A 72089-nucleotide genomic window follows, 5' to 3' on the forward strand; every position below is an offset into this window, starting at 1 on the left:
ACTAGGTCCGCAAGCAGCCTCATTCCGGGATTGGCAGTGGCTAATGCGTCATCCGTCAAACCACGTGATCACGCTCCTTCCGTTACATGCGCACAGAGAGCGGAGTGAAGCGATAAAAAGTCTACGGTTGATTGGTCCGCCGAGTCCGCACCTTCTACAATGCTTTTAGCTTAGGGAAAAAGAGAAAACAGAAAAATTGAAAAGCGGGGCTTCTTCAAGGCCAAAACGGGGGTGCGATCACAAAGACTAATCTTCAGGGGCATACCAACAATGAACACAGCGAGAGAATGTGTCACTTATATCCTGTTGACAGTTCGAGCCAAGGTTGATAGTGCAGTGGATGCTATGTGTGGCCTTGGGCTTAAGGCAGGTGCCGTGTCCAGCGTTATCACCAGCTTCGAGACAGTTGTCACGGGACCCTAACCCGAGACGTGATTGGCCTCAAACACGCATAGCGCCTACTCTGCTGTCACTACCGAGTGAACAGGACAGCTCCATGAAGGCCCCCCAGCTTTTGGACTTTTTTCTAAAGCTGCACTTCCCAGAAGTGACCCAAAACGAGGGAGGTTTGAAGTAATCATATTTTACGCCTTGTAGCCCACATTATAATTTAAAATGAATAATTAATGGCGAATACTTTTCTTTTGCGCAGGATGTCCAAAAGCAAACAAATAAATAAATAAATAAATAAATATATATATATATATATGTGTCTTTTTTTTTACCAAGCACTTTTGAATTATGTGTACACTGTTAGGTTCGCATTTTTAAACTTAAATTTTGGGAATCTTTGCATCGTTGTGGCATCTATGATTGCGTGGTTTAAGAAATTTGTGTAATACGTTTTTTATCCGTGAGTTCAGTCTATATCACTGCCATCAATTACAATCTCTGAGCACCATGATGACACGTGGTGGGGATGTGTGCTCCAAGAAGCTCTAACGACTTTAATGTCTCATAATTTAAAGAAAAAGAAGAGAAATTAGCCACAGCGCTTGCTGATTTGTTGAATTCGCAGAACAGAGAGATAATAGGACGCACCTAGGGTAGCGCGTGCCTAATGATATTAATTTTTTTTCGGCTGTTATTTGTGTATATTTCGCCGTTCTCGACATGGGCGTTGACGGAGATTGCACCGCTGCTCACGCCCCTGCCGGGGTAAGCTTTTTTGTTGTCACGACACTCTATCCCGCTATAGACGCGTCGATTTAACGCTCATGAAGTCTCGAGAGAACTGTCAATTGTTTAGTCAGAGCAACGACGCAGCAATCGCGAAGTGAGAGACGACTGCGCCTCACTCTGATAAAATGTGAGCGTGGGACTCTCGAGCAGCGTTAACTTGCTGATGATGCAGGGCGCTGCTTTGTCGTTGAGAATCTTTGTCCTGCGAACGCCGGCGAAAACGTTCCAGTGCTCGGCGTACCCTAGGCAGCAGCGCCTGTCAGCGACCGCCCGGAGCCTACTGGCAGTCTGCGAGCGCCGACGATTTATCGTCGAGACTTCAATGGGAGCATTTTATGAACTCCTGCGGCGAACATGAAACACCGCGAACATGAACTTCCGCGAACATAACCCCCGCGACGGCGAACCGCCGGGGCTCGCAGACGGAGGGTTCCGATGCTGTGCGAACGGTTGTTGGAGGACACTGCGTAGGGTATACGCCGGGCGCTGGAACGGCTTCGAAGCCATTCGATGGGCAAAGGATTCGCGACGACCAAGTAGTGTCTTGCATCTTCAGTAAGCTAACAGGGCTCGAGAGTCCCAAGCTTACATTTCCACAGAGCGAGCGCGGCCGGCCAGATCGAGGCGCAGTCAGCACTCGCGTCGCGATTGCTACGTCGTTGCTCTACCTACACCGATGACATGTGCACCGGCATTCGAAACCGCCCTCTCGAGACTTTATACGAGTCCAATGGACGGCTTTATAGCGCGATAAACCGTCGTGGCAAGAGTAAAGCTCACCTCTGTAGTGGCGTAAGCAGCGTTCTTGACGCCGCGTCAAGAACGACGAAATATACACAAAAAACATTAAATATATTTAACACAGCAGGCAGAAAGAAATAAAAACATGGCAGGGATATGGACAAAGTAGAAGGCGCGCTATGAAATACATATACTTACAAAATACACTGGAAACGACAGATAATTAGAGCTAAAAAACGGAAGATTGAGATGACGTCAACGCCGAAATAAGGCAATGTGCAGGGAAAGCAGCCGGCAAAACTGCAATAGTCCTATAGGCAGCTAAGGAAGCTTTTCTGATCGCGGGCGTATAGCCGCGGCGACGTACGCCCCGTTAATTTGGCTGAAAAAAATTCTCGCCCCGATCGAGCGCATGAATGACTCTCTTCCACTTTCGTACATCTGCAGTAAAAATAAAAAAAAAAAGGGTCGCGGACCTATAGTTTAAGCAAACCATTGAGCCGACTAAAAAAATTGGATGGTCGCGAGTCTATAGCTCGGGAAACATACATCCCTCTATAGCCGGCTAAAGCACATTGTAAGGTCGGAGGCTATAGCTTTGGTGACATAGAACACTATTGAGACGGCTAAAGAAAATTCAATGGTCGCGATTCTATAGATTTAGGGACATACACCACTCTATAGTCGGCTAAAGCACGTTGAATGGTCGGAGGCCTATAGCTTAGGTGACATAAAACACTATAGAGACGGCTAAAGAAAGTTCGATGGTCGCGAGTCTATAGGTTTAGGGACATACACCACTCTATAGCCGGCTAAAGAACATTGAAAGGTCAGACGCCTATAGCTTCGGTGACATAAAATGCTATAGAGTCGGCTAAAGAAAATTCAATGGTTGCGATTCTATAGATTTAGGGACATACACCACTCTATAGCCGGGTAAAGCATATTCAATAGTCGCGAATCTATAGCATCAAGGACATACATATGTCTATAGCTTGCTAAAGAATATTGAATAGTCGCGAATCTATAGCTGCGTAGTCATAAATTATTCTATAGCCAGGTATAGAAATCGGAATGGTCGAGATTCTAAAGCTTTGAAGACATACATTTTTCTATAGGTGGCTATAGCGTGTTTTATGGTTTCTTATGGTTGACCATAGAGGGCCATAGAAGGTGATAGCTCACCATAGGATTTTCCATAGACGTCCATAGACCATTTTTGTATGGGAGTGTCCCGCTCAGGCACGTAGCCAAAGGGGGGGGGGGGGGGGCATGGGGCCCGGGCCCCCCTTGAAATCTTTCATTTTGCTGGGGCCTCCTCTCCCCCCTCCCCCTCATACAGAATTTCGCCATAAGCGCCCCCCCCCCCCTCCCCCCGAAACAAAATCCTGGCTACGTGCCGTGTTCACGTGTAGCAAGCATCAAGTTGCTCGCGATCGTTGCCCACCTATGCCTTATTACCAGACATGCACACGTTACCCAAGAAAAGTAACTAAATACCGTTACTCGTTACTCGCTCAAAAAGTAACTAAATACGTTACTCGTTGCCGATTTTCAAAAAGAACGCGTGAGTTGCCTGAAAAGTAACGACTTACTTTTCACGTTACTTTGACGACCAAATACACAACTGACACAACCCGTAAAAAATTATTATTTTTTCTTCGCGTAAAATCATTAAGCATCTTCCGGGCTGTTTATAACCAGATTTACGTTGAAAAACCACCCGTAGCCCCATAGACCCGCGGCAAAAGTTTGCATTTTATTGGCACCAATATACACGTACCCCGGTCTAGCGGTTGAACACACTCTTACTTGAGGCTCTCTAAGCTAGACTAAACGTATTCAAATAGAATGTTGCAGTTCTTCCTCACTAACCCTCCCCCTGCCTTAGTGCCGTGTCACGTGCGTCCAGATCAGCGAAATTTCTTGCGCCGTGCCCTAACTCCCTTGCCACCGACACTCCCCCCGGGGACCCCTGGGGTCACAAGGGAAAGGGGGGGGGGGGGGGGGATAGGACGAACCTGTTGCCCCCCCTCCCCCAACCCCCCTTCTTCCCTGGGAAATTGAAAACTCCCCTCCTATGAATGAGCGCTACGGTGGTAACACGTACCTCGGCACCATCGGCATGAGAAATAATATTTCATTGCACTTTTAATCAGGCCCCGAACGGTGCGAGGAAGTTGTTTTGTTATCGTCACTTCGTTCAGTGAAATATTTAGACAAAACTTAACAAGCAGATTTTGGTAGAACATAGAAGTGTAACATTGCAAGACATACTACGACTTTCATGAGTTTAGACTTTACCAGACGTTTCTTCGCAGAATGTCGCCGAAGAAATGTTTTTCCTAGCTTTAACAGTAAGGAGGTTGGTCTGTTTCTGACAACTTCTTTTGAAAAAGAAATGGGGTGTGTGTGTGTTTATACAGCCTAGAAATTGGTCTGGCTCAACGGGCGACGAGTCTCCCAGCTGTAGATGAGCAATTTAGCCAGTGCAGTACAACCGCTAGCCTGAGGTCTTTAACGTGCACCACGCAGTAGTGATACACTACCGCACGCCGGTACAATGCTCATTTAGATCGGGGATTGACAAAACTTATTTTGAATTACAAAACACTCAGTGTTGTTTTACAATTTCGGTAATAAATAGATCTGCCTTTATGCGTTTAAAAGCAATCCTTTACCAGAAGATTGAACTCAACCGTCAGACTAGTTGTTCACAGATTAACGAAAACAAAATCACAGCACAAAACAGACGGGCTCGTGAAAGGAAAAGACAGGTGAATAAAAAACTGCTTTCTGGAATTAATAAAATGCATATAAAATTCGGCTACTAAATTCAAGCACACACAAAGATCTAACTGAATTCGCAGTTTCGTCAAACACAAGTATGTCTTCGGGTGCACCGATTGTATTGAAAGCCAGCCGTGACAGTGGGCAGACGAAACAGACCACATACACGGAGCAGACCCCACCGAGCCGACCGAGCGGCGAGCGCGGGAGATGAGAACAGCGTTGGTGCGCAAGTCTACTCGGGATTGAGTTCTTTTTTTGACGTCGCGGAGCACGAAGTCATGCCAGCGGGTAAGATATCTCAACATCCTTGCAAGCGGGTAATTTTTTGCCAGACAAGCAGAAGATGAAGACACGCCCACCTAATCCCAAATACGGTGGGAAAGCTAGAGTTTTGTAACAGCAAACAACTAAGTGCTGCTTTTCAGAGCAAAAAAAGAAACAAAAAGGAAGACGTTGGAGTGGTCTGAAGCTTTACGCAATCTATGAAACGATATAAAACGAACGAATCAGCCCCTATTGCAACTACGTTCGAAAGTTCCTGAACAATGCTGGCCCTGAAACATTTGGTGTTCTCTCTAAGCATTTCTGCGGCGTGCGCCGAGGTAGAGTTTCAAAGTTGGGACAGACCACCGGACAACAATCCTGACCTGAACAGGAAGGACCTTGGAGCGATGCAAGATGCGTGGAAGGTATGATACTTTTTTCACCGGAGATATAATTTTTGCAAAGATATCGGTCATCTGCCTTTTTAGTGAAGCAATGGCTTTTTCCTCGTGAGATCCAATTTCGTTCAGTGAAGAGATGGCAGCCAGCGGACCTCGATAGTACATTAACGCGAATAGTGCCTCCTGCTGAATTTAACTCTATTTTTAATTTAAAAATTGCTGATAATTGCCCTAACATTTTAAATAAAACAACTGTTATTTTTTAATTTTTGATTTTATGTGTTGCGATACATTCCGGCAAGGTTTGAGCCTTCGGGGAATACGTCAAACGTTTTTTACAGTGTGGAAACAAAATTTTGACAGCGGCTGGTATATTGATTGGCCAGCTTAGCACGAAAATGAATTAATTATACAATAAAATGTACTGTCTATAATTATAGATGAGACACAGTCTGTATAAAGAATACTAAATAAAGCTAACAAAATGCTGCCATAGCTCTTCAGACTTTTTTGTTTAATAGCGCCATTTTTAGAAGCACGCACTTCGCTCTTTAAAGCCTCTTTAGTATATTATTCAGCTCTTTTCACATAGACTACGTATTTCCCACTTTTATTCTTCTGGAAAATTCATGAGTCGTGCAGGATATGGACGTAAGTGTAATATGCATTTTGACGACGTTCACACTCTATTATGAACGCAAGACGATTTTGTTTTATAGTTTTACGTTTAGCTTAGTTTTGAGTAGAATTGTCTTCAAATTATGGCTTGACCAGTGCATACCTAGCTTTACCATGGAACAGCGTTTACTTTACGGGAAGTGAATTACAAGTAAAATTAATAATTTTTCAGACAATCAAGTTCACGGCGAACAAGAGCTATTATCTAATGTATAGTAGCGGGTGGGGGACCAAAGAACATTACGATGATGTGAGGTGCCTCCAAGTGCATTCAAGTGACTTCAATAACACATTAAAGAGTGCCAAATACACATCCAAATGGTACAACATAACGTCTAAACAAATGTAGGTATTTTCATTGCTTCATAATGTCCTCAACATAAACGTTCTATATTCAATATCCAACCATTTATACCAGCTATTTAGTGTCCGCTGATGAGGTGTGTTTCTTTTTGAGAAATCAACAAGTGTTCATTTATACGTTTTGCTGAAGTACGATCACGTTGTTCAATAAGTTTATTTTTCAGTCAATAATTTGTGTGTTTACTTTTTCGAACTACATACCAAGCCTTGAAAGTTGGATGACCAATTTTCAAAGGTTTCAAGGCTTGTATATATGGTGGGCAAAAAGCCTCCGATATTTAAGAGAGGACCAATATAATGTTAGAATGTTGACATCTTCCGAGTTCTGCTTATGCTGAGGTGCACGGCATAAATGGGTGTACCGTTGTAAATATACACGAAAAAATGCAGTTGGACAATGACGTAGAGGCTGGGAGTGCAAATACAACTTTATTTTACGGAAACAGATTGAAGAATCATGTAAAGGAATATTCACAAAAGAGAGAAATTCCTTCCTTTGTACCCCGGAATGCGCATCACGTGGTAAAAACGTCAAGCTTTTGCGCGGAGCCGCGCTGACGTAGACATACCCAACCAGGGCGATGAGGGAAATTTTGCTCGGGCTGCACAAACGCTCTCCACCTTGGCGTTGGATCTCTTTGCAATTGGCGGTATCTTGTTCGCGTGTCTAGAAAACTTTACAGATTTTGTTTTGGGAGATACCGGCTGTGGCACCGGGACCGCGTAACCTATTGTGGCTTTGGTTGTTGCACATGCCGTTGAGGCAAAATCGATATTCATTAATGCCTTCCTCAAGCCGCTCCTCAATCAACTGTTTTCTTTGATTCCACATTCTTTGTGTTGCATTTACCCACACAAGGAGCAACGTTTCAGGCGAAAGCCTTAGAGTGTTTCAATTACTTATCCATTTACTTGGTGTCGTCCTTGCGGTCGTCCTAGGAGTCGTCCTAGACCTCTAGGACGACATCACCTGTGATTTTTTCAGCAAAAAGCAGTTCGTCATCTTCTGCATCTAACAGCACTGCTGCCATAATCGGATATGACCGTTTCATGTAGGCATCCACTTTTTCACTTTCGTCAAGAAGCACCGAGCCCTGTTGTCGAGAGGGCGACCGCTAAATGCGCCTAATGACGCTGACATCCCCTCTGCCCCCCGCCGTCTGTGTGAATGCTGGGATCGGGGAGGGGGTCTCGCTGGGTCCACCGGTCTCTGACGTCACGCACTCCCTCCTTGAAAACATCCCCCGCGTAAACTTCACTTAAAAAACACCGCCTAAAAAAACAAAAACAACAAACGTGTGTTCTTGTAAGCCGAAGACAGTATGGCTGCTTCGCAAATTGTGCCGACTCTAGCTGAGAAGATATGTTCACATCAAAGCTATATCATATAAAATCTTCGGATGATTTTTTATAATCTGATGTGCTATTTAAAGATAAAATAATCGAAATACGCAGATAATGGCACGACATAAACCCTGGGACTGCGGGTAAATACAATATTTTAGCGTTTGTGTCGTTTTTACCTGCAGTCTCGGGGTTTATGTTATGTTTGATTTAAACCAACTCGTTTACATTCACTTCATTAATATGCCCAGCAATCACTCGTACAAAATAATTTACAAGTAAGGTTATTTCATCTGCATGCATTCGATAATTTACTACTTAGAGACCACGTAGGAAGATGAAGATGGCCGGGATATATTCAAACGTAGCTCTTGACGGCCGTAGATTATAATATCGTATTTTTAAAGCTTATGCAAAACAAGAAAAGGTGCATGTACACGTGGCAGGAGAAATGCTGTGAGAACCGCTCGAGCACGCCGAGCGCGTACCAGGTTCCAGTAATTTTCGTACCGCGTTCGCGCGGCGTTATATCCCTCCAGATGACCTTTAATTGGGTATACATCGCGTTCGGGGCATTCATTAAGGATCAAGTGCCCGTGTCTAGTTTATTTGAATGCTATTCTGTCTTTCAAATACAGCATGCCTTTTTTTATTGACGAAGAGCAATTCTATTGCAAGGTTTCACTTAATTGGCCTACATACTAGTAAAAATAATATCTTCAGAATTGTTTTTTTCCTGGCCGTAATTTAGCACACACAAGGAAGGAATAAAGTTATCGGCCTACTTATAGCTTCCTTTTACATAATTCTAAAATGCGCGAACTATTAAATAATTTTGTTTATTCCAGATACATGTTCGTACACACGCACAAAAAAGTAAAATCTTTCGTATATCGCCGAAATTATTTCAGCAATTCTGAGGGTATGCAAACTGCTAAATGATATCGTGACGTTTACTTTTAGATACCCTTAATATTTTTGAATTTTGAGTTTTAGATAGACTAAATACACAATGACAAAAGTTATGTCATTGTGTTTTCTTTAATGTGTCAAAGGTAATGTGTAAACAATACTTAATCCACCTTATTATTCTGCCTTAAATATATACCAAGCGTCTAATTGTAAACAAGATATTTACAAATATTTATTTTTCACATCTTGTGCGACAGGGAATCAAGTACGCAGTATGTTCAAGCTGTGCAACAAAAAGATTATAGTATTGAAAATATTATGCATCTTGGTACGTATGTTATAATTTTGTTTTATAGTAATGGCGCTGACATCGTCATCTCCCGACTACTGGCTAGCGTCGTGCGCGAATGAGTGGTTGACGGGGTGCGCACCATGAGCGCAGTAGCTGTTTCTAAATTTACTATTTACCGGTTTATTGCTATAGGTTGCCAACGAGCCCTCCGCCGACTAAGAATGCTGGTCTTGAATTTTCATGAGCTTGACATTGATTTAGTTCACCCCTCACATATGTTTGATGCTATAGTGTTATGTTTGTTTACGCCAGTGTTATGTTTTTTCCAATAACTCCTGTGGATGCAGACGGTTTAATATTAGTTTAGATAATCACCATTGAACTATATCATATCCAATGTGTAACTCTACAGATAAACCAGTACAAACTTACCAGGAATACGAGGTCGTTGATGGTATGCAAGTCCCTCACACCACAGACCACTAAAATTTCGCCATTCAAACTATCATTGTGGTTTGATGTGTAACCTTTTTTTTCCTCATGTGTACGAGTAAATAGACGTTTTTCACATGTACGTGGAGCCACTGAATGACCCCAAACTACCTAATCTTCCATGTTTTCTTTATACGGAATAACGTCGCAGTACCGCAGTCGAGGGCAATGCAATGGCCACCGTCTGCTCTCAAAATGACCCTTAATTTCTACTGTCTAGATTATTTTTTTCGCGCGCGCTTGATGTGCGCTCTGCGGCGCTGGTCTGTTTTAATTACAGTTCCTTTCAATCACTGCAAGCGATTGCTGGACTTAGGTTTCGTGCTCGGTCTCTCTCGCTCTCCTGCTTTAAGACTCCCCTAACTCAAAGCCAAAGCCTAGCGCATGAGGAGTAGCTTTTGACAAGCGCGGGCAAGTTGGTGCTCCTGCCTTTGGAACGTACCGTTCCTGAGGGAGCGCTCGTTCTGCGAGAGCATATGTTTTGAAAGCGCGATCTCGTGTTACCCTGTAAGTTTAATAGTAAGCGGATTATAGATTAGTGTTTACTTCTGCAAGATGTTTTTTTTTTTTAATTTAGTCCAATTTTTTATGTAGCTCGTGTATAGGGTATAGGGAACGAAATATATAAATTATAATAACTTGGAGTAAGCTGAGAAATTTGAAGGGAGTAGAAGAAAACTGGCCGCGACCTTTACTTTCAAACTCCTCTGTTGCACGAAATTATGTTTTTAGGAGCGGTTATTTCAATCGCTTGAAAGTCGTTAAACAGTCGCTACGATAACGAAGGACCTCCTTTTAATATTTTATCAATATATGTTACGTAACGTTAATTTTTGCTGCTAAATTTAGCGTGGAAACTTAATGGGTGTATAGCTTACGTGCCGTCAATTCCCTCAAGGTGTATAGGTCACGTGACGTGACGTCACGCTCGTTTCCCCACTAAATTTAGCGCAAAATGCACGGACGGACGGATGGACGGACGGATGGACGGACGGGCACAAATTTGGGATTGGGGGTAGCGTTAAAAAACGTTGCATGCTTTAAAGACGAGTGGTAGTAGCTTTGAACGGCCAACAACTTCCAGTGGCGGGGTGGGACCAGGATGCCCCTACAAGGAGCCACGCCATTCAACGCAGTGACAGGCTGACAGCTGTGTAAAAATGGTGTATAGAACAGCGTTTTTTTTTGTCGTCTTTATTCGGGTCGTGAACATGTACAATTTCTGCCACAAACGTCCACGTACCTGGAAGCTCAATGGCGCCTTCACGTCTGGTTAAGCGGTGCATTGAGAGGTCGTATTTTGTGGACATTAGGTGGCCTTAGCCTAAATGATGAGTGTAACAGAACCTTTTCAAAAGTTCATCGAGCAACATCGGCTCTCGCCTTTCTCAAAGGTCATCCTGGTGATATCCGATACCACCTGGTGATAGTTACGAAATTGCAGGGGGGTAAACAATGTGGCGAAGGAAAGAAATCATACTTTTTTTTAATTTCTAGGCTAGGTAGCGCAGACTACCGCCCGTTATAAAAAGGTACAGCCGTTCCACCCATCATTCATGGGGCACGAAACGTGGGATTGAATCCGTGCCCTCGCTGAACGCTAAAGCAGTAGTCGTGGCTAGTACACGGTCAGAGGACGTGCACAAACAGCGGCGTGCTCCGATCATTGAGCCTGCAGCTATTAGGTGTGCATACGTTTAAAAAAAGTTCTATTAGCGTTGGTACACACTTACTTTTTTTTTCTTTACTTGTTTTGTCTAGTTGCTGAAGCCGTTTATTGTTCACTTCAATTAGTGCTGCTTGTGACATTTTTGTTTATTTTTCCTTTGTGTTACTTCTGGCGTTGATGACGCACGCCTGGTCCCGCTTAAAACCCGACCCGTGCTTGTTGAGTCCAGTTCACAATATACCACTTGATTAAACGAGAAACTAACTTTTCTCCCATCCTTTCCTCCTAAGGTGAGCCTCAACGTAAAGCCACATCAACGAATGGTACCTGCTACAATCTCAATTTCAACTTCCTCTGTGAATCAGGCGGCTGCCGCATACCTCATCAGGAATGTTGGCGACCACGCTGGACTAAATATTCAGAAAAATACGTGTTATTCAGCACTCCCTTGTGCTACATAGTGAGATCCCTACAAGATGAGGAGGACTATGAATGTGGGTATAATGAAGTGATTTCACCAACTGCGGCAACTTCTAAAAACATTCTCCAGGCACAAAAAAGAAAGTGAATGAATTCAAAATTATGCAAGATGTTTAAAGTAGTTTCGCCCTTATTAGAAACGCCATTATTTTTTGAGTGACGTGATGTCAAGGAACCAACAACTACGCGTTCAATGAGTGCAGAACTGTTCCAAAAGTCGGGAGAAATCGTGGTTAGAACGTTTACTCCGACATCACTCAACATGTGATATTACGAAAATGTAGGTGTGACACCACCTATGCAGGACGCCGCATGTTGAGTAAAAACTGGCACGAATGAGGCGAGAGCCAGCCTTATTGAAACAAACTCTTCCATGCAAGCTAAAGGCTATAGACCTTTCCAGCGCTTATCATACAGACTAAAAATGCCGAGTCATTTGGATGTGGACGCATGCGCGCTGCCTGATATTCCACAGAAGAAAGCAACTTTGTATGCTCAGAAGGCGTTTCACAGCCCAGTAGACAACGAAGGACCCGCGCAGAAGGTGATCATTGGAAGGATCTTTGCGGAGAGCAAGTCTTAGTAAACAGGATAACCGGGCGAGTTGGTAGGGATTCATAATGAAACAGCGCGAATTTTCGCAAGGACAGAGGAAGGAACTGGACAGGACGAGCGCTGACTAACAACTGAAAGGTTTATTCTCAGGAAACCTCGAAGAAAATCATACGAAAACACAACTCTCTAATCACGATGGAAATGCGCATGCGCCTCACAAAATTGGGTGCTATCAGTTACACAATGTTATATGATTGGGGATGACGCATATAACATTGTGTAACTGATAGCACCCGATTTTGTGAGGCGCATGCGCATTTCCATCGTGATTAGAGAGTTGTGTTTTCGTATGATTTTCTTCGAGGTTTCCTGAGAATAAACCTTTCAGTTGTTAGTCAGCGCTCGTCCTGTCCAGTTCCTTCCTCTGTCCTTGCGAAAATTCGCGCTGTTCCACTATGAGAGCAAGTCGTCTACTTCTTGCGCGGGAGTTGCGGTGACGTCAGTACAACGCCGAGCTCTGATTGGCTCTGATTGAAAGAATAGTGGATGGACCTCACTCAATGCTAGATGCCTTAAGGTCTACCCACTATTTCTTTGAATCAGCCAATTAGGCCTCGGCCTTCGGACATAATCGCAAACCCTGTGCAAATACCAGACGAACTTGCAAGTTCGTCTGCTCTTTGCAGTCCTATGAGGAGCGCATACATGCACTCCTCGCACTCCTCATGGGACGGGTTGTTGTCGGGGTGGCAGGCAGGATTTCGCAGTACCGCGAGGTTGACGCGATGCGTAAACTGATAGGACTCCTTTTGTACTGTAACCAAAGTCTGGAGCGGTCCACGTGAGATCAACGGTTCGTGAATATACTCAAGCATTCCACCAGGTAAAGCAAACAGTAATAAAGTGGTGGGTGTTGAATTAAATTGCATAGGCTCAAAGACACTGCTAACTCAGCCAAAAGACTGGCGAAGAATTGCAGTCATAACGCTAGTGTGGCTACATTGTTCGTGCAATGCTAATATTAAAAACATTCTCAGTACTGTTCTTATTTTTTATACTATAACAGAACAAAAAAATAAATGAAGTACAAAGTCAAGGTAGCAATAGGCCGAAAAAAACAATAGTTTATGCAATTTGGAAATAAATATCCAGGTTGAAATTCTAACGGTCATGAGCTTTGAGAACTGAATTCGGTGCCACCCGGTTACAGAAAATATTCGAGGCTTCTGTTCGAAAACAGGATAAAAAAAATAAAGCATACGATTGAAATGATAGAATGCAACGTCCTTAATGCCAGGGTAAAACATTTGCACTGTAGGAGACCAGCGCTCCAGTCGAGTGTGCTAATGTGTATTCCGATTTTAGTATTTTATTTCTACCTAGGCAAAAGGCCACGGATGAAAAATTAGACTTTGGTTTTCCTTACATTATATCTAACTCATTATCTTCGCTCTGCTTGCAAAAAACCTATTCAAGTTGGAGAGTTAAACACCTTATTGAATGTTGATTGGGGGAACAACCGGGCCGACATCTCGCTCAATCTTTGTTTGGATTTAATTCGCTTGGATTATAAAAAAAAAAAAACAAGAACACTGGTGATATAGTGATGGTGATATAACACTGGTGATATATTGCAAAAACTCGCACCGAAATGAAACTCGCACTGATGAACAAAAAGGTTAAACTCAAAGAAAAATTAATAGAAGTGCTCAGTGCCATACTTTTGAAAGAATATTTAACTATTACACCGTGTTTTTTTTAAATTTGAATCCCATTTTAATTTTGTTCATGTGCAAACTTTAAAAGGAGTTCCTTCGTTCTTTATTTATTGAACATTTTCAGGTTAAGCAAACTTATAATTATATTTACTGCGCTCAAACATTTGTTTTAAATAGTTATACAGAGCGAACTGTAATTTACTAAAATGCCCGGCATGCCCTTTCTCACATGATATCGCTCTTTTTTTCAGCTTGTGAATTCTGGCTGAGTGAAGATTGGTTGAAGGAAAATCTGACGATTCCTCAAGTCGTTACAATCGTAAAAGAAGAAGAAAGCGAGGAAAACGAGGAAAGCGGGGAAAACGAGCAAAGAAAGGAAAGCGAGGAAAGAAAGGAAAGCGTACAATGCGAGGAGGAGCCTCGCAATGTGAATAAAACTACATACTTGTATGATTACTTATTTAAGGCACTTCCGTCCAGCTGTCGATACGCATTTCTCCTCAGCTGCGGATATCCGAAATACCGAATTTATGACAAGGAAGACTGCGACAAGATAAATGAAACAGAAAATGCTGCCTCACGCGGCACAAATGGAAGATATTAGCAGAATCAATTCTGCAAATACGCTTCCCGCCTTTGTATTGGACCCCGTACTCCAACCATCAACATCGTGTCTTTCGAGGTTGTTTTTGGTTTCTCCACGAATGTGAACCAGTACAGTATCTAAGACAGTCATTTAAACACTGCGGTTGATTTCGGAGAAGTGCAGAAAGCAGCAGGACTTCGTGCTGTGTGAAAGCTCGAGAAAAAATCTTGCACACTGTAGTGCGGGGAAAAAAAAGAAAAAAAAAAAGAAGACTAGTGATAAAAAAGCAAACTTTAGCGACGAGTACCAAAGATAAACTTGGTGTTGGTTTTATAGCAATAAAAGTGTATGAAAGCCTTGAAGCATATTGTTTTCATTTCCATTTGTTATTTAAAATCGTTGCTGTGAATAAAACACATGGCCTGAGATTCTGCAGTGCTTAGCGACCGATTACACTCTCAGAAAAAGAGGGTATAGTCTTACACCCCTTGTTCCGTATAATACACCCCAACAATTCAGTTCGACGTACAACTTTCACGAGCGGCTTGATGGGCGGGGGGTACAGCTTATTAACATAGCTAATGTACGTGTTACTTCCTGACCAAAAGAAAATTAATCGGGGTTCTTTTGGCCCTAATCCAAAGCCACAGTGTTTTTTTTCCTCTAGTCTTTGATGCGCGCTTTAGCTAATTAATAAGTTATAGCGCATCTTTATCAAGCCCCTCGTAAAAGTTGGGACCACCAGCTCGACGTCAGTGCGCTGTACGTCTAACTGAAATGTTGCCGCTGGTTAAACTGCGACGAAGCCTATAGAGGGTATCTGGGCGTCAAATGTTCGCACATTTTCATTCAATATAATGGTTATGCTGAGCACGTCGCCATTTCCGTTCAGCTGTAACCTCGTCAGACCACTTGTTTCTCTCGCGAGGCGTTGTAAAGGCTGCGGCCCATACAGCGAGCGCCTCGTCTCGCAACCTGTCTATGCAAGCGATATGGAGGTAAAAAGGGACACAAAAAATATCGCTTCCTAAGTTTACCTCTTGGCTCACGAAACATTTACAGGATCTCTTATGTTATCTCTAAGACGACCTGAAGGCGAAAGCCCAAGCGCCGATGTAAACGTGATAGCGAACCTTCGAAGACAGCGTGCACTCTGACGACGCAATTTTGGCGTCGTTTCATTGGCTCACTCGGATCGTGGTGTCGGCTGTGGTCCCGGTGATAGCAAACCTCCGAAGGCAACGCGCTCTCTGACGACCTACTTTTAGCGCCGTTTCATTGGCTCACTCGGATCGTGGCGACGGCTGTGTGACGCCACGATCCAAGTGTTTGGGCAGCCCATGTGAAACCCCCCGACTCGCGGGGGATTCACAGGCTGCCCAAATCGGGCAGCCTGTGTGGGCTGCCCAAATCGGGCATGCACACGCTTTGCCACGGTGCAGTCCACATCCTTGCTAACTTGGCCCACATAGAGCCCAGTAGGACCCACGGGGGTTTTAGACGGGCATCCCAAGTCGGGCACGCCCACGCTTTGCAACCGTGGAGCTCGCACAATTGCTACCATGGCCCACGCAAAGCCGAGGTGGGACCCACGGGGGTTTCACAAGGGCAGCCTAACTCGGACACGACCACGTTTAGCCGCCGTGCATCCCACATCATCGTATTTTTTCCTCGTAGAGCCGAGGTAGGTCCCACGGGGGTTCCACACGGGGAGCTCAAGTCGGGCATGCCCACGCTTTGCCCGTATCTTCGCTAACTCTGCCCCCGCATTGCAGAGGTGGGGCCGACGGAGGTATTGCAGGGGCAGCCCAAGTTGGGCATTCCCATACTTTGCTCCCCTGAAGCCCACATCTGCGCTAACTTTGCCCCCGCATAGCCGAAGTGGGATTCACTCCTGTATTGCATGGGCAGCCCATGTTGGGCATGCCCCCGCGGTGTTCTACTTTTCCCTCGCATATTCGAGGTGGGACTCACGGCGGAACTCCTTGTGCCGGCCATATTGGGCATGTCCACACTGCGCCCACGTGAGGCCAACGTGCGTTTCGTAGAGGCTGCCCGAGCCCCCATTGCTCACGTGGGCCCCAACATGAGCCCCACCCCTTTGGCTACCTATCAAAGAAAAGGCAGAGTTTTTTTGTATTTTTTTAATTTATTTACAATATTTATGGACTAATAAAATCATTCAATCGCATTCCAATGTCATTCGTAGTTCCTAGAAATGTAGCGTTCTTTCAATTGTTGATTTGGCAAAATTGAAGATAAAAACCGGTTTTTACTGGGAAGCCAAACCATGGCTGTGAGTCTGTGACCGTAAGTTTGGATGAAGAACATGCACCTCGACGAAACGTTTTTCGTTTGTTTCAAAGGAAAGTTAAAGTATATGTAGGACGCTCTGAATGTCGTTACCCTTCTTTATATGGACACAAACAGTCACCTAGAGCAATTCAAGTGCACGGGGCTCTTTGAATGTTACTTCTATTGTTTGAGAGCTCTCTCACTATAGAAAACATTCAAAGTGTCATGTGAAGCTCAAGGTTGTTTGTATTTACTTCATAACAGGTTGATACAACAAAGAAATGTACGGTCCTATAAAGAAGAAAGAAAACATTGTTTCATAGGCGTGGCGCGTCGGGCTTATGGACCACAAATGTTATAACAGCCATCCGTATTGTGCGTGCGATACCCCAAGTTAGCCATACAGGCCTCGGAGGTCTTCCCTTTGCCAATGCTGTATATAATACCCGTAGCCTGATTATCTGCTACGGCTCTATGAGCATGAAATTTCGAAATTTCGTGGTTGCACTTGAAGTAGTCATTTTCCTTATGTTGAAGAATTCCGGGGCAAGTGACGGGACCCAAACGTCAGAGGAGACGATGTTAGTCAACGAGACGAGCACCCGCTCGTTCTTTTATGAAGCCGTAAATATCTTTGCGCGTCAAATCTTAAACTTTGAAAAGGGCTTTGAAGGTTTATCTGAAATCACAGGAAACGCTTTTGCGTACTCCACAAATGTTTAAACAGTTCGCGGCAAAGCGAAGCAGTATTACATGAGCTTCCTAACGCCAAATCTAATGCTGAGGAAGTCGCACGTTTCAGTCATGACGATCGGCAGTTACGTCTGCTCTGCACAAGCACCAAAATGGCGGCTCCCACAACAATGTCGGGGAACAGAGTGCCGCTACTCTAAGCACAGCTCATTTAGTGGTTCTAGACGGCACCATGCGCCGGCGCTTGCGGTTGTTCGAAATACCGCCCAGGCCCAGCCAACAAGCGCGTGCATGGGAACGGCGGGCGTCACATCACAGCTAGTGCCGTTGCCCTTGCTTTCCGCAATGACGGAGTGTAACTGTACGCTGGGCATAGCTTCAAGTTTGTTCACCCGAGGGAGGGGTGCGGGTGCGCTTTGTTTTTTCAGTAATCTTCGAAGGTTGTTTTGTAATGGCAAAAACACCGATGGGGTTAAGACCTCAACAGTCAACTTACCGGTGAGAGTGAACGGCTGCTCGCCGCTGCAAGTAATAGGCTTCGAGAAGTTCATTCTGGCTGGAAGCGAAGCTCATGGACGTTGTTATGGGGCTGGAAGAAAAGGCCAAACCCCGAAAGTTCGGTTTTGCATCGTCAAACTTGGTGCGCCGGTAGTTCGAAGTTTTTGGCAAAAGTAAAAAGTAAAAATTGGACTGAGGCGAATACCTATTTAAAGAAATGATGATACCAACATTTCGAAGCTTTCTTGTCTTTTATATATATATATATATATATATATATATATATATATATATATATATATATATATATATATATATTTTTTTTTTTTACGAAACTATATTACCACAGTTATTCTGGGACTTACATTTTCACAGCAACTGGAAGTTTTAGTTTACTATGCTCTTTGACTCTAACGCTTGCGCGAACGTTTCCGCATCATAAACAATAGGAAGTGTATAAGCATAAAACGTATACCAGGGTGACCGTTGGGAAGATGTGCCTTGCTTACATAGAACGACTCATTCTAAACAGCACAATAAAGGCGAATTCACACCAGAGCTCAGCTGCGTTTTCTAAGCAGTTGCGAAACCAGTTCGCGAGCAAGCCCATTCAGACTTACCAAGACCCTGTTGTCGGTTTTTCGGCGATCATGCATTATTTGACTTCCGCTTGGCAACCTTGTTTTACAATTGGAAATCCAGTTTAGTTTACCATCCAAAGCCCAACTTTAGCTGTTTTGGTACAAAAGGTTTTTTCTTTGTACTGTTCGCACGCATCGCGAGTTCAGGCAGCAGGAGAAGAAACATGAACGCTCGAAAGCACGCCGGCGATTCCCTGACGCTTAGTACGAGCTACCCGAGCTCGCCCACAAACAAAGCCCAGCTGGGCGGGCCCTGCTGAATCATGCATCCTCCTGGTTGAAAGAGGGGTTTCCAGGGCCTTTTTTTTATTTTTAAATTCCAAGCGGATACTGCCAGTATGAATAGCTGACATCGTTTTCGAGACAACAGGGCCAGTTTTTACCCCTTTCCGTTCACTTTTCCATTCTAAAAATAGTGAGCGGCATTTGGGTTGCCCTGAATGTGTACGGCGCTAGCCGGTCGTGGTTCGGTTGGTGGTGGACTCGCCTTTCGTCACACCTCGGTTGGGTCTGCGGATTGTTTGAGTATTAGGCGCGAATAAATTCCGGATGGATTACCTTTGCATCCTCTAGTACGTAAGCTTCATTTCATGAGTAGATGCCCTTTATTCCATTTGGTGGTAGAAATGTCAAAGGTCGAACTAGTCCAGATATATCTTGGGTGCGACGCCGGGTCCGCGGTAGTGATGGCTACGCAATTACGCTCACAACGCCTATATCGGTTTATTGGTCGTCATGTACGGTATTGATAGCTTTCAGAAGTTTACGTAACTGCCGAATTGGGTACAAACCCTGCGACTTCGGGCAATCGGAGGCGGGTTCTGATGCTCTAGGGCGAAGACGAGCGAGGCAGCGCAGAAACAGACTTAGGTACCTCGAAAAACAAACAAAGTAGCCTGCCAGAACCAAACCACCACAGCAAAGCAGGTTAAAATTACGAGTCTATTATTTCTGCAACGGATTCAAGTGACGGATTTGAACGTATCTGCTTAATTTCTGATTCGTTTGCGGCAACGCTAGAACTAGAGCGCATAACATGCCTCACAAGCGACGGTTGCTTGCCATTTTCCTTACAAAGTCCCCGACGTCACGTCAGCGTCGCGTTGCGATTGCTCAACGCTTCGTGGTTCATGAAAGCGGTTGGGGAAAATCGGTCCCGAAGTGGCTAGCAAAAACGCGCCCTGCCTGCTCAGTCGTTTTGCGGTCGAAAACGCGTGGATCCGCTTCGTCCCTTAGAAAAATTTTTAATGAATTTCATTTGACAGTTTATGGAGTCTACTCATTACATCTTTTCGAGTCTCAATAGAAATGCAAACGAGTTTTGTAACGAGTCCGTAAGGAGTTTACGAAAACTATTGGCCACCGCGTTCCAATTGATGTTTTGACAAAGCTACCGCATAAAGTTTCCAATGTATTTCATATGAATATAATTTGAAAGTCTATTGACACCGTTTCGAGTCTGTGTTGAAAAACAATTGATTTTTTGTAACGAGTCCCTAAGGAGTTTACGAAAACTATTGGCCACCGCGTTTCAATTACGGTTTTGCCGTGCCACCTCATAAGAATTTCTAATAGATCTCATTTGAAAGTCTAGATACACTGCTTTGAGTCTCTGTTGAAAATCAAATGTTTTTTTCTACCACGTTGTACTTGAGGTTTTGACGTGCCACCTCATTAGGTATATTCCGACAAGTCGGAATATACCAAATGAGATGGCCCATCAAAACCTGAATTGCAACGCTGTAGAAAATAACATTTGATTTTCAACAGAGACTCAGAGCAGTGTATCTAGACTTTCAAATGAAACGTATTAGAAATTATACTCCTAGCATGGGTTTCTAGATAGATGGCTTTAAGGGGGAAGACGGCAATAGGTTGCATAACATGTGGTCCGGAACTAACCGTTGTTTTGAGGGAAGGGGAAAGTGAGTGCAAGTGTTTTACTTATATGTTCGCCTATATACGCATGCAAGGTTCGGAAAATGCCTGCATAAAACCGTGGGAAGGAGTAATACCTGGTTTATTAAAAATGCAAAATTCGAGTATACGGTACACTGCCTTCGTGTTCATGGGGGACCTTGTACTGCCTTCGTGTCCATGGGAGACCTTGTACTGCCTTTGTGTCCATGGGAGACCTTGTACTGGCTTCGTGTCCATGGGAGACCTTGTACTGGTAACCTATAAAGAAAAAAGATGCACAGTTACACGTTGATCTGCTTATCTAAACTTCAATGTCCGTGCAAGGTATCCTGATCACAGCGCAGCACTACCTCAGCGCTGAATCAGTATTACATACCGGGACATCAGTCCTTTATGAAAGGAGGACCCTCAGAACACACGATACAGGCCATGGAAGTAGCAGTGACTCGTTGCCTTAACAGGACTGAGTTAGCGCTGCACTGTATGTGTGAACCAGCCTTAAATGCAGAAAGTCACATTCAAAATTCCTACATTTTTGCTCCCCCGGGCACTTAATTTACACACTACCTTGATAGTTTAATGAGTGGCACTAATAACACTGTCAGGGGCACCATAATGCAAAAGTATATTTTGCCCCCGAGTCTGCGAGAATCAATCGCTCACTGTTTTGCCGCCGCATTGCACTCTTTTTTATTTCGGCTTTTGAAAAGGTCTTCCAAAGATAAGCCAGCAGATGTTGCCGCTTATGAAGTTTACCAAATTCGAACATAGAGAAGCTAAGACTTATAAGCATCTCGCAGAATTAATATGGCAATTCGAGCCAATTGATCCATGATCGTAGACAAGCGCCGCAAAAAACACATGGACAATAAGTGGTGGTAAACACTGGTGCCAGTGTTTTATGCCCACAATTGTTGTCCCTGTGTACTTTTATTTACTTTTTTGTGTTTGTTTACTACCTTGAAGAAGTATTTTTAATCACAACGGACACGAAGGAAAGGGTAATAGGGTTTTCTATGCAGATCATAATGCCATGCTCCGAATGGGTGAGTGTCAACTGCAGCTTTCACAACAGTGGCGGATCCAAAGGGCCCCCCCCCCCCCCCCCCCATACAAAGTTGACCCCCCTCGCTCCCCCCTTCTCGGAGGGCAATTTGATATGAGTGGACCCCCCTTGCACAAGAAAGAATGGGAGAATAGTATCCTTAAAAATTTTCCGCCCACACCAAAACGGAGGTCTGGATCCGCCACACTAAGTTTGAATTATTGGGAGGATCGAGACATCAGAGGCCGAATTCAAAAAGCAAACTTACGATAAAAACTTGCGTATGACAAAACCCGAGAAGAAATCCTTATTAACAAAACAAGATTGTCGCAACTTTTGTGTGACTTACAACGGAATATTACGACATTATCCAAAGTGTCTCACAAACTTTTTAGGGCAAACATGGCCGCACATCACTTGGCTATTTCGCCGCGACCAGCAATGAATATAGAAGCGTGGGCAAGAGGCATGTGTTTTGTGCACTGTTCACATGCATCCCTACTTGAAGCAGCCTAAGGACAATGCTAAACTACACACGGAGGATTCAGCCGACGAGTCTGCCGAGCTGTCCATCCTGCCCGTTAGAGCTAACGAGGTGCAGGACTGCGATCAACGGCGAGATGCGCCAATGAATCAACGAAAGAAAATGCCACACAACTCTTCAGTGCACCCAAAAGGATCCTTCACCTATGAATGGCGTGAACCTGATTTGGTGATCACTAGCGCCCTCTCATACTTCAGTAGTGATTTTCAAAGTGGTGAGCAGCTGTGCGACTCTACCACACTAAAAGGCACATTCCTGACTGGATGTGCCTTTTTAATGCGAAAGCATTATATCTCCACGGAGCGGAAAATCCGAGTTGTACCAAACGTTAACAGAGGAATAAAAGAAAGAATAAAATGTTCTTCCACGGCTGAGATTTGAACCCAGTGCTGCTGTGTGAGAGCCGGGCATGCCAGCTGCTCTGCTATCTCAGCCGCTTCGGAATGCGACATTACTCTCCCCTCAAAAAGAAGCTTGTCCCATTACAGCAAAAGACGGCATGTCTTTACCCGCTCTTCGTCCCTGTTTATCCGAGGCTGTTTTTTCATCATGTTTGACGGCATCGGCGTTGATGTGCCCGAAAGATGGTCATAAAAATATGTCCTCGGTTCGATGACATCACACTCCACGTGACGACATGACGTACCATGATGTGTGACGCCGCATGATGTAATGTAAAACAAATATTAGAGGGGCGCTTAGGTATCCCTACGTGGATTGAATGCGAAAGCATTGCCATTCCTAACAATAGAGGGGAAAAAGAAGGAAGTGTCGTTAGGAATGGCAATGCTTTTGCTTTCAATCCACAAAGGGATACCTAAGTGCCCCTCTAATATTTTGTGTGGAGTAGAGCTCAAATAAACGCCGTACGGTGCAGTATATCCACGATTAAGTTGCTGCTAGTCGTGAGGCTTAATGTTTTGCACCAACAATACCATAGTTTTTCCTCGGTTGCGACGAAGCGCCACTGCGCTACGAACTTGCTAGAAATTTCTGCATATGCGACCGCTTTCTTCTGGAAACCTATGGTGACCTGCCACTACCTTTTGGCCAAAGAACAGTGAAAATACCAGATGTGAAAACAACCATAACAAGCATTAACGAAATCAAGATGGGGGTCATAGCATTAGCTTCCTAACGTGGCGAGACTAGCACAGGATTTCTGTTACTCGCCCTTTATAAGACAGGAGTCGACTTTTTCCGGTCTGATTTTAAAAACAAAGTTTGGTTCGGTTAATTTTGTAGCAGAAGGCCCGTGCTTTCCCATTTGTAGGGTCATTTTCTCGGATCAAAATATGACACCGAGTCCTTCCCATAAAAATGCATGGGTGCCCGCTAGGACTCTTCGAAATGATTAAATTAACTGAGGTGATGCTATACTCTGTTGCCACTCTAGAATAGCAAAGCCCCTCCCACAAAGCCCTTCACTCTTTTTAATAAGCACACACTAGAGAGGAGGAAAGCCAAGAGGACACCGCCAATCATGGCGAGCAAAGGGAATTGTGGGAGGGGCTTGTGCTATTCTATAGTTGCAACGGACTATAACAAAAGTTTACAGTACCATGAAAACAAAAAGACCAAGTATGCACAGAAATTTGCAGGAAGTGTAGCAGGGAAAGAATAGAAAAAACTGCAGCTGCAATATTTACCCTTTAAATTTCCCTCGACAGCAGAGCAGAGACGACATGCTGGTCGTCAGAGCCTGGAGGGCCACCCCCTTGTACTGGGAGCACATGTAGTCTGAAACAAACAACAAACAAAAAATTAAATGCATGGACAATCCGCACATGCTGTTATTTCGCTTCATTGGCCGCTTCAGAGAAAGCAAGCATGCACACCGTTGTCCAACCATGTCAACTGCTAGCCGAATCTTCCTGCCGCCAGGATTAAGATATTGCTTGCGCTATAAAAAAGAAAAAAAACACACTACCCAGCTGGCACGCTGAAAGTTCAAACATTAAAGAAACTAACTCATAAAACTTCAATGCACGAGCTACACCTCGTGGACAATACACAAAAGTATGTTCAGTGTAAACCTTGGTGCACTGCAAGGCTGCTTTACCTCAGCCAGTTTGGAACATCTGCAGTTTCATTCTTTTCAAGATATTATGCCCGAAAATTTGTGACAAATTAACTGGGTTAAAATTTTTTAACCGACACCTGGCCCAAATAATTAGGAAGTATACTAGTGGGATAATTTCTAACTTACCATAATTATTTTCGGCATCCTGAAGGCGTCGCTTCAGGGTCCAGTTTTCATATTGGATCCACCTCACCCTCACAGCTGCAACCAGACTGAAATGTTTGCAAAGTTTCAGGCACGTCTGCAGTTTCTCTCGAACACCGCTGTCACAAATTTTGTCTTTTTTGTCATTTTGTTCTGTTTAAGGGCGGTTTGGGGGAGGGTCAATTGCGATTCTCGCAAATGTTTACCTGAGCGCCAAAGGCATGAGCTCGGATGAGACTATACTCCCTTTCATACTTAAGGTGCAATGCTGTCAAAGCTACTGGTGCGAGCGTGGGGCTCGATCTCGTTGATCATTTGCACGCCTTCTCGCGCAAGCAAAACCGTAGATAAAGCCACGCACCCGCGCCAGTAGCTTTGACAGCGTTGCACGCTAAGTATGAAACAGAGTATAATGCCGGCCGAACTTCAAACCAATGGGAAGAGGAAGACAAGAAGAAGGAAGTGGGACTTGGAGCGTTTCAGGTTGACCAACCACGAACCTGTGACAACCGCATAGGTCATTCAACACACGTCCCATACCACTTAAACACTGTGTCAAACTGCAGTTTGAAGTCAGTCCCAGTTCCAACGGTGTATGAATAAAGGCATCCATTTCGTGGCATGCCTTGAAATGAATCGAAGTGACGCAAGCTGGGAACACACTGCTGCTGCTTCATTTGGGAGTAACTGCGGCCCTCGGCTTTATCACATCACAATTGCAAAATGAAAGAGAAAAAAAAAAAAAGGCAAAAGGAACAACTGCTTTATCAATCTAACCGACAAATGTAAACCCAGTTCAATTCTAGAAAGCCAGGGGACCGAAGTTTGTCCTAACAGTACAATCCAGTCCACTTCCATAACTTCAAAACAAAAGATGGATATCCTCTTCAACCATATTGACTGAAAAGGAATATTGGCTCTGCATGAAGCGAATTCCAAGGAAGTCTAACTTCTGAAATGTAATGAAGTATTATCAATGTAATCAATTTATAGTTGAATGACATCAGTACACTGCTAAACCAATAAGACATTTTCTAAAGCAACGGAGTGAAAGTAGCATCAGGAATTCAATACATGCTCTGTTGACATAAGCTACAATTTCTTGGACCATACACAGAATGAGTGGCAACTTTTTATTACGCTACACATAGAACCAAACATTAGGACAAATAAGGCAAACCCAACTAGTTAAAAAAAGAAAAAAAAATTCTAGCTTAACGAGAAAACGTGTGCCGAGAAAATAGGGAGTTTTAGAATATCGGGCGCTACTTTACCGCGCGTTACGGACGGTAAAATAGCGAGGATTGCGGCGAAGAGTTTTAGAAAGCGTTTCTCTGCCGGGGACCCCCCAAAACGCAAGCGTCTCGCGCTTAAAACGCCACCAAGATGTCGCGACAGCTTTTATTTGGAATTTAGAACGTTTAATCTTGAAATTTAAACAAGCTTTTTGTCCAGAGTAACATTTTTATAGTTGTTTTATACTCAATGCCGCATGTTTTGTTTTTGTCACTGCCAAGCTGCTCTGTTGTACCAGAGCATTGAAAGACTCTGGTTGTACTTACGAAGCCCAGACGATCCACTACCCAGGCATGCTTAGATGTCTGCCACGATCGTAAGTACACGCGCCTCGATAGCTCTGAGCTGTGAATCCAGCGATCCGTGGCGTTTTGAAAACGCTTCGACCATACCGACCGCGGGCGCCGAGTGCGACTCACGCAGTTCCCGAGCGGGCAACGGCGTCGAAGACGCGATCAACGGAGATGTCGTGGGCGCCGCCTTTTGCGGTACCCACGCCATTATCGAGAAATAACGGGCCCCAAAGCTCGAGTCCGAAGCTTGTTTTGGGTCTCCGCATGCACAGCAGCCACGAGATTACTCTAAAACTCCATAATGTTCACTTCTCGTTCAACGCGTACAATGCAAACAAAGAAGTATGCTTACCAACTGCGTTGAGTTGCTCGTTCTGTCGCGTCGTCGGTCTTCCGCGCTCTTCTTGAACATAATCATCACAAGAGAAACTTCACAGATAGATAAACTTGATTAAATTAGCACATTTCCATGTCTAAAGGCCATTTCCATCCCGCGACTCACCCAACGGTCGGCAAAACTGGCGAAACCATGGCACCATGGCGGAAAAAGAAAAAACAAAGAACTGGTGTCGCTACCGATGGGGCGTCGAAGACGCGATCCTTAAAATATGAAACCGAAACCAGTAAAGTTACAATACTGAAACCGAAACTGACCAAATCGCGGTAGTGGGGCGCTGTAAATAGGTCTGTTCCTCTGGTCTGTTCCAGAGCCGTTTATGGTCTGTTCAAATTATGCATCGTGTTGGCGAATCTTGTGGCGCAAAACTAGGTTTCGGGAAACAGATTCCCCGTCTGAACTCGACTGAAAAAAGTGGCGCGCCTCCGAAAAAAGTGGCGCGTGTTTCTCACTTCTGCAGCAATTTTTCGCTGAAACCTCACCGACGCCCGTCAATCACCCGAAGGAGAAACGCGGACGCTGCCAATGGCCGCTCGACTTCGCTATGACGTCTGACCTTCGAGGAGAAGCGAGCTTTTGGAGGAGTCTGATTTTTGGCCGATCCCGTATCCGAGCTTTGCCGAAAGAAAACAAACAAACATGGCGAGCGACAAGCCCCCCTATGCGACAAGCGAAGAAGCGGTGCGTACGGGCGACGAGTCTTGGTCCTACTCGGTTGCAGGTGTGTGAACGGCGCCTACAGTACGGATTGGGGGTGCGGTGCAGATTCGTCAACAGTCGCGGCGGGTGCAAGCACCGTATAGAAACATGATGACTGGGGATAACGTTTTTTATTAGCGGTGTAGAAATGTCTAAAATGCTTCGAGATCATCTCGCGGTTTTTCCCGGGTTTGGCAGGACTAGTAAACCTAGTGAGCCGAATCTGACGAAATTCATTGAGTGGCATTAATAAAACAGGCTGTCCCTTCACACTGTGCGTACTTCATATCATTTTGATGCGAAACGCTTGGTATTCCCGGTGCAGATGACAAGGTTTGGCGGAATTCTCGTGAGTCGATACGTCACAGGTTTCGCGCGTCAAACTCCACGTGTGAACAGGCCGATTTCGCGAAATCTTGGTTTCGCTAAACTGTGGCGCGTTGAAGAGATACATCGTGTGAATAAGCCTTTAGGAGTAAAAGAGAGTGAATACAGTTATTATTTTAAGCACAGGAAATAAATCTGTATATCAGACTTAACACCGACGCGCTATTTGTTTCGGGTGCAATGCAGTAGGAAGTAGATTTATTGATTTTTTTTTTATAACACTCATTTCAATGTGTAATGAGTAAACTCAAAAGAATTGCTATTGATTGGGTAACGATAAACCTCACTTGAATTTGTAATGAGTAAACTCGAAAGAATTGATATTGATTGGGTAACGATAAACCTCACTTGAATTTGTAATGAGTAAATTCAAAAGAATAGATATGGAGTGGGTAATGATAAAACTCATTTAATGATGAGTTTCTTATGAGTTTCATTTGACTCTATAAAAACACATTAGAAGCTCAATTGAAACTCATTGTTCATTTTTGTAAGGGGTGGTAGCGGCTCATCTTCCAGTGTGAACGCGATATAAGAGTAGACGCTTGTGCAAACGTGTAGATGTTTAAAACTAAAAAATATTTGCGCTGATGTTTCGAATGCGTTTTATATTGGTAAACTATGTTGCCGCTGCTGTTTCTTAGACACAAAACGTCCGGGTTATTATTAAGACGAAAGCCTTATATGTCTCATCATTCAGTTGACCTTCAAAGTCCTTGACCGAAAACACGTCGGCGACGTGAAAGGTGCCAAAACGAAAAATACCAGTGAAACGGCGCCAAAAGTGTGTCGTCAGAGATCGCGCTGTCTTCGAAGGTTCGCTATCACGTGTACATCGGCACTTGGGCTTTCGCCTTTAAGTCGCCTTACAAATAACATAAGATACCCTGGGAATATTCAAGTTCTTTTATGTACATTGCTCTCAAACTTTACGCTGCCACGGAATTTGCCGTTTCTGCCAGTCTCTGCATGCGGCGGCCGATTGAAATATCTGAAGAATGAGTTCCCGAACGTTTTGGCGACAAATTTAACAGCAAGTAGCCGACACGAGCTCATGTTTGGAGACCCAGTAGCGGCGTTGAGTGTACATAAAGGCTCTCCATTGTTATAAAGTAAAATTTGGGACGCCGCTTAGTTATGGTGGAATTGCCGACTGACCTTTAATTATATCTGATAAACATTGAATTTCATTAAATAAGATACAAAAGGACACATTTGCTGCGTTTCATTGTAATAAAATACTTTCGTGTGCATGGCCGCGGCAATAGAGAGAGAGAGAAGAAAAATAGCGTAAAGGGTCGAGTTGTCACAGCGCGTGACTCTTACGTGAACGCGCGGGAATCGAACCCTGCCAGCGTAATTCTTTAGCTTTTCTTTCGCGGATCTTCTAGAAAGTTCTAGTCACATCTTTTAACACATCGTATGTCCCTGATCAGAATGCTCTAGACTGCATACTTTTATAAAATAAGCCCAGTCTGGAGACACGAGGACAGTCGCCGTCGCACAATTGCACAGTACTCTTTTATCTAGGTTCGTTTGGTACAAGTTCACCCTTAAACACAAAGTTTTCTTAGCTATGTTTCATCTGTCTTTTTACATTCTTGACAATACACATTCACTGCTGTTTACTGGACTAAATTATACGCTATAAAATTACACGAGAGGGTTATTTAACGAACATAAAAATTGTGGTTCAAATTGTGTATTTTCTATGAGCGAATAGGCCAGATCTCAGCTAAATAATATATGTTTGAATTACTCTAAATCACCTGAAGCGAAATGTTTATGAACATGAAAATTATGGTGTAAACTATATATTTTTTTTAATCGAATAGACCAAATGTAAGCTGACTAAAAATACCTTTACATTAAAAATAAAAATGCCGAGAAAAGACAAATGCGTAATTAGTATTTGTATATATGAAATAACATGAACTATGAATTATTTGCTTCACTTGAACATACAACACCAGATGAAAGTAAAGATGCAAGATATTGCAGCTCACATTAAGTGAAGGGCGTGTTGGTAGCACTGACTGACAACAGAAAAAAAAAAGAGAAACTCCGGACCAACGACGACGAACATTCAAAGAAATGTTCGTCGCCCTTCGTCCCGAGTTTTTTATTCTTTTTATGTCAGTGAGTTATTGCATCTCTTCCGTCTAACTATATGTCTTTTTTTTAATCGTCAGGATTGCACTAAAATCGCCAGGAAAAATCGCCACCTGAATGCAGTGATTTAAAAATTTAATCAAAGGTGGATGGTTGCGTCATATGACGTTGTGGAAGTTTAAGGCGTAGCTCCCTTTATTCGCAAAAAATGGCAGCGGCCTATATATCCAAATACCTATAATCAATGAAGTGCAGTATCTGATAACTGATCGTTTAAATTTGTTTAGAACGCATTAAGCAGTCGGCTTGGAGAGTGAAAGACACAATTTTTATAAATTCCCCGCTAAATTTAGCGGGGAAACTGGCGGCACACAGGTCACATGACGGCAATTTTACCATCATATTTAGAGAGAAACTAAATGGGTGAATACGTCTCGTGACGTTAGGTCACGGGGCATCAATTCCCCTGCCAAATTTAGCGGGTAAACTACATTGTTGTAAATAATGTGACGTCAGTTTTCTCGCTAAGTTTAGTAAGAGATAAAAAAAAGTATGGACGCACGGACACAATTTTGGGATGGCGGGCTCCTTTGAAAACGCATTTCATGCTTTAAAATGATAGCTCCTTCTGTTCAACGCCCAACGGCGAACGACGTCGGAAACGATCGAGTTAAGAGTTGGAGTTGTACTTGTTGCGAAATCTAACGATAGACGTGTTAATCAGACGACGCCCATTTTCTACATTCCGCTGCTGCACCCAAGGTGCACCAGACCCAACACTTTTATAATACCTCGTGGCGTTTGCACCCCCCGGGAGGTCATTCGCGTGTGTGTTAACGCACAGCTGCTCAAAAAAAAAAAAAAGTCTTGCGTTAGCGCGTGTAAACTGCCGTGCCTTCCATCTCCAGCTGCAGTGCGCAACTGAAGATTGAACGCGGCTGTCCTGGGCTCGATCGTTACACGTGCCGGCTTATCGGTGTGCCGTCGGGCATCGCAACTGCGTGATGCACGTTAGAAAACTTCAGGCTAGCAGCGATACAACACTGGCTACATTTTACAGACATAATATCTCTGATGGCCTCTTCCCACTACTACAAATGACGGCCGTTGTTAATGTAATTGGCGATGGATGGCGTGGGTCGTCGATGTTGCCACACCCTTGGAAGAAATCGCTCACCGCCCGCGGGTGTCGAACCTGGGTTGGTCGCGTGCGAAGCAGAAGCATTACCATTGAGCTACGTCGCAGCTTTTTTTTTTTTTTGTCTTTATTGAAAGGAAGGATAAACGATAAGCATAAACGGCTTATTTAAAGTTCACAAGCTTAGTTCAATGTCATTTGCTCAGTCAGAATTATTTGATAGTGATGAGACTACTAAAAAAAGGTAACCATTCGGGCTACTTTTTGAAAGTCATACAAGTTTTTGATACGTGTTACAAGGTCAATGAAATGTAAGTAAATTTGTAAATTTGAGTACGAATCCTTATTTCAAATGTCAAGATGTGATTCCCACATGGTGTATCATGTTTATAAGCACCGCAAGATAAAATGGAAAAGCATATTTACCTAGATAGCGGAGGGAGAAAACGAATCGTGTAAGTTGTAACATCAATATTTTGCACTAGTGTGCCCCGTAAAACGTCCCAAAAGAAAATCGCATCCCAGCCATGAATAAATATGTGTTCAACCGTTTCGGCCATTTTACATAACGTAGAGTTTGCTAACGACGGAACATATGGGCCCTTTTCCTGTAGCCACACCTTGGTAGGTAATACCGAGCAGTGCAGTTTGAAAAAGAAGTTCTTGCCACCGTGGAGATGCACTTCTTTTTTTTTTCACCCGGTGTAGTACATTTTTTATTACCCCCTCTATATTTACAGTTTATTTTTTGCAGTACCAGATGTCCGTTGTGCGCGCTCTTTGAAAAACAAAATCTGATAACAAAATGCCGCTATAGAACTGTCACTGTCGTCCCGGAAAAAAAGAAAGAAGAAACAAAATTTTTCGGAACAAGCTGGTCAGATGTCTATGCACCGAGAAACTCAGGGAGAGGTGAGACGAGAGCGCCTGGTGACGTCAGAACACCGATCTCTGATTGGGAGGATTAGGGGGTAGACCCTGAAGCTATCCCTGCGCTTTTGTTTGCGCAACCCACGGTGCGTGAAGGCGACGCCGATGCCCTACGACTTCGCCGTGACTTGTCGCCGCTACCGCTCTGACTGCACTAGAGCTTAACACAGGACTGCTCAATTTCTTGTTCGTGTACAGCGGATACGTCGGGCGTCCATTATGATTCAAGAGATACCAGCCACCCGAATCTGGACACTTTGCGAAAAAGACGGCGAGAAATCCGGTGGCCGTGATTGGTCGGCGTCAAGGTCAAGCGCCGGCCAATCATGGCCTCCGGAGTTTTCGCCGACTTTTTCGCCAAGTGTCCAGATTAGGGCCCCTGAAGTACCAGTGAACGTCGGTGAAATGTCATCATATCAAATGGTGCAGGCAGCCCAATCTTTTAAACAAGGAAAGGCGATAATTAAAGGAATTCTATACTGATTTTTTTCCTCAAGCTTTTTCACAAATTTCCACAATTTAGCCCATAATTTCCACAAACTGTGGTGTCGCGGCTATAAAGAGCCAAAATAATATTAATTATTACTATTACCATTATTATTGAGCGCCTGTGTACCAGACTGCTGCTGGGTTGTACTTTATTCTTACTTTTTATTTATCATTTTTTGTTGTTTTCGCGATACTTTGAATGTCACAAGCACACTCTAATATGTTTTATGTAACAGCATAATAAGAGTAATCAGATGGAACGATGAGAAGGAGAAACAACTAAACTAAACTGAGAAAATAATTTCCATAAATAATTTTAGCGGAAAGCGCGACAAATATCTTTTTTACTTCGGCTTAGCTGTTGTACCAGGAAGCCCGATCCACCGTCCGTAAGACAATGAAAATTTATGGCGGTCATTACAAAATCTATATAGGTATATGAAAAAACGATTGTGTAGTCGCCTTGTTGAGTAGTTTTTTGGGAAAATTGTATGCAATTAGCAAATATACTGGTTTAATGGACATCATTATTTTCTTCAACGATTTATTATTATTTTTGACAGTAGTAGGATATCACCTCTTTGAACTAGGTAACTCCCGCATGCCCTTTCTTACGTTTCAAATACGCACCTAGCATATTTCTTTTCAGCCCTGTCCACTTTCGTAGAGTAGGATTCTATACTAGAGTTCTAAATAGAGTGTTATTATTCTAACGTTGTTCAAGAAATCCAGGGCGTGGCGAGCCCCGCATCTCATTATCGCTCCTCAACCCATCAGATGCCTGCATCCATTTGGTAAGACCGCCGAAGAACGAATCACGAAGCAAGAAACCTGATCCTAACAGGAAACGCCCCTCCGTAACAATAATACTAATTGGGTGTTAAATGGAAGGTACTTTAATGTTTGTTTGTATAGAATATTTTAGGAACAGCGTTCGGTGCAACATAGCAAATACGCCCACTCGAGCTGAACCGATCGGTCATCCGTAGCCACAGGTAAATGTACTCTGAAACCTCCGACTGGTTTTGAGTTTTGAAAATATAATTAAACTGAGGAGGCTACTCTTCTTCGTTTTGTCTTTGTTATGGTTGTAACAACCATTTTATAATTATTGTATATCTGCTAAGATCTACACTAGAGTCACTACGCATGAACTGGCTGTTCTTGCTTCGGCTATGTTCCAAATCTTACCAGAGTAACCTGTCTCCTACGTTAGCGGGTAATACCACGTGACATCGGAAGTAAACGATCCGCGACTCGCTTTTCCGAACGGCCTGGATTATCACCTTGATACTACGCGGATGTGGTTCGTCTTGGGCTACGGGAAAAAGAAAACATAGCAGCGGCTTACGCAAATGGCAGACGATCTCTTTTGGTCATGGAGGAAGCGCTCGAAGAGAAGATAATAGTAACCGCTGCTAAGTTTTTCTTCGACAGTAACGACGCGTTGCGTTTTGAGGTGGCTCCACCGGCTTCATTTGCTCACCATCCTTATGGGCTGTATATTGAGATCAAAATTACTTACTTCTTTCAGTTAGACATCAAAAATTCGTTTTTATTAATCAGCGCGATCGCGGTTTGTTTAGGCAGTGCCCTAAACGTATACGATCAACGCAGCGTAATTCGCAGCGATTACGTTTTGCGGAAATTCGGAATCCGCTTCCACACGGTGTAGCGGTATACAGCGCAGGGGGTCTTCTCAACGGCGATATGTCACTTGCGTTCGCTTTGACGCAAATATGATTACAAAACCACGGAAAGAACTTCGTCACCGCAATAGGGAATTTCTTGGGGAGGGAGATGGGTTAGGGCTGTTGACTGATTAGATACATGAAATATTCCAAGCCTTTATTGCTTTACAAGCTTCCACATCATCTACTGAGTTCGAATATTTTCAGCCTTAAAGGAAAAAATACGGCGTTCCCGCCAACGCCGAGGACGAGGATACGCAGAAGCTCTTGTTTATACGTTTGCACTCTGATAATGGCAACAAGTATACCCTCCTGCGGAAGGTGCACGGTCTTCATGTTGTGCACAGTCGATTCGTGCCTTGACAATAGTAAATCGCAATAAGCACACACAAATGACTGTTCCTCATTATTTGTCATGTCGAACGTCGGCCACCAATGCCAACAACGCAGACGAACATGGACGGTTGTGAGCACAGAAAACAGACGACGAGCACGCGGCGAACAGATAACGTGACGTCGGAGAAAGGTAGTGTGAGTAATTATTGCGGGTTGAACAACCCGTTTCTGGAAAGCGACTCCTGACGTCAGCGAGTAAGCGCGAGTAGGTAAGTTTTAAGACGCCACGGCACGAAATCTCTGCTCTGTGCCTCTAAACTCCTCAAACACAATAATCGGGCCGAAGTTGACGGAAAGCGCCGATTGGCCCGTAACGCCGATGACTTGGCGCTTTTTTCGCCAACGTCCAATCGGCGCGCACCGTGAACTTTCGTCTACAATTTTGTATTTGACGAGTTTAGGGCCCCTGGAGTTGGACCGAGTAAATTTTGAAATACAGCCTTCGTGATTCGTCCTTCGGCGTTCTTATCAGCGAATGCCGAAATCTCATCGTTTGCGGAGCGACAATACGCCCTGCGTTTATGAAGGCGTCGGTGATGCATATACCGCGTGTCTCCCCAAATAGCGGCCAGTCTCTTCAAATCGAGCGCAAAACTCGGTTTCTTAATTAAGCTATCGCGTTCCGATTTTGTACAGCGTTGGCTCCAGGTGGTGCATTTATTTGTATAAAATTCGCAAAGAGCGAACTCAATCGAGGAAAAAGTAAAAAGAAAAGAAAATACTTAAATCCTATGAAAACGCAGCGAAGCCACCAGTCTTCAAAACATTGGGCGCCCTATGGTTTGAAGACCGGAGTTGAACATTTTTTTTTTTTTTACGTTTTCCTCAGGTAAGTTCGCTCTTTGCAAATTTTATAAGAAAAAAAAATACACCACGTGTTGCCAACGCTGTAAAATATCAGAACGCGATAGCTTAATTAAGAAACCGAGTTTTGCGGTCGATTTAAAGAGCCTGGCCTGTATTTGGGACACGGGATATTCGACCACATCATATACCGTTGTGTTGTTTTTGCTAATAAACGCCTCGCGGCAAAGCAGGTTATTTTGCGATAAAAAGTGGGTAATTTGTTTTTATCTGTGACAAGAATACGCCCATCCGCAGTGGCTGTTATTTTTTGTTATAAGTGCAATAGTGAATTTACATTCACGCCGTTTACGACGAACTGCGACTTGGTCGTTTCTGTCGCTCAAAGGCTGGTTCAGACGTTTGTGTCAGCCGCGCTTGCAGAAACCAAAGCGACAAGTACATTGGTTGGGCTTTAGTCAATAAAAGTGACCAGGTCCGAATTGCAAAACGTCTTAGTAAACTCACAGCAACAGCAATACACGATTTCTACGTTCTCTTTTGATGGGTTTCCCGTACCTCTACAAGACTGGATAGAAGCCCCGAAGGACAGGGACAAAGTGAACTAGGTAACGACACCAACCAGCCCAACTGAACATTCTGTTAGTTTTATAAGATTTTACCAATGAAACTAGTTAATGGCGTAAAGATTCTGAACCTTACTATTATTGCTCTTTTTGGGGTGATGTGCAATATATTTTTACAAGGACTCCGAATCCCGGGGCGAGGGAGACGTAATACAGCAGTTATTGTTTGAAACCGCCATCTGACGTACGGCGCACCCTGGTGTCTGCTCCGAGACGTATCATGATCTTTGATTATATTTTTAATATAGAAAACGCCACCCATTTCTGGTTTTCTTAGGATTCTTAGAGCCCTTAGATTGCGTTATTACCATAAATAAACACTCACAGAATCCATTTGAGTGCCACTTTAAAGGGACCATGAAGGCAGTTTTGAAGTTTTATTCGACGATTGAAATGGATGGCAGGCACGTCTCAGATACTGTTTACCAAGTTCTAGCCCGAACAGAAGTTTGGGTGCCGCACCAATCCAGCAAACAGGCGCGGTAATAATAGCGCCGGGAACGATGCCTGAGACCCCACCGAGGCGGCGGCAGAAAGGTGAACTGAAGTGCGCCGAAGCGTGACGACAACGGGCACCTCGTCTGGCGATTGGTTCAAACGATAGACGTGCTCTTGGTTTCGATTTCGGTGGTGAGATGTGATGAAAATGTTTTATTTGAACGTTGGATAATCTTTTGAAGTTGTAGTTGGGAATTAATAGGTTTCATACCGTGTGCAAAAACATAATCTGAAGCGATCCCTCCGTTTGTCACTGGTTGAACGCATCCCGCACTGCTACCTCGGGCGCGTAACAAGCATTGAACAACCATGGACAAAAAAAAAGAAAAAGAGGTACGAGCGCCGGGGGCGGCGGACTTTTGGTTTTGGTTTCGTGCGTCGTCTCGTGTTCGCTTTGCGAACTGGTGTCTCACCAATCATGCCGCGTTTATGTGCAGTAGTAGGTTGCGCGAAAGGTCAGCTAAAGACGTGCGGTCAGTCGGGCGACGTCAGTTTGCATAAACTGCCGGCCGATGCAGCAATGCGCAGCATTGCCGCATCGGTCGCCAATCCAGAGTTATGCGTCCTTAGCAGCATCTCCCGTTCAGTCGGCGTGAGGTCGCTGAATGGGAGCTCAAACTCGTTTGCGAGGGAGGCGTTGTCGTCCATTTCTTCCAGGTTTTCTTCACAGACCGCCGTGCACTGGAGCGAACCACGGGAACCACACTGAGTGTGCACTAAATCCTACCGATGCCGACAGTGATCCCTGACGTCACTTCTCTTTCCAGGTCGAAAAAGGGAAGAAATCTGAATGTTTGTTTCGGTTTCGCAAATTTATTTGCAGGTACAGAAATAAGAGTCACGACGTTCTAGAAATAATCTTGTGGCATGCCAGGACCCCAATGCTTCCGAAAACACCTTATTTTTTTTAAAAAAGATTAAATTGCCTTCATGGTCTCTTTAACGAAGTTTCGTCACGCACGCCTACTCTGATTCGGTGCAGCTGTGTTTTAAAATAATAACAAACAAAAAATAGGCACTCCTTTTTCCACTTAGGCCGTGTTCAGTCGATCTCGAAACAGAAGTGAATGTGGACAGCACCCGTTGCAATGGGTCTCCAGTACGCATTGTTGTTAGCAGTTGTCGCCGCGGTTGAGGCCTGGCCGCAGTACGAGAAATGGACGCCGGATTTTCACTGGACGAGAAAAATGACCATAAAAAACCCGGAAAACAACCCTACCTTCAACTACGCTGAACTTGGGTCTCTACAAGACGCATGGCAGGTATGTGATTAAGATAAGGGGGGGTGGGGGACGAAATACAGGCTGTTTCTTTAAGGTTTACATCTTCCTTTTAAAAAACACACGAAAGCTGTACTCCTGCGGTCTGTCCATGTGAGTTATACGGTCAGAGGGACATAATATAGGTCGATAATCGTCCGGGTTAATCAGTTGGTTAACTAACTCCATTACCTTTATTTTTTATTCAAGATAGAGCTATGGTTCTAATGAGACACGTGCTGAGTGTCAACGAAGACCACAAATTCAGCAACTATTAGATATAGATAGAATGGGAGCTCGTTACCATAGACCAATCGCACTAAGAGCGTTCCACGCATGCGTGACGCCGTCACGCATGCAGACCTCAGAGGGCGCTGTTGTGCGTGCAGAAAAACTACAGCTCCCTGGATGCTTGCCGGCTGCAGTGGCGTAATTAAACTTGCTGTGAGATCAGCCTCTCGTGCAAGAGGCGCCAAGCTTTAATGCTGCGAAAGTGTGCCCACCCTGAGAGTGCCCGCGCGGTTTTACAGCGAAGCTGTTTATGGCTAGGGTTCCGTGAATTTTTTGTGTGCGTGACCAAAAACTCTACGCTCTCACCGCACCCTCGCACCGCACCGCACACACGCGCCGCACGTACCAGCGTCTGCTGCAGTAACTGTTCTAAAGCAAAAGCCTAAGACAAATGGAATCTTGCACGCGCGTTCATCAACGCTTTATTTTGGATACTTACAAGGCGCCTCAAAAAGCGGCCAGGATCTTCAAATCGATCGAGAAAATCGGTTACTTAGCCAATCGCGCTACGAGTTTGTGCAGCGTTGCCTACAGGTGGTACATTTTTTTTATAAAATTTGCGAAGGGCGAATTTACCTGAGGAAATAGTAAAAAAGAAAAAAGGCTTAACTCCTATGGAAACGCAGCAAAGCCACCGGTCTTCAAACAATACGGCGCCGTTTGGCAGGGGAGACAAGAGATGGCGCAAGCGGTCGCGACGCCAGCTGCCGCCAACGAACGAGCATACGGCGCCGAGAGCCGGAGTCATTAGCAGATGATCTTTTCGACCACGAAATCAAGTAACCTTCCTTATCACCCGAGTATGTATAAAATACTTTACTGAATTTTCACTAAAAACACAACTATCAAGACTAGAAGTAATTAAGCATGATCCAACAAGCTCTAGAGACTCGTTTCATACTAGCATGTGACGGCCAAACGCAAATGTTTTTTTTTTTGTGTTAAACTTTATGGTACTACAAAAAAGTCACATCTTCTTATGCGTCAGGTGAATATGTTTAAAATTATCTGCGTAGTTTAGAGGTATTAGGTTTCTGTATATCATATAATTATGCTGGCAGGGCCACATAAATACGCTCTCACAAGTCATATAATGGAACATGCACATTTAGGACCATGTTGAAACCAATGTTAGTACTATTAGGTTTCGATTTGTTTATACATTGATTATATAGGCGTACATCGAGGGCACACATTATAGACGAACACCATTATCATGCCGTGAGTCCATTGTTACTGTTGATAGGATACGAATGCTTACATTCAAGACAGTGCCCCATTTAGTTCGCCATACCGTGCATCGTCTTGTACTATTGGGAGTTGGGTTTTTTACGCCCATCAACCAGGATGGCTTACAAGGAACAATTACGAACTAATAAATGTTGCGTAAAATAAGAAATGTTTTGTTTTCTTGAATTTCAGGTCCTAGAAGAAACATCGAATGATACGTATTTTTTGATGTTTCGCACCGAAGCTCCCATCTATGGCTATAGATGTGTCTCCCTGACAGGAAATATTACAAACAAAATGAACAAAACTGCAAATTTTACAATAACATTCTACGATACGGAAAAAATAAAATAGTAAGTGATTCACTTATCAAAGTAATAATATAATAATAATAATTTTGACGCATCAGGACTATTAAGGATGGTTATGTTTACAGGCGCATCAAAGCCAGCGATGGGCTTGTAAGATGTCACCCTAAAAAAAAAAAAACTAAAAAAAAAAAAAGTTTGTAGAAATGCTAGGTAAAACCTTCTAACCTTACAAATCACAAAGTATAAGACTAAAATTTCCCCCCTTTCGCCCCCGAATTTAATACAGAGTACTAAATAATTACGGTGACGCAAAAAATAATAGCACCTAAAAAAAAAACACAAATGCAAAAAAACACATTGCTAAGCAAAAAAAAAATATAAATCACCCACGCGCGTAAAAAATGTAGTAGTAGAAAGCACGGCAACTAAGAAAAGAAAAAAAGTACCCGAAAAAGAAGCTTCTCTAAAAAGACTGGTAGTCTCAGGTGGGAGTCTGAGTTCATTCAATATAGACGCCTCTGCAAGCAACATCAGAGGAATGGTAATAACATATATGGGGAGTCAGTGTAGTCCGACTTGAGGAAAAATAAAAAAAAAAACTCTCCGACACGTTCGTTTTCGAGGCGGAAAATTGACACATCCTGATATTGTGCTGAACGAGGAGAATGTGACCACATCCAGCGTATGCGATATATTCGCGCGCCATTTCAGTTTTGTACATAAACACAATGGGAGTGGGTACTAACAGCCGCAATCGCCTGGTGTGAACGGGTCAATTTCCTCCCTGCCTGTAGATCAGGGAATGGTTCAGGAATGCATAAGAAAACTGAGGCCTTCCATGTCCTCAGGTCACGACGGTATTCCAGCAACACCTGTAAAAGCATTTCACGAAATTTTCACACTCACCTTTTATGATAGTTTCAACTACTTCCTAAGAGCAGGAGTGTTTCCTGACATGTGGAGGAAGTCAGTCGTTGTCCCAGTCTTCAAGTCTGGAAGTAGTACCACTGCGTCAAACTACAGGCCAGTTTCTCTGCTGTGTACATTTTCGAAGCTTTTCGAATTGTTAGTCCACAAAACGTTGTCCTTTAGTTTAAAAAAAATGTATTAAGCCCCAACCAACATGGATTTGTACCAGGACGCTCGACAACAACAAATTTTATTTTATTTATGTCCATTGCATCCAAAGCTGTGTGCCACAGAGGCCAGCTTGACGTAGTCTACATTGATCTGAGTAAGGCCTTTGATGTGGTTGACCATGGCATTATTTTATCAAAACTTTGTGGTATTGGTGTCTGTGCAGGGCTACCCGACCGGTTTCAGAAATATCTGACTAATAGAACATCTGTTGCTCGTACGAACGGCGCGTATTCCTTTACGTACTTGGCCACGTCTGGGGTACCTCAGGGGTCAGATCTGGGCCCGCTTCTTTTTTTTAATGTTTGTTTACTACGTGCGTCGTTCTTTTTGTCAGCATGCGAGATATGTATAGGGTGTGTATTTTCCGGCTTTAACCGAAAAACACCGATAAACATCCGTCGGTGACGAAAATACGAAATCGCTTAAAACCGAAAAACACCGGTGGTTGGATATTTTCGCCCTGGTTAAAACCGAAAAACACCGGTCGTTTCACGTTTCCGACCTAGCGTCGAGCGAAACCCTTTCCCCGTAGAGTTTCGTCAAACGTGTTATCTCGTGGATCCTGCACTCTTCCAGTGTCTATACATGGCTTGCACGTGGCGTCAGTCCGCCCTCCTTTCTGGGGGTCAAAAGCGTCTAGCTAACGCAGTGGAAGCTAAATTCTCACACGCCTTTCCCCCATTGTGTCTCCCATGGCTCCCTTTTATGGAAAAATTAACGCAGTGGAGTGTACGCTCTCACGTGCCCTTTCCCCATTGTGTCTGGCCAAGTAATGTCGGTGCAAGCCATGTGTTCAGAGGTTGCTGTAGTTCCTGGAAGACACTGCCAACATCCGTGTCGTATGGGGCTACTGACCTTTCAGAACTGAGATGCGTTCCTTGTTATTTGTTTAGTTTCCATGGTCTTTTGGGGAAACGAAAAAAAGGTTTTGTTTGCGTGGGGTTTTTTCGCTGTATATAAAAGGTCCGTTCTGTAAAAACAATTGCAGGCGTGTTTGAGAAGGCGCGTCCGTCCCGCGTCTGCGGGTTTTCTCAACCTGAGACTTGCTTCCCTTCGTCGTCACGCGAAGTAGAAGGCCACCAGGATGGGAAGTAACTGGAAAGCTCAGGATGACTACGCTACAAATTGCATGGATGAATCGTCGTTGTGGTTGCGCGTGCCAATTGTTAATCCGTGCATAAACGTGGAGCTACCAGAGGGATTTGTGCCTTATGAAAGTATTTATCGGCTGGTCCTCCGAGACGAGAGCTAGCTGAGTGACCTAGAATCAGACTTTCTTTGTGACCGCCAGTATGCTGTGACTAGCATCGTTGATCCAGTGTTATTTTGGAAACTTCATTTACCTGACTGGTCACTACTGTCCCAAGCCTCGCTGGACATTTTGGGATTTCCTGTGTCCAGCGCAAATGTGGAGCGTGCGTTTTCAAAATTGTGGGTTGTGAACCGCAAGGAACGTGCTGCCATGACGGATGCAAGCCTCTCGAAGTATGCTTGCATCTACTATAATAACCAAGTGTGAGAAATATATGCTTCCTCGAGAAGAAGTGTATGAAATATGTGAATAAAATTGGAACTCTCTGTCTGTGATCGATCGCATTTTTTTTCCACCGATAATCACCGATTTTAGCCTCGTCGTGAGACGTTCCACCGAAATACACCGGTGTTTCGAAAATAAATAAACACCGAAAAACATCCGCCGATTTTTCTCACAAATAAACACCGGAAAGTACACACCCTAGATATGTGTCATGTATTTTACTGAATGCTCTAGCTTTTTTTTTTAAACTTTTATTGTAGTGCGTAAGTTTCGGTGTGCCAGTACTAAGACCGCATGGTCGTTCCTGGACACCTAATAAAACTTATTCTTGATTCCTGATTATCTGCACAGAATGGTTTCAAACAGGACACAAGACCTGTTTGACGAAGGCAGCAAGGGCTTGTAGGACTGATCGACTGTGACATGGGCGTCTAAGTACGCCCCAACAGCAGTCGGTTTCCCAAACCCTCCCCCAAAACGCATACTATTACTCCAGGATTGAACCAGAATAGCATTGGTGACCGGCAGTTCAAGAAAATGAAAAAAAAGGAAAGCACCACGAGCCCTGGCCCTGAGAGAACAATAAATGAAATGAAATGAAATGAAACTGCGTGAGACGCAAACATGTCGGTATAGTCACCTACTTTCCACTTGTTTTTTCTCGGCATTTCGGGCGCGTTGAGGAGAGAAGCTGAGGCAATGAAAGGCTGCGGCCATCACGTGACGTCATGGACGTTGCGGGCATAATTCAGACGCAACTAAAATATATCTTGCTCCTTCAATACTGCTCTAAAACAGTATCACGTAAAATTTATTTTTCGACACGCGTGTCCCAATTAGACTGCTTAAAAAATAGTTTGTTCCTTTTCAGTGGCCGTTTAGGTTGAGGCAGTTCAATATTAATTAAAGCACAAAAGTCGAAGAAGCTACACATTAAATTTACACTCAAACATGTAACTTTTGTCCAGTATAGCAGTAGAAACATAAAACAAACTCAAGACCCACAGCACCGGCGCTTTGTTTAGCATAAAAAATACTGATGAAATAGCATTAAAAATGTTGCTGACCTCAAGAACAATTATAAAATTAAAAAAAGAAAAACTCTTTTTTTTTATTTAAAACGCTTAGAAATACCGGACGTTGTTATGCTTCTTCTTTCTTAATGGTCACTAAAACGGCTGACTTCGTGCACAATCAGTTTTGCCAGCGATGAAAATTGTTTTCTCCCAGTGCATTTACGTTAGAATGCTCAACGAAATCACAATTAATGAAGGTCAGACGGCGAGTCAAACATTGCAAACCTATTTAAGCAGAAATATATCTGTGTTCGGTCATCTATATATCATCAAATTTATACAGCCAACTAGTTAATACGTGATGTAAGAGAGACATTTTTAAATGCGGTAGCATTTGTTCCCGTCATCCATTAAAATTCCTGGGGACACGTTGAAAGTCTGCTGCATGCGCGGAAATGTGCCGCTCCCCTCTACTTATCGCACGCATGCGCGGATTGCGCGGAAGTCATCCGCCAATCTTCTTCTGTTCTTATGGCGCGCATGCAAGGGTTGAGGGTGGTGGCGTCCACTGGATGTGTGGCAGTCTTTACAATGTTTCCGAAGAGAAAAGAGCAGTACGCATGAGGAGGAAATAGCTAGGCAAGAGCGGCGACGTGCTGAGTAAATGGCAGCGCGCGACGTGCCAAAGAGGCACAGGGGGAGAAAGAGCGACGCACGGCTAGGGAACGAAGCAAGGTGTCCTCGTTCTGCTAAGAAAAAGAAAAAGCAATATTCGTGCGAAAAAAACAAGAGAACGGCTTGCTTGCACCTTTGTATTTAATTGCATTATAACAATAACCTTATAATGCAACCCTTTCACCTATGTTGGTGGTAGACTGGTGGTAGCTGATAAAACCTGTTTGCTCTACTGACGTCTGACCCCTGCAGGTCAGCTCCGTTGGTAGAGCGCTCCATTGGAAATGGAGAGGTCCCGGGTTCGATACCCGGATCAGGCGGATTTTTTTCGGTCACGCACCAGTCACTTGGCTGCGTTTGGAGATTTGTATTTGTCTTTTGTCCCCCTTGTTCCCTTTCTCCAGGGTTTATTTTTGTCAAAAAATCACACTTATTTAATCGGCTGAATGCATACTAAAGCTCCCATAAAAACAAAATGTTAATGAATTGATTTCATTTCAGCAAGAGTGTCACGATTCAAGTGAGAGCTCTCAAGCAACCGGACTACCTCCTTGAAAACGTTGTACGGGCAAATTTGAAAGGTATGTAACTTCATTTATTTTCTAAATCATTAAAATTAAGGTTGGGTCACACAGTCTCCTTTTCTTACGTTATGTTATGCTACAGACGTTTACGTCTGCTTACGCCATGAGTCGCTGGGGCATACGTGCTTCATAATTGTGCCTCGTGCATGACCGAAAAGAAGCCCTTCTCCGTGCATCTAGAAGTTTCGTGTTGATTCTTACCCCGAGCGTAAAAGAGAAGGAGGACAGAATGGCCTTGCCTAGTCAGTCTCGCCCAAGCTAACTTCCGAACATTCTAGGTCGGATATTTGAAATTACGAGGGTGGTAAAGACCAGAAGCCGAGCGTAGTACTGATTCACTCTCGCGATAGCTAGCTTCCAATCCTAAATGATCTATCGGGACGCCTTGCGCGGTGGAGTCAACGACTGCAAGAATTCGACATGGCTGTGCTCAACAAGTCTGGCCGTAAGCACAGTTACTCTGATTGTGTTTTGAGGGCCCCCGTCGAGTTGACATTCGAGCACAGTAACGACGACGACGAGGACAAAGTTTTTCCAGGCGCAGTAAACGCCGATAGCATTTCAGAACTTCAACGGGATGATCCTGAGCTGCGCGCAGTCATCCAGCATTTGGAAGGTCGCTATACTACGGTGCCCCGAGTCTTTTTGTGAGCTCGTCTTTCGCCATCCGACGGAATGTACTTTACAAAGAGAACTTCGGCGACAGCAAGAAGGCATGGTTTTTGGTGGTCCCTAGAGGCCTTCGGGAAAAGATCTTTCAAGCCTGACACGATGAGCCAACGGTATACACCTTGGTTACACCCGGACACTCGCCAGGATCCGAGAGGGGTACAACTGGCCTAAGCTGCCGAAGTCCGTTCACCTTTATACCCAATCATTCTACGTGTGTCAACGACGGAAGAAACCACCGAAAACGTCAGCAGGACTCCTGCAGCCAATCGCTCCCCCGCCTACGCCATTCCAGCAAATGGGAGTGAATTTGCTTGGTCCCTTTCCGCGATCAACTCTGGGGAACCGCTGGATAATCCTTGCCATCGATTATCTGACGCGGTACGCCGAGACCAAGGCTCCTCCGTCGGTAGCTGCGGTTGAAGTCGCTATGTTTCTCATGCAGCGCATCGTCCTCAGGCACGGCACTCTAGAGGTGCTAATTACAGATCGCTGGCCGTTGTTTATGGCGCAACTGACGCAAGAAATTCTTCATCTCGTTCACGCCAGCCATCGTCGCACTACGGCGTACCACCCGCAGACTAGCGGGTGACGGAGCGACTTAGCAAAAGAATCGTCGTCAAGATCTTCATGTATAAATAAAGATCATGTCGGTTTTGCGTCTACGTATACGTCGACGTAGAGCACAAGACGTGCGACGAGGTGTTTCCCTACGTCGCGTTCGCCTATAACACTGCGGTTCAAGAGACTACTGGATTTACACCTTTCCAGCTGGTACATGGTTGGAGGGTAGGGAGAGGACGATGCTCGACGCGATGCTGCCCTACGAGCCAGCTGACAATAGGAGCAACGACGCCCAGCTGGTTGCGCAACGGGCCAAAGAAGTCCGCCAGCTTGCCTGACTCCGCATTCAAGACCAGCAACGTGCAACGCTGGCGGTTACAACCTTCGTCGTCATGACGTTCATTTCTTGCCCGGGGACCACGTGTGGGTGTGGACACTCATTTGTCACCGCAGCCTCAGCGAGGAACTGTTTAAACGGTGCTTTGGACCATAAAAAATACTACGTCGCCTCTGGAAGCTCAACTATAAATTGGTGCCCGACTGAATGCAAGCATTACCACGATGCCGACCACGATCCGATGTGCTCTACGTCCACGTCGTTCGACTCAAGCCCTTTTACACTCGATAGGACTAAGGACTATGTATATATGACTATACACTCGATAGGACTATATATGGTTCAGACGACCCCGCAGTTTACTGATTGCTGCTTTAGCCTTGTGTCAATTTACTTAGGGCTGCATTGGTGCGATGCACTTTTAAATAAGGGAGTAATGCCGCGTGCATGACCGAGGAGATACGCTTCTTCATGCATCTAGAAGTTTCGTGTTTATTCTTACCTCTAGTGTAGAAGGTAAGAATGACAGAATGACTTTGCCTAGTCAGTCTCACCCTAGCAAAATTTTGAACATTCTAGGTTAAATATTTCCGATTATGAATGTGGTAGATGAGGATCCAAGCGCGGTATTACCGATTCATGCACCTATAGGAGGTATTCACTGGACGCCGTATTTGAGGGCGATGTTTAGAGCGTATGCCCAGAACGAGCTCACATTAGTAGCCTGCTAAGACTGGCATCCTTGATGGTGCTAAATGCACGCTCCCAAAGGACTGCGGAAGCTCGCCGTCAGCACGCGCTCAGCAGCCGCGCAGACAGATATGGCCGCCAGTGAATACTTCTTATTCACTTTCGGCATAGCCAGCTGTCACGCCGACGCACCGTCGTCCGCTGCTAATTTTTTCGCGTTTGTTCTTCCCTCTGTTTCTGGCACAATTATGCCTTTTAAACCTTCATTTTTAGTTAATCATTCACCGTCTCGTCGCCTTAATCCGTGACGATATTAAGCGTGTAAGCCAATTCAACAAAATAGTTTCACACGGCTACATTCGGGAAACCAATGTTTCGGTCGCTCAGACGTAACGTAAAAAAAATTAAAAAAAAAAAACCTGTGCTGTGTGAACCGGCCTTAAGAAGAATTTCTGTAGCGACAGCTGTTATACTCTGCGCTCCATTAAGCTGAGACTCCAGCCAAAGCTACAAGTGCGAGCTAGCCCGCACTCCCGACTTCGAAGGGTGCATTTCTAGCGCGAGTACTCGCTTTGTGGAGGAACGCTTTAAGGCAGCAACCTCGAGCTGTCGTGCCTGTAACATTGGCTGCAGCCTCAGTGTATAGTTCATTCACACTCAAGTTGAGACTGCAGCCAATCAACACTAAGAAATATTTTCTATTTTTATTTGAGATATAAAACGTGGATATCCTTTCACGAGACGAGAATATTTTACGTTTTAAATGTGGCGTTTTACCTAAATAAATCTGCGGAAGTTACTGGATATTTGTATGCTATATTCTTACAATTTAACCAAGGTGAAGCACCATGTTGAGTAACTATTGGATCAAAAATAAAATGTATATATATTTCAATTACTAACAATATTCAACAGAATAAACCAATATGAGTAAATATTGAGAGCGGATTGCTTTGACTGACCATTACTAAATATATTGCCCCACTACGGTGCACACATTTATTCCTTGTCGGATTGTGTAGGCTACATTGAACTAAATTAGCTACGAGTTTGCAATATTTGGGCATTAGAAATTTCTGGTAGAGCTAACCGACTACCCATTAACCAGAGCTGGCAGTAATGCAATTACTGTAATGAAATTACAGTAATTTAATTACTTGTTCCAGTAATTAGTAATGTAATTCATTACTTTTTGTAGCAGGTAATTTAGTAATGTAATGAATTACTCCAGCGACGGTAATTGTAATTAAATTACTTAATTACTTTTTCGCACCAGGCATATTTTTTGTGTCCACAATACACAAGAGCGCTTTTCTTTTTATTTTACTTTTTCTTTTTCCTCTGCACCTTTCCAAAAAACGCTCTTTGGCCGCCGCTATGTTGCTGATGCTGGGGGATCGGTGGCCGAGTGGGCTAAAGCGCACACCCAGCTCGATGCACGTGGAGCGAAAGCTCGCGCTGCAGAACCCAGGAATCCTGGGTTAGAACCCCACCCCTGCCCGTTTCGATCTGGATGAGCATCGTACCGGCGTGCGGTCGTGTATCACTACTGCATGGTGCAAGTTAAAGACCCCAGGCTAGCGGTTGTACCGCACTGGCTAAATTGCTCATCTACAGTGGGTAACAATGTCGCCATGTTCTGGCAGACTAAACTCCTGCTGTATAAACAACTAACGACTGATTTGTTTTTTGCTGATGCTAATGGGGGGGGGGGGGGGGGGGGGGGGCTGGTGCGACTCTCGCGCCCGCTATCAGCTAGACATTTTCTGCCACTCTCTTGAACTGTGAAAACCCGCTCAGCGCGATTCTCTACCTATGTTTTACGGTTTTGCATTCGACATTTTCTGGCCCCTCTTGAAAGTTTCCGCTTACTTTTTCTGATGCATACTGCGTACCCTCTCTGTGTTATCTTCCACTGTGAGAAATAGGGCTGGTAAGTGCCTTCCATTCGAGCTTTTCTGCTCGACATTCTCGGGAAACGAAGGAGGAGAGGTAGGTCGAACTAAGGCCCCTGGTGGAACGGCCCTCGACGCGATTTTGCGAACAATGACAATTGTTCTCGCCCCTCCCAGAGATAACCCGCGTAGGGTCCTCAGTCATCTCCAAAAATAGTTGTCCGGGTTGGGGTGGGAAACGGATCAGTCGCGTGCGTTCCTCTGTCCATCGGTTAACATGCAACAGAGTTCTAACTGTGTGCCATGAACTGTGTAAATAATGTAAATAAAGTTATCTGTAAAAGGAAGTTACCAATAGCTCCTTTATATTTAAAAGTATACAAAAGTAATGCGAAAGTAATGTCATTACTTTTAAAAGTAATTTGTAATGGTAATTAATTACTTTCTGGCTGTGGTAATTTGTAATGTAATTTAATTACATTTCAGCAATTTTCAGCAAAGTAATTAGTAATGTAATTTAATTACAAAATATCAGTAATTTGGCCAGCTCTGCCATTAATCCCCGTGCAAGACATGGTCTACTGGGACTGCCTGGTCAACTCTAAGAAACTGAGGCTTCGGTTACCATGAGAGAAGGAGACACCTTCACCTGCGTGATATTTCAAAAAATAAATTCACAATGTAATAAATAATAAAAATCTATACTTTTACAAGCTTAGAAAACACATGTGGCATCACAGTGAGAAACTTAACCGATCATGGACTTCTACGCGACAAAAGAGTGCTCGCAATATTAGGTCGGCACAAACGTGGGGCAGATAACGATATTGAATGCGAGTTTGAATCGGGTACCTAGTATAGTACACAGTTTTCAATTAAAGTGGCCAGATATACACCTAGTTGCACCTGTTATTTTTAGCCTTTATTGGTGCCGCCATCAACCAATATTTCTTTCCTGTCAGGTCAGTATTTATGTGCTGCTTGGAAATATTTCTTTTGCCTAACCGCATAAGATATTTTAAAAGTGCGATAAACAGTGTGTGTATTTCAAAACCAGGAAAACTCCCAGACGCTACTCCAGTTCCTCCCGGAAGCTACACGTACGCTGAGAATGATAACTACATTTGCTATTCCAGAAGTACTCCCTTTCCTGATAGAGGTAAGTTTCATACCCAACGAACGTGTAGCCTGTTTTTGTTGATGGTATATACAATTTGCATTGCGAAAATGCTTTTTTTTACGCAGTGAAGGCTGTAGAGCGGCTGCTGGGTGCGGAAGACCATGATGATTTACCCAACAAAGTTCTAGACAAATTGTTTCCCGTTCCGGAAGGTCCTCAATATGTTGACATGTATGTAGTATACAACCAGCCGGAATGTTACATTCTGAGAAGTCCCGCAACCTTGGGAGGTGAGGTCATTAAATCTACAGCTAGATGGATGTCACATTATCTTGTTTTCTCTTAATTGGAATGGTAGTGGTAGAACTGCCTTTATCTTTATAACTGAAGAAGAAAATGTCAAACCAAGGTAGCCTATACACAGGAACCTGAAATAAAACAAGCTGTGAGGAGTACTAAGATGTATTTATAGGCAGCTCAGGCCGATCGGTATATTTATTTTGCGATACTTCTATTTGGCTAGTGGCACACACGCTTACTATATATATAAGAAACAGTGGACGTGCTGTGTGCTCAGCTTACAAATGCCGTGCGCTATACCTTTTGGTAATCTTAGATGCATCGAACGAAAATACGGGTACTGTTCGTAAGTCTTGCTTTCACCAAAAACGAGTGCCTCAAACATTGTCCAGCATCTTGCACGATCAGAATGCGTTTAAGTTTTATTGTGAGCGTAAAAAGTAACTCTTCAGAATTGCCTTGAATTATCTTATGCTGCTGGTATCGTGTGTGGTCTCTAATACATTATCAATTTTATTGCAACTTAATTTGAACGTAAGCGCCAGTGAGGCTCTTATATCTGCTTGGCAATTAGGAAGCCAGGAAGGCCTCCTAAAAGTACCGGCATATCATTAAGAATAAAAAATGGCCCCAGTAAATAAAAAAAAAATAATATATGCCTTGTACATCGCTTGTGCCAACAAACACATAAATGTGAAGAGGCCGAGCATCGGTAATAAAGTTCCCATGTAATTTTCGGAGAGAATACCCTCGGCCATTGTAGCTTCCCAACGGTCGAGAAACCTGCATTTAGTAAAGTTTTTTGCTGGGCTTAGCGGATGATTTATATTTTTAAACCGCCGAAGATGATCATTCACGTTTTTCGACCGCCGGCCTAGCGCCTTTTGCACGAATGGTACCTTTAGCGCATCTCCGAGCCTCCCCCCTGCATTAAAGGGGCCTGCAATCCTATCTAAGTGTCTACCTTTTTTGCGGTTTCCACATCTTTTGTGGTTCAGGCAACCCAGCGGGAACGGGGAGCGTAATTAAATATCAGTGAGTCATATTTTAACCGGACGACACGGAAGCCTTTTCCACCTATGGGGGCGGGCGCCCCGTGGTACCGAGCGCGCGCGGCATGTGACGACATCGTGACGTTGTCGGTCCTGTGACCTGTCCAGTTCCTGCCTAATGACTGGTCAGAGCCGCTAATAGCTTGTTTTTTCGTCGAAATACAAAATATCAGTGGCGCGAACCGTTTAATTTTTAATGGAATTAGTTTTTGTTCAGTATTTCAGATTAGAAAAGAAACAAATGCAGTTTATAAAGTACGGAACTAAAAAATGACCCGTCCACATACGCGCCACCAAGTGGTGGAAGAGTATGATTCTGAAGCGCGCTCGCTTCGGGATGTTGGAAGCCATGCCCGTGGATCCTAGCAGACGACGCACGACGGCGGCGGCACATTTTGCAAGAAGCGAAAGTACAAATTTGTCTTCTCGCAAGAGCACAGGAGACCCGCCCGGACTTGCCCGGAACTTGAGAGCCGTCGAGTTGGAGCTGAGAGGCTTCATTAGCGCACTCCGGACGCTTACGATGAGTGTCTGTTGAGACGCAGCGCAGGCGAAGAAGTCACGTGAGCGTTCAGAAAATTGCCTCGCTTTTCATGTTTATACAACCTTGATTCTTCTATGCCCCAACCGGTGACCGGTCGCTTAGCTAAAGATGAGAAATTTTGACAATGCATTACAGTCGCTAAGCTGAGGTTTTTAACGTGCATTGCGCAGTAGTGATCACACGAACGCGTGCCGGTACGAAACTGATCCAGATCGAAACGGGCGGGGGCGGTGGGGAATTGAACCCAGGAGGTTCCCAGCGCAAGCTTTCGCTCCACGCTCCGAGCTGAGACGCGTTAGCCCACTCGGCCACCGATTCCCCTACGTGAGCGTCCCAGACTCAACTCGTTTTTATATCCTAGTTCTCCCCGTTCCCGGGCAGCTCTCTCGTCTCGCCCTCACCTCCTTTAACCGTTCTTCCTCTCCCTCCCCACATTATTTAGTCACCCGAGTCAACGCGGTCTGCGGGCAAGGGGAATCCTCCAGCGCGGGAAAAAAAAAAGGGGGGGGGGGGGGGGGGAGGGGGAGAGGACCGAGGACATCATGAAGGAGGTTATTCGTTGCTTGTTTTTGTAATCTTAATATGCCCATACCTTTTCAAATAAAGCGAATTTCGAGAAAAAAAAAAGGTTCACTAAGTTGCTACGTTCACTGAGCTCACGTTCGGTGCAAATTAAAAACCACTTAAAAATCATTGCAGGGCCCCTTTAAGTTGTAAAATTAAATATTTTGTGGTCTTTTGATGACGCTCAGCAAGTTTCAAATGAGATCCACACGTTTTATTTTACTAATTAAAATGCTAATTGACGACTTCCAGTTAATTATCTGAATTACCGTGACGATTAGCTCAGGATATTATGACCCACTGGTTGTATAACACATCTTCACAAGCCGCGTTAGAGTATCTTTCTAGTTTGTTTCTTTGTTTTAGATCTATCTGTTCAAATTAAAATCAAACACCCTGTACAATATTTCCAGAAAGTATAACAAGGATAGTGATAAAATGCTGTATCAAAATTTAGTAAAATGAACTCTAATTATGAAATACATTTATATAATACCTACTCTCGCCCCTTTGTTTCAAGTTACCAAATTAAAACTCATTAAAAATATTAGTTTTTTTTTAGCCATGTGGTGAAACGACTGGAGTCTGGGGTTTAAAAACATAGAAAATACACTTTGCTTATTTAATTTTATTTTGCCCTTAGTAACCATTAGTGTTACGGCATGATTACCGAAAACAAAACAGCAGCAACAAGCAAAAAAACACAGAACAAGCACTGAATGCACATATTTATTTTACATGGTTAACTTCCACCCGCTCATCTTCGCTGTCACTGATTTTAGTTTTCGTTCACAGCTACTTGTTTTCTCTCGTTTGAGTAATTTCACATTCGCCTAAAACTGCCTAGGGAATGTTCGCAATTAATTGACATCTAATCGTTTTATAGGATGCGACTTGTGGCTAAGAAAAACAGAGTTGAAAAGAATAGTGAATGACATGGAGAATCAGATTCTAAAAAAAGAATTGGAACTGAAGAAGGAAAGTGAAAGGGAATATGGAATTTATGAAAACTGTACTGCAACAGAAAGCCAAGAAGATGACGTAAACTCCGACGTAGAAGATGGCATTGAAAGATGGTTTCAAGATATTGCATGGAAACAGGTTTCCCCCAACTGCATTCTTGCTTTCATGCTGGCCTGTGAACAGCCAGTATTTAGAGTTTACAATCCGATAACTTGTAATAGCTCACTGACAGAGGAATACGTGCCATATTCCTAGATTTCACATGCATGCTTCTCAACTGCATGTCGGTTGGTGAGGGAACAGCCGTATGTATGCAAACATTATACAAACAAAACCGCCATTGTGTTTTGTTTTGCATCCTTGGAAATAAAAGGAGTAGAAAACTACCGATATCAATTAGTTCTTATAGCAAAAAGACATAAAATGTGTTTCAGTTAAGTTATGCCGAGACTTACGTAAATATGGTGCGCGCAGCGCACCAGATTTTCTTAAGTCTTGATTTCGAACCATTGCAGTATTTTTCAGTTGAGCAAGCCAAGTTACTTATTTGAATGGGCCAAACTGGCTAGTTAAAGCCAGTTGCTTTGCTGACTTTATAACTATTATTTTGCCCGCAACCTCTCCAATATGAACGTTATAGAACATGTTCAAGGACATCCGATCGTGTCCTTTTCACCAAGGTAGCCTTTTCTGTCTATGCGTAGAACAAGACGTCTCCTTCATTGCAGGGGTTGCGATGATTTCAGAACGCCGAACTCGTATTGGCTGATTGAAAACAAAATAGTGAATAGACCTCAAGGCGTCTAGCAGTGCTGTCTACCCACTATCCTTTCAATCAAAGCCAATCAGAGCTCGACGTCGTTGTGACGTCACCACAACTGCTGTGCTTGAAGCAGACGACTTGCTCCCCGCATTTTTTTTTTTTGAGTGTTAAAGAAAACGCGTAAAGAAAACGTAACGGTTGCAAGTAATCATATTACTTGCAACCGTTACTATGTTTCCCCCCTTCTTTCTAACTGCGCCCTTTGTTCCTACCAAGAAATCCTCGAAGCAAGAATCTGAAAGCAGAGTCTTGAACCGGAATTCTTATCGTTTCAGTTCGGGTTGGGGTTCACGGCTCTTGATTCAGTTCCGGTTCAGTTCCAGGGAGCAAAGATTAACCGATTCGAACCGGTTCGAACCGGTATAGAGTTACTATAGGGCATAGCGGGTAACTAGGTAAATATAGATTTCCAACGTTCGTAGAGTCCACTTTTATTTTCAGGTGCCAAAACTAAGAAATTGCCTTACTGAGTTTGGGCGAGTAGTAAAAAAAAAAAAAAAAATCTAGACTGACCTAGACAACGTCGTGTTTATTCGAATCACTATCCATCTGTTTATCTTACAGGTATTTTACATGAAGGCTGAATTGAAAGGCTGTCACGACGTGTTGTAGGTCGCATGTAACACCCGTGATTGGTACAACTTTCCATCGCAGTAATAAAAGTTAAATCGAGCTAGGCTCTTGAACTAAGGAATTACAATGGAAAATTGGCTCCTCGTCGCCATATATATCGTAAAATGTAGTTTACAAAATATGTTTCCCAATATATATGCTCTACACGACTGAGCTAACAACAATATTATTTTTTTAAATATCACGAAAGCTGAGGACAAGCCCTGTCATTCTACCTTTTATAGAAACAGTGAGCGGCAGTCACAACGGTTGTTTTCCTAACCATCATTGTTTACAATAAGCTCCGTGATGCAGGCGAAAAATCATGAAAAAAAAAAAGAGGCCGCATCTCCACTTGGTGAATGACGTTGATTGGGGCGAAGCTCTGATGGTGCTGATGATACTGATTTTATTGTTCATAGGTGCTAATTTTTTTTTATTGCTCATAGATAGTGCTGAGTTCCGGGTTGCGTTTCGACTTCATTATTACTGCTTTATGTCGGTGAAATGCAGAGCCAGTGGTTCTTCTAGCGGATCAACTTGGATCCGCTAGAAGGCGTGGGAACGCATCTCCACCGCTTAAGTCAACGGTCCATGTCAGAAAGAGAATGTGTGTTATGGAACGTGGTTATATTCGCATTTGAGCATTTGACCGCAGCGCCCTCTCGTCTATAAACGTTGAGCCAATGCATGTAAAGTTTAACGTGATTATATATGCATTTGACCGCAGCGCCCTCTCCTGTATAGGCGTTGAGCGGCTACATGCAACGTTGGAGTGTAGCCTAGTGGTTAAGACGTCTGCCACGTGCGGGCGTACGTTTCTTTTTTTTTTTTAAGTGGGCCGATCCCGGAGGCAGTGCAATCAATGTGAGCACGGACGCCGGACGGATGGACAAGGCTAGACCTTAAGGAGGATCGCCCCTAAAAAGGAGTGATCGAAATTGTTCACTCTAACTGATACGCACATTCGTATTCAGATCAAATGTGGCCTAAAATAGCGCGTACTCAAGTAAACATCGCCGAAGATTTCGTAACGGAGGCCACGAACATGGAACGTGCCCTCCTCGCAAGAGCCAGCCACTACCATCGACACTCAAGTGTCGCTGCTGCACCTGCATCGGGCTATGGCATCAGCCCTAATATCCCCGGCCTTCGCGACATCATCCGCGACGTCGTCCGGGAGGAGCTTAAGAAGCTTTTGCCGACTGCTGAGCGTCCGGCCTCAATCTCCATCTCCGAGGTCGTCCGAGAAGAGGTTCAGCGAGCCTTCCAGCCACAAGCTCCCATCACCGCGGACGCACCCGAAGAGCCGACGCTGACCTACTCCGCAATGGCCCAACGACCGCCGCCAGCTGCTCAACATTACTCGGTGGCGCTACGGCGAGACTCACCAACGTACTTCCGACGACCCATAGCAGATGGGTCGTCGATCCGACAGCGGATCGACGACCTATCTGCTGTCACTGAGGTGAAGCCGACCACATCTGCCGCCGATGCCCATACCAACGACTCGGGCTGCGCGGTTTCCACCCGAACGACCCACACCCCCGTTATGGTGTACGTCCTCGGGAGATCGTCGAGTACCTGCGACGACGTCAGTCCCCCGTGCCTGTGTCCCGCCGAGAGTTCCGGTCGCCATCGCCACGACGTCCAGCTTCACCGATGTACCGACCCCGTCGTGAAAGCCTGCCACCCCTCGCTCCTCGCCGGGGAAACTAGGCGCGGCAACCCCTGGAGGTGGAGTTGCCGAAGACGACCGACGCCAAGATCCTCAACGGACGTCGGGGGCCCCCACTCGAGCGCTACCAGAGACCCAAACGACCGCTCCTGCCACGGTAAAGAATAACCTAAACGCAGTTATCGACGGCCACGACGCGTCGGCTCTCGTCGACGCCGGAGCAGACTACTCCGTCTTGAGTAGAAGGCTCTCCCAACGACTTCGAAAAGTGACGACGCCGTGGGACGGCCCACAGATACGGACCGCCGGGGGACATCTTATCACGCAAGTGGGAAGATGCACTGCTCGAGTCAAGATTCATGGCGAGACTTGCCCGATGAAGTTCGTCGTTATACGAGACTGTGCGAGAGACGTTATACTCGGAATGGATTCTTGTGCGAATAAGGCGCCGTCATCGACCTGGAAGCCAACGAGTTGAGTCTGCGGAAACCTGTCGTAATAGTCAGGGATCAGATCTTTAAAGAAGACGACGAGAACGCTTGTATCGAACCAACGTAGAAACAAGACGTCTATAGTGCGTACGTCGGAAAAGAGGCATCGGCAAACGAACCATAACGTCCAACGTCTAAAGTCCATCCGCAGGAGGATGGTGCTGCGCCCAAGAAGGTCACTTAGGTCGTACATCAGTAAATGACCGTTAATGGATGACCAAGTCTACAAAATTGTAAAACGCAAAAAAAAATAATTTCGAGCTAAAAAAAGTGCTTATTACTCTTAAAGAAGAAAAAAACAAGACAAAAAAAAACCCGCGATAGTGATTGACCGTGCACCGAAAAGTCCGTGCACCAGGAACGCAGCGAAACGCCCTATACCAAAATATCCAGATCCGGCTCCTGCTGCAAGCGGCGAGCTTCCTGGTGTGGCTCGTAAGGACCAAGACGCACACCTTCGCAGCTCGCTACTCTCCAACCCGCAGTTCTATTGGTTTACAGTGGCCTCGAGGACGCGCAACATGTATCGAAGTCCACGTACTCTGCTGTTCGCATTTCATTCGAGCCAGATACTACTATATACCATGTATTCGGATTGCGAACACACATTTCCTTCGCAAAATAATTTATTTCAGCTATGACTTCGTTCACCGATTTAATGGTAATCCGTATTTCAGGAATGAGGAAAGTTTTGTATTTTTAAAGTAATCTGACTTTGTTTTACCCTGTTTATTCAAAAGAAGTGTATGGGATGTGAGAATAATAGAAGCTCTGTTTTCTTACCGAAGACGGGGCGTTTTGTAGTGTTTAAAAAAAAACGACCGATAATACAAGTATCTTTAGTATGTTTATTTACCAAAAACGTGTGTTCTTGACGAATAACAACAGGCCTGTTTTTAACCGGTAAGCTTGTCTGTATTTTAATTTAATAGAACCATTTCTTTATTTTGACCGAAATTTTCGTGATATTTTATGTTATATTACAAACTTTTTGTACAGTGCGGCGAGGGAGGAACGGTATTTACGCCGGAGTTTTTAATTACAAATGATCCGATTGCTTCCCTCCCAAACCTATGAGAATGGCGCCCGAGAACGTGCGTCTTTCTCCCGCCACGCATCGTCAATTATCCACTCAACATGGTTATCCGGCCCCAAGGTGCAGCAACAAAAGGAGTCCCCCACCATCAAGATAGCAGTGTGAGAGAGGAGAATGTGAAGTTGGCGAGGAGGATTTTCAACCTGGGATTTGTAGACTTTTTCCTTCTCAGCTTCAAGAACAGTTTAAGAAGACTGAAATGAGGGACTCCCCTCATGCTCGGACTAGGGAGCCTTCTGAAGGCACCCTAGCTCGGACCAAATACTTCACTAGTATTTGCTTGGACCCTCGTTTACATAGCCAGACACCGCCATTCTCCCCCTAAAAGATTAGCCCGTGGTTCAGAACTCAAACAAAAGTTGCTTTCCCCGCGCCGTTGACCCTTAAGCTGACGGTACTGTGGAAGTTACGTGCTCGTTGGGCCAGTCACACTTTAGCCACGTGATTACGCTCCCTCGTGCACACCCACGCGCAAAGAATGAGGTCAGGTGATGAAAGGGAGGCGGCTGATTGGTCCGGCATGGGCATAGCTTTCACTGCACTCATCATAGGAATGAAAGGAATAAGTGAGGTCTGGTGTAGTGTACCGCGCTTTGGGTGCCGCAGATGTATTACAGTGAAAAGGCGAACTTCTTGAAACCTTTTGAAGAGAAGGAGGTACGAATTAGTCCGCTGTGCTTTCAGATTTTCGTACCGAAAGTCATGTTTTTCACTTTCTCCCTTCTTTCTTTTAGCACACTAAACAGTATGCTATTAGTAAAATCATAATCTAATTGCGCATTCCACTGGTCGTTTTGGAGCGCGCCGGGATCGACTTTTCTGGAGCAGGGTTGCCAGGTAGGGCAATAAATAGCCAAATCGGGCTAGTTTTCTTTGCAGTTGGCGGAAAAAAACGGCAGTTGGCTATTGGGCTAGTATTGGGCTATTTCTGACCCGTGCCGGGCACACCAAAATGCCTCAAAGCATTTGGGTTTATAGCAGAGATCAGTGGTTTATAAGCCAAAATGTGGCATTTTTAGAGTAAGTTACGTAAACATTTGGCGCTTCAGTCTGTTAACACTGATAAGTATGCGACAGCAAGCAAATTCATCTGCTCTTTGCGCACCTTCTGCAATTGTTTACTCTCGAATTTTGTCGGAGTGCAAGCGTGTGCTGTTTTTCCTCCATCTCAACCAGTGTCGGCGCAATTCCTTGCGTCCCATTTAATACAGCAGAAGGTATGTTGACATGCGCTCGTACGAGCGTTTCAAGAAGTTCGCCGAACGTGCAAGCGACGCCATTTCTGGGGCATTTCGGAACGTTGTAGAGCACACAACACGGTGTTCATCATTTATGTTCTCAAATCCTAAAAACTAAAATTTAAAAAATAAAATAAAAAACGGGACGACACGTGCCTCGTTTTGTCCTTTGTGATACACCCGTGTTCTAGCCGTTGGTTCTGCGAACTAGTGATGCTAGTGGTGTGAATATTTCTGTTTAGTGTATAAAAATGTATTATGTCGTCTTTTGTGTTTAAAACAAACGTTTCAAATGGTCCGTTTTTTTTTTTTTTTGCTACTTTTGGGCTATTTTTTTGGATCGACATTTGGCTATTTTCGTGCTATATCTCGTAGAAATTTGGCGGGTCAAAGTACAAGCACCTGGCAACCCTGTTCTGAAGCGAGCCCATTTCACTGGGCGATCAGGATCGAGGCCGACGTGTTTCTTTGGTCGTTTTGGATTAGCTCCCGCTCTAGATCTCGACCCGGATTCGAGAAAAATCGCTCCGACGATTTCGGCGGATTCAACCGGAAGCCAGCCGGGCCAGCCCCCGGTGTACACACGTGACTTCCTTTCTCGTGGGGCATCTCGCCTGATCTCGCCCATCTCGCCTCAGAAGAAGCACGTCGAGGGCTCCTAGATTGTCTCGACATCAGAAGAATTCGTAATGGCCGCTTGCTTACCCTTTGGCTCGACAGCCGGTTTGTTTTCCAGGAAGGAGAAAAGAAGGTATTTGCCGCGCTACGGGCATTCCGGCAATCTTTGCTAGAAGCGCCTGAGCTATTCCTGCCGCTCGTGAGTCGAACACGTGTTAGCGCCGCGATTGCGAAAACACCTTCGAAACGACCGCGGCGGCCGCGAAAAGGGAATTCCCGGGCAGTTGAATGACGGTAAGGCATCCGGCGATACCGGAGCGGTGGTCATGTTCCACGGGGGATCCGTAGGCGGCGCGACGCCGTTCGGATCGTGTGCTCGAGTCCGGATCTGGTCAACTAATCCCGGCGCGCTCCAAAACGCCAAATGGAATTCGCAGTAAATTCGTATAAAGGCGGGCACTCAAAATTTTCTTCAGCGTGGCAGAAGATTCCCCCTCTTTTCTTTTTTTCCTCCTCCCCTTTCCTCCTCGCTTTTTACGGCCTTCTCGCACGAGTGCTGATGGCCTTACCGGCCCCCCGCCAAAATAATCGGTGTCGTCCCAATCCGGCTGACGCCTCAATTCGGCTATTGCCTCAATTCGGCTAGAAGTTTCAATTCGGCTGGACGTTCCAGTTCGGCTACATCCTCAATTCGGCTAGAAGTTTCAATTCAGCTGGACGCTTCAGTTTGGCTAAATCTTCAGTTCGGCTACAAGTTTCAATTCGGCTGCATGCTTCAGTTCGGCTAGATCCTTGCTTCAATTCGGCTGGACGTTCCAACTTGATCAAGCTAGGCATCCAAGCATAAAGTGCCCCCAATTTTTTTAGAGAGACGTTAACTATATCTTCATCTTGCCTTAACATAGCAACGTGCAAGCTCAGATCAATAAGTTCAAGCAGCTACGAAGGCTTTGGGCACAGAAACATTTGTGTTTGTGTTGTTTGTTCTGTGGAGCTGCTGTGCAAACACCAGGTCTCTGCTTCAAAGAAATTTATTCACTTGCCCAAAGAATGGATTACAGCAGTCCAAAGATTGCTTCTTCCAGTGCTGGCCACTGCTCACGTGAAAGGGACAGGACGCCTTGGCAGCTCCTACGTCGAACTGAGTTGAAGGAAAAAAGAAGATACCTCCATAAGTTATGAGACAAAACAATATGGTAGGGGCTCAATCCAGTGATTTACATCTTCAGGGGGCTAAGGAGAATGTAACAGTATACCCGTAATTTTTTTTCAAGGTCACAAATTTGCCTCAAAATTGGCTAAACACACCAGTAGCTATGACTGACCTCGTAACCAAAACCTTACGTCTGCAAAAAATTGTTTGGCGACATTGAATTTTCAAATTCGGTCCTCATCATATTTTCAAAGTGAAAGTTTCTACTGGCAGTATTAAAAATATGGAGGCTCGGGCAAGCTGATGTTGCATACTCTTCTACAGCGCGAAAAATTCGCAACCAAGCACAGGCACACACAAAAGGAAAAGACATTCATGAAGCTCTGACTTGCAACTCAGTCTTGTATTATTTCTTCTCTGCCTGCGCCTGTCTTTTTAAACAATAAGATATTTTTGTTGTTATTTTTGGTTTTATCTGGATGCACGATAATCTAATTCTTTTTTGTAATAAATCTGGACAAGGTTTAGTGACACAGTTTTCTTCTAACCTCGAAATCTTTTCAGTTTCAATAACTTCCCTAATTAGTTGATTATTATTTTTACTTATTACGAGGCAATGGTTTTAGTTCTGCTTGACATCTGCAATCTTGGCAATGTATGCCTTAGTGTCCAAAAGTGATTCTGTTTATGTTGTAGTCGTGTTCCCCTTGTCTATGTGACATCAGTATTTGTGACGTCGGGGTGGGGAGGGGTTGGGTTTTGGCAGTAGAACTTGTTTCCAACTGATTAGAAGAATTTCGATGGCAACAAATAAAGCCTGCGGAACCCCAACAATAGCTCAGCAGCACGAAAGAAATATGTTCCATTCTGTTCTCTGATGTGGTTGTGCTAGCCATGCTCCAAACAAACAAGAGTTTCGAACAAACCATTTGGGCTTCGTAACGTAAAGAGGGGTACAGTTTCTATCATGAAGGAAGCCATTAGCCCGCAGATTTTGTGGGACGAGCGAAGGCGGCGGAACTTTCTAGATTTCACACTTCACCCCGCACAGCCATGCAGCGCAGCACGTTCCCGTGGCACCTACGGCTGTGAGTAGCAAGTATGTAAGGGAGCCTTTAAAAAGGTGGGTAAAACAAAGTTTTTCACTGACCGAATCGAGGAGACTGATAGCTTAATGTACCGACACCTGGATAAGAAACCCTGTTGTTGTTGTTGTTTACGGGTTTTATGGCGCAAGAGCTCCGACGGCCATACTGCGCCAAACTAGGTAGGATAAGTAACCCTGGTTTGCAAGTTTTGTCGTGGGAGAGTTGATATTAACTGGGGTGCACTGCGAGTTGTAGAGGATCTAGAGTCACACCGCCATATTCAGCTCAAGAAACCTCGTCTAGGCACAGGCAACTCCTTCCGCAATCATTGATACTATAAATTAAAAATACACTTGTGTCTGGTTATTTTTTCTGTTTCTTTTGACTTTCTGAGAATCGAGAAACTCAGCAAGCAAATTTAATATCTAAATTATTCTGTAAAACTGAGAATTTAATCAAAACAAGCTCTGAGAAACATCAAATTTTCCACAAAGGTGAACTCCAGAAAACACCCTCCAATGCTGCAAAGGATTAGATTCTTTTCCCCTGTCTTTCTTCTCCGACATTGTTTCCCTGCTTTTATCAGTCTCGGGTTTTCTACATTATGATCGACAAAGGATTAATTCTGGAAACACGGAATGCCGCTTATAGTGATGCTGCTATATGTCACGCTAGGGGTAGCCGGCAGGCTCTGGTGCAGCTTGGTTATGACCTTCCTCGCAAAGGAAAGTTTTGGCATTGCATATGAGGCGATACTTGCCCAAGTCTAGAGGTTACCTTGGCAAGGTTATGGAAGCACCCATGCTCGCAAGTACAGTAACTGCCCAGGTCACCTTGGAAGGTCCCAGCACACGGCAGGCACCACCGTCTGTCGTAGGTATGATGTGCTGCAATGTCTCATGACACAAACTGCAGCAAAACAAAACATATTTTCCTGTGAAACAGTATCCATAGCTGCAATCTCCGTACCAGCACACTGCATGAGTAGCTAATCTCATTGTGCACTTCCTTCTACATTAGAAGCACAGTTTAGCCTGAAGGCGTCGGCATATTTCGGTTCCACATATAAAGTCACTCATACAGATTTACGTCAAACAAACATATTTTGCCACGTCTGTGGCTGCGGCAGAAAATACTAAGAAAGGCGAGATAAATCTACGATTGCATGCTTCAAATGGTCAGAAATGGGAGGAAAAAGCCCCGAGACACTTTCCTCCCATTTCTCCTCCTGTGAACAGCAAGGTCGAGGGAGCACACCAGTGGTGCAATCGGTGGTTTGTACACACACAGCGAAAAAGTACACCCCTGGACGTGTAAACCGTTGTCCCAGGGCGGACTCCCCAAATGGTGTTCGTTTTACACGCGAGGCTCGGTGTATTTCGTTTGCACCCGAGGTCTCGTGTAAAATGAACATCTTTCAACGTGTACTTCGTTCTGCGATCACACGTCTAGGGGTGTTTTTTTACAATGGCGGCCGTTTGATGCAAGACGGGTTCTACGAGCGAGGCCCAGCGCTTTACACGGCTTTTCGCCGCAGCGAAAGCGTAGTTTGCACGTGTTCGTTCGTAATCGTCCATACGTGCTGAACTACCGCAAGCATTCACCCCCAAGCGCCGACGCCGTATCCATTACGGCGATTACGCGACAGTGGGAGCGACCATCGACTGCATCCAGCAGCGTGCTTCCCCATCGAGCAGGTCTCGTTCGCGTGGCGGTTCAGCCGATCGCCGAGGCCTCAAGCCGGTTGCATTGTCACCGACGCCGGGTAATTTCCACAGCAGTTATCTTTTCGCGACCACACACATGAACTTTATTGAAAAAGCCCGTTTGCCGTGAGCGACGACGAGTAGCTCCGACACCAACCCGACCCGACCCTATTCGACCGGCGTTACCGACGTCCCGCTCACCTCTTTACCGCGAGCAAAGTTGTACGCGACGTTTCGACGTATCCACTCATATCTCGTGTGTACGCAAATTTTGCGGCTTTCCGGGTACGAATCGGCTACCGAAACGGCCAGCGAACGAAGACGAACTGAACGCCGGCCACCGGCTATGCGCCATTTAAACACGCGGTTACTTTTCTACTAGACTGTAGCTATGTGGTGTGGTTCCTTACACATAAATGGACTACGTACAAAGCTAAAACAAAATTGGGCGGCTGCTTGCGCCACCTAGTGAGTATGCGGAAAATTACAAAAATGAAGACATTTCGCCATTTGTGGAAGTGACACGCTCGAACACGGACGGCAGCATACCAACACATACATCACAGCACATACCACAAGATCAACATACAAGTACCGACATACAGAAACAACGAACAGAGGAACGAACAACCCGACACTCCTACTCAACAAGAATAGAAACCCGCTCGGTATATATAGCAGACTTTTTGTTTTAGACGAAGGTCCGGTGACACCCCCCGTATTTTATATGAACGTAACGATATTACACAATTATTACTTATATAGTACGGCGACATAAATATAATTTGGGAAGGTACACATTTCTCTTAGTCTAGATTATAGCTAAAAGACACCCTATATTTAAAAAAAAAATGTTTTGAGCTAGCCAAAATGTAGCAAAATCTGGTTTCGTTTTCGGAAGTTCGAGAGCTCAAGGCTGGAATGCGCTAGCGAAGTGTGTGCTTGCTTCTGTCAAACTATAATCCATTGTATGACGCTCTCAAAGCTGCTGGCTGCAGCCCCCGTCTTGGTTTAGGGTTTGATTTACACGCGCTCCCGTGGAAATGAAATTATGCGCGCTCGAGTCGATATTATTGACAGCGTGAAGTATAAACCGAATGTAAACGATTTTGCGAGCGACGAGAAAAGCGACGGCGACCCGCTTCGCTGACGCTCGGTCACTCGCGCGACGGCGCAAGCCGCATGAAAGCGGAACGATGTTTTCTAGATATCCAAAAACCGAGTGACGCGACGAGCGATAGTAAGAAATCTTCGACTCGTCGCTGTCGCCGTCGCTCGCTAAATCGCTTTATGCAGTTCAGCCTTTATACTCACGCTAGTGCCGACCTGCATTACCCGCTGAACCCAAGCAAGCGATAAGGATATTCAAATATGTCACCACAGTGGCGTGCATTCGCTAAGAAAACATATATCTCAAATTCCTGCAGTTTGACGTCGGGATCCGTTACTTGTTCTGCTGTCACCTTGGCGAAACGGTCACTAAAGAGAAACTAGTCAGTTTGTTTTATCAGAGATTATAAAAACCTTATCTAGCCACTGTTATGCACAAAAGCACTCTGGAATTTCATATAAATAGTTTAGAATAAACTGAACACAATCGGTAACTTAATTTTCCAAGCATAATAATAAAAAGAAATATTAGAAAACAATGTATTTTTAAGGTGTTTCAAATAAAAAAACTGAAAAAGGAGCCTTATTTCAGCTGCACTATCACGTAAATACTTTGGGAAAAAAATATATATTGAGAAGTAGGTTTTGCTATCTCTGATTTGCTTCTTTCAACTTTCCAGTTACTTTATGCGTACTTGCAGATTGTATCCTGACAAATCTAGACAAAATTGCATAAAAAGTAACAGTCTATATAAAGTTTATAGCTTAATTAAACTCACAATTGTTTGATAATGTTCAATCTTAAATATGAGTTTTATATTTCACATCTATTATTACAAATGATTGAATTACATTCTGCTTGATGCATGCTGTGCCGCCCCCCCCCCCCCCCCTTTTTAAATATATATATCCTGTATATTTGCTGGTTCGTTGTCGTAAACCTCTTAATGTCGTGTTATTTGTTTGTTGTTGTAGGTGTGTGAATGCATATGTTGTACCCCACTCCTACTTGGGCCTTCAATGGCCAGTAGTATCCTCTAAATAAAATTAAAAAAACAAGTGAGCAGTAAAAATCTGGAAGACAAAAGTAAACACAGAGCCGTGCAAAAAGGCATTCAGTATATGAAACAGATACAGATATGGGCCTCTGGCGGTCCATCGGTTCAGCCTCCACACCGCCTAAAGATGGCAGTGTTGCAATATTACGAACCAGCGCACAGGTAGACAGTTACCCAAAATCCAAACACAAAAAACTCACATCAGCGCTGTGCGAGTGTATATTTTTGTGTATTTGGATTTTTAGTAACTGGTCTACCTGTGCGCTGGTTCGTAATTATGCCGTACCAACTCGCCCATTCTGCCGTATTAATAGTGTTGCAAAATACTTAGATCAACTATAATGCTAATGACTGCAGTGTATAAAAGCAAGCTACTCGTCGGAACGAGCTTGACGGTACGAGAGTAAAGAGAATGTTTTCACAGTTAAACTCAGAGTCTGTTGCACCGTCTCTTCCGTCCTCAAGATCGAAAGTGCTTCAGATTGGTGACCTGGACATGATGATTGACTCCGAGCACCTGCTATCCAGGGGAATGTTCTTCGTGGCCAAGGGCACGGCAATGGCTCTGCCTTTTCGGACGAAAATGAAGTAGGCACATATTCAACTTTCTCAGCCTCCACATCTGCAGCGCCTCCGCAACCACCTCTGCTCTGTCGCATCTAGCACCGGCATCTCCCAGCAATGGGCTGCGACCACCTTGCTTGCCCCACCGGCTTGGCAAGTGAATATTCATCGACATCTTCACACTGTTCACAAGGCATGTTGCTAGCCGACCAGGGTCTCCTCATCGTTGCCATCTCAGGCATTCGCTCTCAGTTCGGTTCCTCATCTTAGAGGATGTTGCATCGGCCCCGAAGTCGGCCGGCATCCCCCTTTCAGTCCGAGGCTGTACACTCCAAACTGATTGAGCCGGACTGAAAGCACGACAGGGTCGATTTCCCCCGTCTGCTGCCTCATTTCCTGACCTCGGCGTCAACTACCATGCACGGCTTCCAAACGCTCTCTTTCCTGCTCTCTAGTATGTCATCCTGCTTGCGGTACATGTCAACAGCAACGACACCTCTCTGGAGCCGCAATCACTTCAACAAAATCGTGCCATTCCTCACAGTGCAGAGCTGAGGGCGATAGCTCTGCGGCAGTCTATCGTTTCAGCCTTGGCATCGCAAAAGATGACAGTGCTACTCATACTCGTCGCCACGAGCTCAACGACATGAGAATAAACAGAATGTTTTTATTGCTCGGAGTCGGTCGCAGCATCTTTTCCGTCCACAACATCGTATACTCTATAGGTAGTAAGCAAGAGACACACTTCAGATGAAAAAAACAAATGCTCAGATCACACATGCCGCGGGTGTCCAAAATTATCCACCATGTTGAATATTGTTTTGGTTTTTTTAATTCTAACAGAAGACAAACATCATTATCGCGCAATCAAAATGAATATTTACGAAACACCTAAGTCGCAGTGTAAGTGCTCATCGCTGAGCTGCGGCTGTGGCATATATTTATTTAAAAGTGCACCGATGATAAAACCTTCAGGTATGGCAACAATACCGAGATTACAACGGTTGTTGTCCATTATAAAATACAAAAGAAATAAAAAATACCGGAAACAATGCAAGGTACAAATCTGCACAACAGGCTTCCGAATTCAACTACTTTGTTGTACTGGAGTTTGTTACAGTAATAACAGCTTTGGATGGGCTGTGAGGACAGCATTCACACTGAACTGGGTGGCTTGGTGACTATCACCAGTGTTGAGGAGTTGCCACTCCAGAGTTGGAACGATTCCGCACTTCCACAACCCTGGAATCGAATGCAGATAAAATGGTGGCAGCACTGGAATGGAATGGGAATGAAATTAGTAGTTACATTTTGCCCAGAATAGAGTAGGAATGGAATAGGCTTTGTTCTAATGCGAGCTGCTTAGATGCCGTCAAAGGGGCTTTCGAAACGGCATTATTGCACTTAGGTAACTGACGGTTTGGTTATCTGACTGCTTATGTTCCTTCGAGGATGAAAGTGGCAACCCCAGTGAAGCCCAAACTGTAGAGTTGTAGGCTGACAAGGGCAATTTACTCGATCTTAATCCAGGGTAAGGGTTTTGTACCTCAGCGTTCCAAAACCTACCCGTGCCCAGCACTTTTCAATCTGTGTTGTCACGTGACACGACCCACCGGAGTAACTGGGATCTATTTGGGTAAGATTTGGAACACAGCCAAAGTGTCGTTCCTGGTGCTGCGAGATGCAACCATAAGGCTGTTGGGACCATGTGTGATTACAGCACCAGTTGCAGGCCAGGCAGGGACAATGTCACACCGCCCGCACTTCGTTAATACACGTGACTCCTCACTTATTATGTATTTCGTAAAAGTGGAGGACATATACGGTTCTTTTGTGGAAAAGATCGGCGACTTAGTTTTCCTCTCTGTTATGAGGCTTTTACACCTGGTGGTGCGATCAATATCTGCAGTGCCCCATACCAATTGCCACTAGTGCTATGTGCGACCAACGCTCAACTTAGTAAAATCAATGATTGCGGGTAGGGTTTTGAATTTTGCAGTTGTCTACGCATTTCACAACGCCAGCTTTACGCCGACGTTATTTTCCGGTAACTTAGTACTAGCTGTCAAGTGCCATTTTCACAATTGGGAGGGATTGAGAGGAATGGAATGCAGCAGTTCAGCCATTCCAGGAGTGGGGATGGGCCCAGTTTTTCCTTTCCAGGAGTTCAAAGGAATGGAATTAGTATTATAAAATTCCAATTCTCTGCAATGGAGTTGGGTGGAATGGGGAATCTTTTGTTTGTTTACACGCCGCCTAGAATGTTTGAGATGACTCGAGAATCTTGTTTGTTCGAGCTCGGAACCTTCTAGATACCTACGGGCTTACAAAAAGAGCTTTGCGTGGCTGCTCGAGTCAGTTGTCCTTTTGTCGCTGTCAAAGTATGTGCGGTCTTTGTTACTTTTTGTTTCTCGGCACAAGTTCGCTGCATTTAACATTGATCTGAAGTTTTATTAATCAAGTTTCTTTTTGTTCATGACATATTGGTGGATGTGCAGGGTAACGCAGTCTATGCCCATAAAGCGTACCATCTGTGAACACGATAACTCTGAAGACGACGATCGTGAAGGCGACGTCCTTGAAATCATCCGAGGACGACTCCAACTGCGACATCACCGACGACCTCAACTATGGCCTCGGAAGCGACCCGGACAATGAGCTTGACAAAGCCCCTGGCTACCACACTTAGACGAAAACATCATGACGACTTCTACACTGATGATGAAACGGACGACAACTCCAAAGACCAAACCTGGCTACAATGTCAACAACCAACCTGACAACGGCCTCGATGACAAACAGTCTTCAACCGTGGTGACGAGACTGATGACGACACTGATGATGACCCAGGCGAAGACTCAAACAATTTCATGGAAGACGATCCCGACTACGGCTTTGACAGTTATCCAAGGACAATCTGGACGATGACTTTAAAGGGCAACTCCGGCCAAAACTCGAAATTAAAGAAATTACTGGTATCGCTGTAGTGACACAAAATACGACCCCAGCCAAAATATTACGTCCGTGGGATGCCGCATTCTCAACTAATGCCGATAATAAAAATGTGACCCGCCACGAGCCGCTGCACCTTAGCGGTCGGCTAGCGGGTTGCCGATCACTAAAGCAACATTGGGCCGTGACGTCAGTATCGTTCTTTTTTTCCTCCAAGCGTTACGCGGAGTGCGCTTCTTTGAGCCGCTACCACCGCTACTTGCACTTGTGATTGTCATGTTTAGCCGTTGCTTTTATCTGTAGCCCGTGTAGCTTCGGTATAGCCTTTTGTTTATTTGCTTGTGAGGACTCAAAGACTGGTTTTAGCGAGCAACTCGTAGCGCCCAAGACTGCCCAGCTGTTCCTCGAAGGATGCCGAGTAGAACTTGTAGTGCAGTGGGCTGCTCAAACAACTTGCTGCACAACCAGGAGGTGCTTTTTCACAGGTTTCCAACGTACCAGAAATTGAAGAAGGTGTGGGTAAACGCTGTTCAACGAGTGGACTTTGGCTTTTACGCGCCCAAGGAAAAAAGAATGCAAAAACAGACATGTACAGCCCTAACGCAGCAGCCCGTGCCGGAAAGCCTCAAAGCTTCGTGTCTGTTACTGACCCGCAGCGCGAAAGCGAAAGGGCCCCCAGTACTGTACTTCACTGGCAGCGCGTCGTAGAGCAACGCCGCTCCATCCACGGAGCCCCGACGACAATTTAGGCCTAGCGACAGAGTACGGAAGACTGCACACACGGCGACAGCCGCTGAGTACGGTACTGAACCAGTTCACTCGTTTTCCAGTCGCTACCTTTTGGGTATACTAGCGACAAGTACGGCACGGCACTGTACGAGTTTACGGGTTTTCCAGTCACTAGCTTTTGGGTATACGCACTCTCTTCCTACATGTGCTGGATAACTACCACATATACAGAATTAAAATAAAATCAGCTTACCTCCTACCTTTAGACGGCTAGTGCAACAGAAGTAGCTGCTGATCAACCTGCGTACTCGTTGAACGAGAACGATCCTGACGTCACGTTCACATAGCGGCTGATTTCTAGTGCTGCCAGGGCCTCAAGCGGCTAGTTTCGGTTTTGTTGGCCGTGCCCCAAACAAAACTTTGAGGCGTCCATATCTTTAAAACTACGCACAATAACGAGGAAAAAATTACACCTTGCGATTCAGGGACGCTGACTGCACTAAAAACAGTCATAATCCCAAAATTGAAAGTATGGTCAGGAGTTGCCCTTTAACGACAACCACGACTACAAACTTGACGGCGACCTTGATGATGAACCCGATGACGATACCTACGGCAAGTGTGGTATCTGTCACGAAGACGAACAGGACGACGACGCCTGGTATGTCACTCAACAAACGGAGGAAGTTTGCCAGCTTGGTCGCATTTTGATGCAAGCCACAACTTCCTGACGATGACTGCTACAATCTTTGTCACCGCGACGCCCAGTTTCAGCTTGGCTACCCACTGTGAATCTAAACACCAATTCATTGTCGCAGCAAGGAACTGTTAAAGTGGTGCTTCGACCTCAAGGTTATTCGCTACATGAGACCTAAGTTGTAAGTCGTTGGCCAATGGCACCTCATTGTCACGCTGCCCTCTGCGACCCGTAGGCGATTCACGTCTTCCGACTCAACTGAACTAGGTATGCTCGGTAGGACTGTGAAAATCTGCTATTTACGAGACTCTGTATTTTGACCTAGTCTTGTTTAAGGTGTTAATTTAATTTTGTGTCATAAAGACGATGAGTCTTTCACAAGAGGGGAGTAATGCCACGTGCAAATAGCCGAGTCAGCAGCGTGATCGACTCGCATGCCGCTGACCCCGCCAGCGCATGTCCTTCTTTCTTTTGTTTGCGTGACTGGAATGATGAGACGACTCTAAATTTTTTTTTGTTCGAGCTCAGAAACTTCTACATACCCACGCGCTTACAAAAGTACCTTCGCTTGGCTGCTTGAGGCAGTTGTCCTTTCGACACCATCAAAAGTCTTTGTTAATTTATGTTTCTCAGCACAAGTTCGGCGCATTACACACTGATTTTAAGTTTAATAAATAAGTATGTTTTTATTCGTGACAATATTTAGATGAATTTTGATGATTCAATCTTCTGATATTTCAAACTAAAGTGTGTGGCTTCCAGGGCCCGTTTGCTCAAGCGCTAACCGCGGCTAAAGTTAACCGCAGTACCTAAGAGAGGGATTTTGAAATCACGTGACTGGCTCGGCAGGAATGCAGGGAAACATGGTGGTGCCCCGGTGATTGAGCGCCGCTCGCTTTGAAACTAATATGTCGTTGCAGCTGCAATATTGGGCGCGTTAGTCAGCAATGAATGGTGCCAGAGGCTTTCGCTTTGCCTTACCTCATTTAAATCGCAAAGCATGAGCATATGACCTCGCCACATTTTTTAGATAGTCTTTCGATTCTGGCAATTCCTAAGCCTATATGAACGCGATAAATGTTAGCATGGCAATGTCTTTGGAAAGTGGATTGCCTTGACTCAATCGGCCGGGTATTAATAGCACACAAAAGCAGACAGCGTCCCAATAGACCATATTAGACCTTTCTCTAAATTTCCCAAGCACCGAGGTGCATGCTACAAGTGTAGTTACACGCGTTGCACATGCTGGCGTCTGAAGTAGTAACTGTTCTAAAGCAAAAAGTCTAAAACAAATTTTGTCTTGCACGTGCATTGGTCAAATATTTATTATGATTATTTACTTCGAATTTTTTATAAGAGGAAGGCCAGTGCGCGCGGACCGCAGAATTATACTTCCAGCGTTCTTCTTGATGCTTGGGTAATTTAGAAAAAGGTCTATAGGGATGCTGTTTGCTTTTGTGTGCAATCAATACCCGACCGATAGAGTCAAGACAATCCGCCTTTCCAAAGATGTCGCTAAGCCGACAATTACCACATTCATTTAGGCTTAGGAATGGCCAGAGTCGAAAGACTATCTAAAGAATGCGGCAAGAGCATTGCTCATGCTTTGTGATGAAGTGAGGTAAGGCAAAGCGAAAGCCTCCTGC

At 44.6% G+C, this 72089-nt stretch overlaps 2 protein-coding genes across 2 annotated transcripts; both read left to right on the forward strand.

The window, feature by feature from the left end:
- Positions 1–5261: 5261 nt before the first annotated feature.
- On the forward strand, positions 5262–14614 carry LOC8031909. The gene is made up of 6 exons (XM_029989652.2): positions 5262–5405; positions 6232–6404; positions 8936–9006; positions 11422–11625; positions 14136–14244; positions 14308–14614. The coding sequence occupies exons 1-6, from the start codon at positions 5262–5264 to the stop codon at positions 14486–14488; spliced, it is 882 nt and encodes a 293-aa protein (XP_029845512.2). The 3' UTR covers positions 14489–14614.
- A 22542-nt stretch (positions 14615–37156) lies between these two features.
- LOC115328442 lies at positions 37157–53085 on the forward strand. The gene is made up of 6 exons (XM_029989653.2): positions 37157–37351; positions 39062–39222; positions 44050–44129; positions 49345–49446; positions 49533–49697; positions 52754–53085. Exons 1-6 carry the CDS (start codon positions 37157–37159, stop codon positions 53083–53085), a joined length of 1035 nt encoding a protein of 344 aa, XP_029845513.2.
- The last annotated feature ends 19004 nt before the right edge of the window (positions 53086–72089 follow it).

The sequence above is a fragment of the Ixodes scapularis genome, unplaced genomic scaffold (assembly GCF_016920785.2).
Source record: "Ixodes scapularis isolate PalLabHiFi unplaced genomic scaffold, ASM1692078v2 PGA_scaffold5__190_contigs__length_132052651, whole genome shotgun sequence".
Taxonomy (NCBI): domain Eukaryota; kingdom Metazoa; phylum Arthropoda; class Arachnida; order Ixodida; family Ixodidae; genus Ixodes; species Ixodes scapularis.

Coding starts and splice junctions, on each gene's coding strand:
- LOC8031909 (XM_029989652.2), top strand. CDS start 5,262: ATGCTGGCCCTGAAACATTTGGTGTTCTCTCTAAGCATTTCTGCGGCG. Junction 9,007..11,421: donor TGAAAATATTATGCATCTTG/GTACGTATGTTA, acceptor TTTCCTCCTAAG/GTGAGCCTCAACGTAAAGCC. Junction 11,626..14,135: donor AGATGAGGAGGACTATGAAT/GTGGGTATAATG, acceptor TCTTTTTTTCAG/CTTGTGAATTCTGGCTGAGT.
- LOC115328442 (XM_029989653.2), top strand. CDS start 37,157: ATGTGGACAGCACCCGTTGCAATGGGTCTCCAGTACGCATTGTTGTTA. Junction 44,130..49,344: donor TGTACGGGCAAATTTGAAAG/GTATGTAACTTC, acceptor TTTCAAAACCAG/GAAAACTCCCAGACGCTACT. Junction 49,447..49,532: donor TACTCCCTTTCCTGATAGAG/GTAAGTTTCATA, acceptor TTTTTTACGCAG/TGAAGGCTGTAGAGCGGCTG.